This window comes from Anopheles marshallii, chromosome 2 (assembly GCF_943734725.1).
Source record: "Anopheles marshallii chromosome 2, idAnoMarsDA_429_01, whole genome shotgun sequence".
NCBI lineage: Eukaryota > Metazoa > Arthropoda > Insecta > Diptera > Culicidae > Anopheles > Anopheles marshallii.
In genome coordinates, this window is record NC_071326.1 from 57068849 (window position 1) to 57140937 (window position 72089).

Consider the following 72089-nt stretch of genomic DNA (forward strand, 5'->3'; position numbering starts at 1 on the left):
GCAGTCTAAGTTGGATGAATGTAGCTTTGGGCGGAGTTCCCTGGAAATGTAATGCAAGAAAAAACAAAATTTGTTTAATTACAGTTACAAAAATTTTGAAATGTGATATAAAACAAAGGTTTCAACATTCTGTATGAGCTATGTGATGTTGTGTGCATTTGACACGCATAGTGCGCGTACGTGGCATTCAAAAGTACTCCCTCAGTAGCCCTTTTATTAATATTGTTTTCGTTAGAATGGCCTAGCCGAATCGACATATTTGACCACATAGCCGGATTTTCAGTCTTTGTAACGGTGGATTGGTCCGGATGAAATTTTGGTCTGGTATGTGATCTGGTATGTATGTGGTCTGGTATGTGGTATGTGATGTCCCCTTTCTTTTTTTATCCTTGTGATTATTATTATAAATTATTAATTTATTATTGTTGCTGTTGTTACATAGTAGGCTTTCCGGTTTTACCATCATTATTATCTAAACTAATATAAAATGATGATAGTTAGAAAAAAGCTGTGGGAGCTAGCGTAAATATAGAACCAGGATAATGAACAGAAAATACAATGAAAGAAATGGGTAAAGGACGAAACCGTCAACAGAGGAAGAAGGACAGAAGAAAGTTACTACAACTAAACGTAGAGAATAACAGCCAAGAGCGAAAGGAAGATATAGATATGCCGTAGTCAAACAAACTTTAACATAGTTGAAAAAGCATTGTTTCAATGATAAATTTGTATTATATGTTTATTAAATAATTCGTCCACCGAAAACGGTTTAACGAGGATCGTACAGAACATTAACGAGGAACTTACAATAAATGCAAAGAACTTTTAAATTAGACATAGACATCGTAAAATCGAACTGACACGAACATTGATTGAATCGCCTAATCATGGCTATAATTGGAGCGTTAGTACCGTACACTGTGTTAGTGCGAGGTTCATGCAACATTTGTCGGTGTCTAAATACCGATCGCGGGACAGCAAACGAAATGCTACTTACTAACGACGGATCATCTATGGTGCCTAGTAGTAGCCCTGCGATAAAGATAACCTGAGCTTTATTGCGCCTGACTTCTAATGATTCTATGCCCAGAAGAAGACAACGCTGTTTGTAGGGTGGTATCGAGAATCCGTCTGCCCAACCTAGCTTTCTAATGGCGTATCTTGTAAACCTTTTCTGCACTGTCTCAAGTCTATTATAGTATTATATTATTACACACATATGTATCTTTCATCTTACATCTTTCTTTTACGTGAGTAAATATAACTTTAAAGGATATTTTTACAAGCTTTTTGTATCACGTTTACTACTACTATATGATATTTTCATATTGATCATTTTCACATTTTGTTTCAATTACAAACGTAAATATTTTTTTCCTAATTTCATTAACATTGTGTGAGAACTGTAGTTTGATTGAAACTACTCAATTGAAAAATTGTTATACATCTAACAAAACCTACATTGGCAAGAAAAGCCTTGAGGTGATTATATTCCACACGCGCAAAATTGATTCATTTTGTTGAAAGATTTAGCTGAGGAAAAAGCTGTAGTTCTGGTTGGTTAGTAATGTATTGCATTTGGAACAAACTTAACATCGGATCTTTTTAGGGATTGGCCGGATTTTGCACAAAGCGTAACAGCAGTGTAGTCACCAGCACCCTTTTTGTTTAAGAGAGTTGAAACATCGATGTATTATGCTTTTTTTGGACACACTATGTTGTCGATTATCGGAGGGTTGAAAGCATAATTCAAATCAACTTCCCTACTATAAATACTTGATTAATGAACACTTATCAGATGTTCACATAACTTTACGCTCACAGAAACATGTTTAGAGTCATTTTAGCCAAACCGATGCTCAACTGGTCTTTTGTCGTTGTCTCTGTCACTGCAGGAGGGCTAAAAAGACTTTTTGTTTACCCCTGCCGTTTTGTTTTCATGATAGTTACGCTAATTTTTCCTCGATCTTTCGGGCGGAGCTATAGAGAGTGGTGTTAGAATGAATGCGTTCGGCATGCGATAAAATTTATGTTGACACTTTAGCAAAGCCATAATCTTCTGACACATAGATGCTGTGCTACTCTATAGCAAATCTGAAAGTGCGAGCTAATGGCGTTAATTCTAAACGAACGGAGAGAGTATCTCACTGGGGAAGCTATCTAAAAGGTCCGTTTTAGTCAGCGTTGGCCATTAAAGAACATTATTATAGGCTCATGAAGGTTAGTTTGATTTATAGAGCGTAGTATAAAATGGCATGCGGGAAGCATATAACAGGCGCTTCCGAAACGCCCTGCAGCTAGTCAAGCATGCACCAGGATATGTGCTTGAAGCACGTTTGTGTGAAACGTCTGTTCGGTAGATGACGTACATCTGCTGTATTTGGTGTCAATGAATCGAATATAAGTGTGAATCCGCTTACGGTGTGTAATTAGTGCATCAGTCCGGTTTTGACATGATTCCGAACATGATACCCAATCGCTTCACATTGAAGGCACACCTTGAGCTTTGGACAGGATTAATGACATACCGTACGAATAAATACGACTTCCTCAGGCAAGGCAAGCAACGCGTACCATGAGGTAAATTTGAGGTTATCAAACAGTATGGCTAGGACCCTGGTGGGGAGGATACCAATACACAGGGGAGGAATGTTGGCGGTCTTTATTGCAGCTTTTTTTTCTTTTTGGTTTTCTTACACTCATCAAAAAGGTAAAGAATTTCACAAGTGCACGATGCACCGCATCGTTCCCTCAATACGGATGGCCATCGTTTCCGTGAGCGATAGTGTTGTTGTTCCCATTATTCTTGTTATTAAAGTTTCATCGCGTGAGCATTTCGCGATATCATCTCTCTCGCGCTTAAATCACGGTTACGGATACGACAGCTTGGCCTTTTTTCGGGCCACAGTTCGTTCATTTGGTTTTGGCAAATAATTTATCTTCATTTTATTTTATTTTACCGGTTTTGCCACCTTTACGCTTGGACCCTCGACGGAATGCTCATTATAAGCAAATTTGACATGTGAATACGTGTCGTTGACACTTGTGCTACGCTACGCTTACGCGTGTTCTCCTATCTGGAACGTCTCGTTCAATCGAAAATGATGATCGACTGCCTCGCCGTGAAGAATGCTGCTCGGATGATATTCAATTCGTTTGACCTCATTTACGCTCAGCGAACCCCGGTTGAAAAAGTTGTTGTTCGGTTTTAAATAGAACTGAACGCTGAAAAAATTAGCGAACCAAAAATAGTGCAAAACATGTGTAAGTACTTGTGCTGCTTGAAATCTCACGGAAGAAAAATTAAACCGGTAGTGGGGACCAACAATGCTGAAATTCCCACGGTTATTTATGAAGAGGAAGTGAGCGATAGGTTACCTCGGCGAGTTGGCTTTCTGCAAACTGAAACGTTTTAATTTAAATTATCTCACTCACACGTGAATCATTTCAGTGTGCTTTGCGCTGGTTTGCAAACTATGTCCATCTCGTATGTGGCCACTCTGTATCTCAGTGTATCTTATCGCATTAATGTAAGACGCTGATACTGAGACGCTAACGCATTGCTCATCCCCAACACTCAGAGAGTGGACGCATGTATACGCCTCCTGTTGTCCATTAGTAGAGCACAGGCCCATAATCACTGCTGAAGAGCAATTTGAGATGTTTTATGACCTACCGCTAGCTGGGTAGAGTTGAGAGCATCATGAAAATGTAATTTTGACATGTTATTGTACTGCGTGAAATAATGCTATCATACTATTGGTTATTCTAAAATCACTCGAAACTTCAAATAATATAATTATATTCATGTCTAATTTCGAATTAGACACACTATTCCACAATACCTAAAAAAGGAAATGAAGAAGATTTTGCATAGGACAGCAATACAAATGGAATTAAAACATTCATACGGCAAACGACGCTAATAAGACTACCATTACCCATAAGAAAGCAAAGCATATCTTGAGGGCATTGCGAACTGATTGCTCCTGCACCCGTGGCATACATCTTCTCCTAGTTGAAGGTCTGTTTTCTTTTCTCCTTCACTTCTGTGTGGCGGTCAATAAATAGAGCGTTTTTATGGTTCACGTGAATTCATTAATCCAGTAACACTGGGACGAGCAGGAAAGACGAGCTGATCGTCACCTGACTGGCTTCCAAACGCGAGAACTGTTTTTACCTTGCCGCTCGTCGCAAATCTCACACATGACACAACAAGCGCATATAGTGCGGTCGAATTCTTGGGGGTGAATCTTCCTCCCCTAAACCTTCACACTAAGTGGATGGCTTTTGATTGTGCAATTAAGATAGGTAGATGGAAGCCGAGTGTGCCCAGTTATACTCACGCATCTCTTCGTGACATTCGAATGGGGTACGAATGCCATGGATCGTAAATCGTACGTTTCGAGATGGTAAGTTTGGTACAAAAGTGGTTCCCAACGATGGTTTTGGGGTCTGAAATTGGACCAGTAAAAGTAGACAGCAAACGAGTGAAAAATGAAACAGTTTATAGTTTATTTCTTTTTATTCCAAACGAAAGTCCAGGAGGAATAGCTGATCAATATTGGTAATTTTTTCTACGATATAATATATATTGTTTGTGAAACACATTTTCCTCCGATCAGTGGTAGAGCCTGGGTGCCCACGGCCGTACAACAGTTTCTGTTATGAGGCAATCTATTTATGAATAGTGTATGTATGCGTATGCATTAGTTTAGAAATGTGTTTTTTCGAAAATTGAAACCTTAAACAGTATAATCATTAATCAGCACTACAATAGTATAATTGATACATTCCCATACATGGTGATGGGTACAGCACTTGCGAAGTCCAAACAATTTATAGCAAAAAATATATTTTAACAAATACATTATTCCCACACACACAGAAATAAATACAATTGTACACTTCCATGGATCCATTTTTTTCCTGGTAAATATACGATTCTACTATGAATTTCCTGCAGCATTTGGACCCTGTTTATGAGACACTTAGCGTTCTCATGGTGGGCAGTAAAGAGCACCCAGAATGTATGCTGCTCTTATTTAATCGATAATTCGTGAAACATCTCTATCCCAGTAATTGATCGCTTTTATTCGATGTATTCTCCATACGATTAATTGATTGAATTCATTTGCGATCGCTTGTGTCCGGCAAGAGAAGGCTAGAGCGACGAAACAGAAGCATGCTGTTAAAACAAAATGGTAGCAATCAAATTTATGAAACTAGATTTTTGAGTCTAATGAAACATTTCAACATCGTAATAATTTTCATTTAAAATATCACGTATCACAATCGGCCGCTTGGAATCGTCCTCGGCCTGTGCGACCCACAGTACGTCAAGGCGAATATTCGCATCCCACGGCATGCATGGCTGAGGCAAATATGTTGTGGCCCTGTATGAATCAGCACAGGTTCACCCTGAGCAAACGGGAAGGAGCTTAGGCATTCCTGCGGCATGCTCGATAGAGCTAATGGACTGGCTCACACCGACTGACATCGGCCACATTTAAGCGCAGCGATCACGTTGAATAGCACGTCCAGCTGCAAACAGGGAAATGATGATGTTCACGATGATTGAATCTAGCAATGGCTCGGTCCTAGTTAAAGTAAACGGAAAGTTTCTAAACGCTTTGTTTTACGGCGAGCGATGCGCGGATGTAGCGCATAGATGTCTCCATTGGTAAACTCCCAGCATAACGACGACAATGCCGGCTAACGGTAGATAGTACCTAGTGCCTTTGCTCGGGCTCGGGCAGGTTCAATAAAGGCTAAGAATATTTTGCTGTGATTAATAGATTTTGCAGGCTTGTAACAGTGCACTCTACTAGCTGCTGACGCTGATGATTTGTGAACACGAATCGACAATAACAGCAGCAAGGTGCTTCAGCAAGTTAATGGATACAGTAGTGCAGGAGAGTTTTTTTTTTCATTGTCAGAAATGAATTTCATCTCGTTCAAATTAAAAAGCATATTGAAACATTTTAGCTAAAAAACAAACATAAGCAACTGATTGAAATTCCGCGTAGAAACAATTTAAGACGTAGGTTCTATAACGCAAATCATTACGATCGCCTATAGTAAGTTTTATACGGGATCGAGGCCTTAGAATCGCAACGCTGTAATGATCCGATCGGTACGATATTTTGAAAATGTAGATCCATGAAAATAAAATAATAAAATAGTTACCGCTTCCACCCGCTCCGTTCTCACATGGTACATTATTTGATTGATCTTGGAATGATTTTCTCTTTCATTTTCTGCACCATCTTCAGCCGATTACCGTCCCAGCTACCGAACATCTTCCAGTCGCAGAGTGAATGTGATTGAGAAAATTTACTTACAGACGAGATAGTAGCTCGTAAAACGATCTGGATAACATAAAGTTGTCCTATTATTAAATTAGATACTTTTAATGATTTAGATTCCGATACGGGGGTCCATCGATGACTGAAAGTTGGCTATCCGAAGCCGTCAGTCGGGATTGTATGCAATAAATTCCGTAGGAAAAAATAGATTTTTAATTGACTCGCTAAGATAATAATATGGATCACTGGGTAGGAGTATAAAGTTGGAAGTTGGTCGTTCGTTTCCTCCACATCGTTTCCCTTGCCAGCTATCCACTCCACAGTGCTTCGGCGTTACGGGATGGTTGGCGCAGTTTCGCGTATCGGGTGCAATAAATCTGCCAACTGTCGTCGTACCGCGTTCTGGCACAGACGTGCACAAGTTAGTTCGAAGTCCGTCTTCGTTGTGAAAGATTTTGGTTTGAAATACTTATTTCGCTTGTTAAAAGATATGCAACGCATAAAAGTCATGTGGATTCGCTCGTTGAGGTCAGTTTTATTGCCATCAAAGCGAGTAAGTTGATAACAATCTAGGCAGTAGCAATGACCCTGACTTGGGGTCTTTCAATTTGTAGTATGGCCCTACAAAAAGATATCTCACAAACTGGAGCACATGCGGCACGAATGAAACCTCTACTCGTTAGCAGCCTTTTTGTATCGTCAGCCGGTTCTGGTTCGTATCGATAAACCTCAGTCAATGATTAATCATTCTTCGGTGTGTGTGTGTGTTTGTGTGTGTGTGTGTGTGAAATCGCCACTGGTCAAAATCTATCCAAGCCCAGATGCAGCTGAATTCAAGTTGCCGACATCGTATGCGTTAAGCATTTGTTTTACTTCTTTTGAGATAATTCGTCACAGATATAGGAAGGGATGGCCTTCTGTTGCGATGCAGTGCGGTCATCGAAAAATCATTGAACTGTTCCGATTCATCTTTGTCCGGTCGTAGAAGTGAAATCCTCTGCCGAAACTTTGCGCTGACACAGCGGAACCGAAACAATGCAAATGCACTCGAGAATGAGTAATGACCGGTGCAAATATGGACTTCGTGCTGTGGGACAACGACCGCTTCGCAAGACCGTATCGGGTGAAACAAATGCATCATTCTTGGATGCAATTTTCGTGCCGTTTGTCGTTTTCGATCATCCGTTTGGTGTTCCTTTTTATTTGCCCTCAATAGGACAACTAATCGGTTCTGGTCAGTTGGTATTTAGCATGGTTAAGGGAAGGTTTTTGCGCACCTTTGGTACCAGTCACTCAGAATGTTTTATTAACGATGGACGAATGGAGGATGGCGAATCGAGGAAATCATAAAATGACCATTTCTCGTAAACACGCAAGGTGTTGTATTTGTTTGGGTTGTCAATTTTCGTTGCACATCTGAAATGGAAATGTAGGTTTAATATTATTTAGTAACATTGGTTATAGATATGAACATTACAGTAAACATAGTTGTTTATGTTTTCAGTGTTTGAATAAACGTCTATCAATCAAACGTAATAATGAATAAATAGTTTTTTTGCATTTTCTGTTAATGCGAATGAAAATGCCGGTCAGAATTTTAATGGTAAAGGATATTATTTTTCAGAGCATGTCATGTAATAAAATGTTATTTAGTTCCATGTGGTAGTTTCGAGCGAGTGAGTGATTAAATGGCAACCATGACCTAGTGGGGATAACAAGAATAAGATGCTGGTGATAAGCCCCATCTTTTACTCCAACAATCGTTTCTAAAAGACGGAATAACTTTTGAGCTATTGTCAAAATATAATTATTTCATTGAAAAACGAGTACTATCGAAAACCCAAAACCTTTTTATCACATTATCTCCATTTATTATTTGATTTACGTTCTTTCGGTGAAGCCAGTATGCTACAAAGTACGCCAAGATCAGTGTAATGCGCACCATGCGAAGTTTTTGGAAATGATGAAGGTGGTAATTATTTTTGAATTTTTCGCTAGTAAATTCTTTTCAAAGACACCACATGTAATAGTTGGAAAACGTTGGCGACTCGGGGAATAAAATCTAGTCGCATGTAAAGAATCATTGGCTGGTTGTTCTCCATATATTAAATCAAAATGTAAAACTTAATCTTTATGCAAGGATGAAGTATCATATTTTTTTATTCGACGATCACTTACATTTCTCCTCGTTACGATCATGGTAATGTGCAACAGCGATGGATACATTTACTTTTATAACCTTTTAAATCTGACGCTGATACGTGTTCAAAACCAATATAAACATGGTAATTCGGGATCATAATTTTCGGAATTGACCAGCTGTACGAATCGCGTGCGCAAACCAACATCCACTATCGATCTATCGTTGAGGTACTCGGCTCGAGTACAATAGTTGGATGACAGTATTGCTCTAACATTTTGTATTTCACAATAAAAAACTCAGTCCAGACTAAAACGAAGCTACATTGTGTTAAAAGTTTGCCTTTGATGAAGCTTAGTTTGCATTTTCATTCGTTTGGTTGTGAATACATATTAATTCATCATTTATTTCCTCAATTTGTTCAATGACAAAATTCGCAATTAGATTGACCCAGAATTTTGGACAGAAATCTTGATACCATAGAGATTTAAAAGATAAAAAGAAATTGTCAAGTTTGCGTATCACATAAACATTCAGACGGCGCAAGATGCCCACAAAAAAAACATGTGCTGTAAGGTCGCAAATATGGACGGAATTTATGAGATAAATAAAACGTGAAGTTATTCACAGTTCGCCACATGAACAGTCATTAACACCGAGACTACAACGACACAAAACGTCGTTGTAGAGCGGCATTCAAGGTGTGACGGGTGATATGCGAGATTGTAAAGCTGATATAGTTATGCATCGGTCCATCGCAACAATTCGTCACATTATCAATACAATGTTAAAAAAATGTCCTTTAAGCTTTGTCATAATACTGAGGATTGATCTAATCAAGAAAAAAAAGAAATCATTATTTTGTGTGGTTGATCTAAGCTAATAAAATGATTATTTTGTGTGGTCGATCTAAGCTAATAAAATGATAGAAATTTAAAACTAGTTTCAATTGCAATGTTCTAAAATACTCGAAAATAATTTTGAACATATAAAACTCACCCATCAAAATTAAACCGTCCGTTCGATTTCCTCCTTTAGCTTTCAAATGAACTAAGTATAACTTCTTACTCAGGTTATGTTTGATTTTAAAATGTCCCTCGAAACTAGATCGATTGACTGATGAGCGGGCAGGGCACAATGGGGCAATTACTCAGTACGTGCTACGATTGCTCAGCTAATATTTACAATTCAAGTGCCAAGGTCCATTACTGGACGGTACCACAAAGTCCAAGGCAACAAAGGCTAGGCCCACGAGAAGAGCACCAAGATGAGCTGGTTTTCGTTCGAACTATTTTAATGTTTCGCAAATATTTGTACAGACTCACGCACTCGATGGGCGATCGCTTTTTAACTCTAAACGGTCAATTGCAAGAGCTACGCTTCATGAGATTGGGCCAATTTAGCTGTGTGTAGTATTTTGTTTTCCGACCAACGACAAATGGCCTTACTCTGTTTGATCGGCTCGTTTTTAGATAATGTTCGATGTTCGAGTCTCGACTCTCTCATTCTCATAAGGTTCATGCCGCAATGTGTTAGTACTGCTTCTGGACCACCTTTCATGATGGGTTGAAGTATTATTTTGAGGAATCTACGGGAACATTGCGCAAGCGTAAATACATATCATCCCTTCCAAAAGCAACCTCATCGATGGGCTTGTGAAAATTTATTAACCTCATAAAAGTCGCTCTGCTTGTTGGTCAGCACACAATGTCAACCGTTGTATGTGAAGGGTCCGTGGCGACGATTAGTTCTACCAGTCCCCTAACAGCAAATCACGGAAGCCCGCACTCGAGACTACCCTCTCGACAGTGCCATTCAGTTATCCTTTGGTTGTCCTATATTTCTAAACAAAAGTCAAACCAGCAAGGGACAACGGAGCAACACATCAAAACATTGTTAGAAATTCATAATCAATGCTAGCTGACGAAGGAAACCGAGGCGCTTCTATCCTGTCTGAGTGCGCACGGTGAGATCATTTATTGTGTCTGTATAGTTTTAGGTGTTCTTTTCCCTGCCATCCGGGGTCTGTTCCCGCTGCTGTTCCGTTTGTTGCTTCAGCGACCTTCGGTTTGGTCTTTTTCACCGGTTGACACCTTGGGATCATAAATTATGCTTCATTGAGTAATGAAAAATTGTCACGTTGCCAAACGAAGGAGAGATGGCGTAGACTAAAGGTTCGGCTTGTTTTCCTAAACGACGGATCCCTGGCTAGGTACTCGGAACGACCTATTGCATTTTGCGAACAATGCGCTCCGATCTGGTGGTGTGTTAGGATATTTGTAAATATTTACACACAACGCTGAGATACAATGCTATTGTTTGTTTTCGAGGGACGGGTCAACGTTTTATACTATTTTGATGAACTGAAAGCCCATGATCGACTTTGTTACTGTACTGCTGAGTCGCTCAAGTATTAAAAGTCCGTCCAATGCGACAACGTATTTGGTTGACCGTCAGTTCTTGGGTTTTCTTTGTGGTAACAATTAGAAATATGTTCATGCTTTCCTTAAACATTTTACTATAAGTACTATCATGTCAAACACAGAGAAAGATTATTTATATACTATGTTCTTCCTCAACTGAGGATGAAGCATCACAAGTGAAGCATGTTTACTTAACATAATTTATCTTTTCAGCTTAGCAAGCTTAAGGAACTGTAACAGCGAATTACCATAAACGTTCATGAGCTTTGCAATTTGGCATAGGTAGATAGTTGTTTGAAAGAATATTATGCGTTTTAAAAAATCGTACCTGCTCGCAACCATGTAGCGTTGAACTCGAAATAAAACCTTTATATTATGTTATTTTCCTTACCGATCGACTGCTTTCGGTTATTGTGATATTAAATCACACAAACTGTCTCATTTACACGCAGGTTGGTGTATCTGATGCAAAGATGTGTGTGTTGTTGTTGTTTTTGGTGCAAAAACTTCAACAACACAGTTCCCCGGATTGACCCATTACCCGAACAAGGTGTACCTATGCGGTGCTGTCTGGGCGCTCCTTAGTATTCAATTCCTTCGGGGTTACTTACTGCCACGATATGGACATAAATTTTTGTCCAACTTTATCACGTTGCGTATATTGTAGAATTAATTGGAATACATATTTTTTCGGCACCGATTCCTCTGCTTTCTTTTTTACTTCACGCGTATCCTTCGACTGCTCAGCAACTGGGATCGGATTTTCGAGCCAATCATGCTGCTGCTTACAGTGCAGTTCAAGTGCAGTTTTGCGAACGGTTTTTAGTTCCTTGATCCTGAGAATGCTCCAGTCGCGTCTTTACCTTGGGCAAAATCTGAATGATTGAAGAGCTTTGTTTGTTCAAAATTGTCTGTTTAAAATTCCGTAAAAAATATTTATAGACGGAGGTTGGTTGGAATGAATTGATTTTCTTACGAACATGCACATTCGATGTAAATGTTTTTGTAGAATATTTGTAATATGGCTATAGATATATATCACATCTAAAGATGCAGTCATGAAAATTTATCTTTTCAAAATATGGAGCGCATCATTGCTATTTTTTTTATTTACTTCAAGTGCACTATTTTAAAAACAATACGCCAGAGCTGGCTTATGCAAAGCATCCACCTATGCATCAGCAAGTAATTAAACTTGTCACTAACTTCTTACTTGAAACTGTGGACCAACAGCTGAACCTGAAGAGAAATGGTATTATAAAGCTTAATTTTATTCGAGGGTGGTATGTGCATATATTATTATATATTAATTATGCTTGTGAAATCCTTCTTTATTTGGCTATATTGTTTCAGATAGTAACAGTAACTAATTTCACCTTGTAAACTCTTATTTGTCTGGTGCTTTCATATTAAAAAGAACCGTTGGTTTTTTATGGCTTCCTCGAGTAATACGATTTTGGAGGTTAAATTGTGTCATGAATTTGATCCCCCACGCATGAGCGATCACAGTGGACAGATATGGTGGTTGAAGTAAGTGGCAAAATATTTCAAATATTTACCTAAATAATTGAAGGATGCAGTCGTGTGCTGTATCACGAAATCGTGATTGCGTTAAATCATTGCGTTCTGTTTGGTAAGGTGGCGAATGTCGATAAACGTGAACATCGCGTTTCGCTGATAAACGCACTGTCTTCTTGCGCATCATTCACGACGATCGTCGCTAAGTTTCAGCCCGAATGCCCGTTTGTGGATGGAAGGCATACCGGAGGAACCATATCTCTCCTGTTCGGGAGAGAAAAGCAGAAGCCTTTCCAGAAGCTGACCACAGCCAACGTCAGCTGGATCTGGTAGACGCGAGGCAAACATAATCACCATTCAATAACTAATCGCGCCAACTCGAAAGTCAATTTGACCCACAAAAATAAGCAGACATCGAAATGGGAAAAAAGCGTGGAGGCGCATCATCGGTCCCGAGTGAACGGGCAGCTTTCGTTTGTAGCTGCAACAACCACGTGAAAGGGATTCATGGAGCATCATTCCCGGACCTTGCTGTCCAAGATGTAGAAAAACACGCCAATTCACTATCGAGGAATCGCCACCAGCCGCCAAAGTGTTCTGGGGTGACACTGGGAACCAGGATAGGGGCGGATGGGTTGAAAAGCTGGCATAGCGCATAGCGCTTCATTGCATGGCGGCGACAAGTGAGCCAAGTAGCCGATCTGCCGGTGTCCAGATCCCGTGTGCACACACGACTATCGTTTTCTTCATCGGTGCAGATTAGTTGAACAATCCTAGCGTCCAGTGAAAAAGTTTGCGAAACTACACGGGCCCACATATACTTTCCTTGCTAAAATCGGGTTAGCCGATGATACAGGTGGCGTGAAATAGAGACGGTGAGAGGATTGGTTGGTAAACATGAGGGACAGGTTGCTGTACAAGACGATGGTGACGGCCCTGGGGCAATCGTTTCTTGGTGCCTTACGGGTATGGCAGATGCGCTAGTGTTAACCTGTGCCGTGACCGCCGAAAGCTGAGCTTGAATCAGACACGGGAATGAACGGCGAAAGGAAAGGACAAATCTTTATGGAAATAAATACATTGGAATGGCTCACTTGGTACAGCAACATGTTAAGGACGGAGGCGCAATTCGTTAAATTAATTCGCTTTGTTTATTGGTGGTTCCAAATACTTCATTTTGAGCTTGTATTCACTTTCAAAGTTATGATCATACAAAATAAGTGCTTTACATCATCATTATCAAAAACCAATTGTAAATTTTTGTAATTTCCTTACTTCCAATTCGTATAAAAATTAACAACAACTTCCAAAATTTTATATGGTTTAGCAGGAACATGGAAAGGTAATCCAAATTTTTGTTTCACAAAAATGATAAAGTTTTCAACAATAGGTAACGAAGAACATTTTTAAAAAGGAAAATCTTTACTAGCTATCTGAGTCTCTTGATCCGTGATATATGAATGAGAAAATGAAAATTTTAACAAAATCAATAACTACTGATTGTTGCGAAATTGGGCCATGTTGCTTATAATGCATTTATATTATTATAACTTTAACTTTAACATTCCATTGTATATACATACATACATACATTTCCTGGTTTAATTATTTTGCATACAATTTTCACACGTCACTAAAATAAATTCAATCCAAATGGAAGAAAAGATGCGGTAATCAATTTTCTATTTTATTTTCGGCAAGCTACTTGCTTTGACTTAAATATGACTCTGATTCCGATGAGTTCTGACCCCAAACCGGGAATGTTGTGGAGATGTGCTTTAATGGCAATATTATTGGACGGATTCAACTGGTTTTTTGCAATGGGTGTCAATTCACTCATTCTGACAAGCCATATCATGGGAGGTTCTAAATTTACGCTACCATGCGTATCACTACAGCATCTCAAAGTACGGTAAGAAAATTGTGTGATTTGCGAAACAAAATAGAGGATGCGCTCGATATCCCAGCGCACCCGGCACTCACCAGGCCTTCGCATGTTTAAATGTAGATGAGATTGGATGCTGTATCTCACCTGCTGGAACTCAGAAGATGATCTCTTGTTTGGTTTCACGTGCGCGGGACAGGTTCACCGACTGTGCAGGACTGTGAAGCTGTGCCTGCATGGCTCTCGCACATTGTTGTTTGCGAAGCGACGCGAGTGCTGGGTCTCTCACGTCACGGCGGTCTACCTATCGAGGTTAGCTTAGCGCATCCGCGCGAGGCGACGAGTGATGAGCTCGATGGCCTAGGGCGAGGGCGCTACCGAGTGACGGTGAGCGACGCAGGCAGCAAAGCACCAGGGCAAAATAATAATATGGGCTTACCTTGATTTTACTTATATGATTCCCCCAGTCGTGATTTGACTCTTCTCCGTTACACATCTCATCTGCCGCGGTGCTTGAGTTGTTTGTTGCGTTCGGTGCGCCGTTCTGCAGTTGCTATTGGCCGGCATCGCTTCTACGCTTAGTGTGTATCCGGATCTGACGACGGTTCAATCGGTTACCGGCTCGCGTTTCGCGAGACCCGATTACGACTTTGACGGCTCGTTGCTACCTGGTTTGGGCCTTGGGGTAGTATGTGGAGCTCCGGCGAGTGTGGAAGACGTGCCATCGCTAGCATCCTTGGCGGGTGAATTCGTGGTGGGCCTCATATTGGATTGTGAATCATACAAACCTAAGGTTTCTCGATCTCTCGATTTAGATCGGCTCTCTCGAGAATTGGTTTCGCATTTGTTTGTGTAGAATCATTCTGTTTGATTCGTGTTTGTGTAGTATCCAAAATGAGTAATCGGAAACGGTTTATTTGACGTGTTGCTATTGTCATGGCATATGGTTCGGCAAATGGTTAGAAGAAGACTCCGGATCAGTCGCAGAGCATTTGTGCAATTTGCAAAGGAAGGCAATCAATTTTTGGATTGTTTTTTTGATGATAAAATGAATTGAAAAAACAACTTGCTTGGTAGTTTTTATTGGTAGTCGATAGCAGATTGAATCGCATTTATGGATACGTAAAAACGATGCAAATAAATAAAGTTCCTGTTGTGTACTTGTGAATGTCATGTGATAATTCGGAATGTTATTTCCGCGTGAAGTATATCTACAAAGTTTATGAAGTTTGGCAATACTGACAACATTAACAGAACAAAGGAACGAGTATTTTGAAAAATAAGCTTCTGAACTGTTAAAAACGACGAGCATAAAAGACAAGTGATTTGAGTGCTGTAAAAGTGACGAACCTGTTTGCAGTTTCAACGGTCAATCAAAAGCCAAGCTTAAGTGAAGTGATTGCACTGTTATGCTGAAGAGTTATGTGTAGTAAGTAAGATGTTTGTATTATATTCGATTGCAAATAGTCGGAAAACTGAGTGAGTTTAATGGCCAGTGCGGAAATTATGTCGTACGGATCGGAAAAAAAATTAAAATGAGAATTATTGCTGCTACGTAGTGTGTACATTCTGACTGGCTTTTGCATTTTGCACGACAAATCATGCTTGCCACATAGAAAGGAGTCATCTTCAATACTTTGAGTTGTACCAACACAATTTACGCTACACTAATCAAGACTTGACTACTTCTGATTGAGCTGCTGAAAGGTAAGCGTGTGTGAATCTTTTACCGATTATTATTAAAAAATCATAAATGAAAACAGGCCGACGGGGTTGACCGTAGTGGAGTTTACCACCGTATGGAATACCATTCATACAGTAAGAGTCTGAAAGTGACGCGACACTTGCGAGACCCCCGGCGAAGAATTTTGGGCGGCAACGGCTTCGTGGCATTATGAAGTCTTCCGCTATACAGTGCTGTGAGTTGGACGTTCAGCTCGTGCGCAGTGAGCTTTACTTGCCTCAGTTTCAGGTCGGTATGATGTACCAAAAAAGAGGAGAACTTTTATGCTTATGTTAATTACATTGCGAAAAATTATACCCGTGAGTGATTCAGAGGTAGTTTTCTTTTTGGTTAGTTTGGTGAATGTGAATTGTGCCGATCCTTGGTCTGTTGAAATACATTTTTTTTTTGTTCATAGCATTGTAGCTGCAACGGGTTTTGTATCCGTTTGCTTTGGGTCACCGTTCTGGGAAGTTATTGTGTCGGGAGCTCGGTTTTATGGGTGTGTTTATTTTTAGTGTTAGCGTGCGATATTCCTCAACGCGAGAGTCAGAAATCAATTGCCTCAGTTTGGATTCGTTTGAACCGGATAGGATGGATTAGGTAACAAATATCGGGTCGACATATAACCGTATTTCCTGTGGTGTTCAAGTGGGTGTTCGAACCGTAATTAGTTGATAATGGCTTTAATCAACAGCAAGAGTATCTGTAGGTCCACGTTGTAGATCTGGTTCTCCTACGATCCTAAGTATTCACCGTATTTTTGGTACAACTGGAGCTCGACATTTTGGTGGGTGTGTTTCATTGTAACAGATGTTGCCGTAGTTTGTCACTTCTACAATGACTAACAGAATATCAACCAGAAAGTTGTTAATGAAAGATGGGTATGTTTCAAGCCCATGCATTCTGGCTACATATGTGCAAGGGGAACCGGTGATAATTAAGAGCATTCATGGGAAAATGTAATGTGTAACGGCAGCTAAAACGGAAAGGAAGTGAGGAATTAGGATTGGAATTTGTTCGGAAGAAGAGCTGTGAAAATACAATTTTGAAAATTCATAACGCTAAATGCGTTACTCTCATTTAACAACATTTTGAAGAACGAGCTTTGACCAAACAAAACGTGTGCTACACAAAATAATGCACTGGTAATACGCTACTCTATTCAGAAGAGGAAACCTTCGCAAATCTCAGAAGCAGCTCATCCATGAAAATGACGGAAACATCTCTCCCTGTGGTGAAATGAGCATCCAAATCACAGCATTCCTTAGATCACCAGCGGCCTAAGTAAATGGGAAACCATTATCTTGATCTCTTGATCACCTGCCGTTGTAAAAGCAGCGCACCGCTCGCAGGGCTGCAGTTCACTTTCAAAAGTCAAATTCCTTCGCGATCATCTCGCACAATGTGCTCTCGAATGAGATCAAAATGTCGTGAGACGGATTCCGGCCCGGTTTGCGACTGCACACGAACCTAAACTGCACCGCGCTGCAGCGCACCGTGCTATGGCGCACTCTAGGCAGACTTTGTGTATTTCTGTGTGTTTTTGTGTGATTGTTTACACTTTTAGAAATGCAAGCTGGTGCGCGCGAGAATGGGTAAAAAGATTTATCGCATCGATAGGGGCAGACGACATCATGATCATAAATATCGACAAGCGTAAAAAGGCGGTTCCAGGGCGGCGAAGGAAGCGGTGACCAACGTTCGCTTGGGACGGATGGGCCGAAAGAAGCTTGGGATTTCCTTTTCCTATCGTTCCCCTTCGGCAAATGGAGTAAACGCTGGTGGCAACGATAATGCGTCTTGGCATTAGAGAAAAACGAAAGGCCAGAAAGAGTAAAAAGTGCCAGCTTTATCTTTCATTCGGAGGCCGCAGAAAGTGACTGTCAACAAATGTGTTTTCTCGGCTTTTCCGTGCATCGTACCATGTTGGTTGGTTTGGCGACGGTTGAACGCGAACCGGCAGGCGAGGGTTAATTTGATAACCCAGCAATGAACGAGCGACAAGGCGAACATGTTAGCGAAACCGTAACGCTTGATGCAGTTTTCTAATGGAAGCTAGAAGTAGGGAGAAAATGTGTAATGATTAGCTCAAATTGATTCGTGTTTGTAAGCTCCGCCCATTGTTGGCGCTTGATAATATTGATTTGATATGTTACAGCAGAGCAGCCGGCGTTGAATGTTGTTGAAACAAGGCAAACATTTTAGACGTTGTTGATTGATGACTAGCCTACCTAAAAAATGATATGATGACTACCCTTGAATTGAATGATGAATTCTACGTTCTTTCTGATTTAATGCATAAAGGATTATTGATAGAATCATGGTATGAAAAATGTTGGTGTTTATTTTGTTTTAGAATTATTGAAACAACATATGATAAGCAGCTGCAACGTATAACATGTTTTTGTTGTTATAATTAATATTTAAAAAAAGGCATTGTTCCAAATTGTTACAATCTTGTTGTTGTACAGCTAAAAATAAAACAGTATTGAATTGTTTTCAACTATCGTTCGTATACGACCATCACCTGCTGGCATACCGGCTGGCGCGATCAAGTTCAACTTTTAGCCACTTGTGCCGTGTAAAGAGGGCGCATAAAGGACGTACAAGAATCTCCTGTACAACCAACGCGAGCGCAGTAAAGTGGTCCCCACTGATGGATGGTGCAGTATGCAAGCCTGGGCATTAGGTCAGTGATGCTAATTTGAGCGCGTAAACCAATGCGGAATACTGATCAGTGCGGATGGTTGTACAGAAATGGCAAATGATTTACGATCTTTCGCGGAAATTGGTTTCGAACAAGCTGTGTACTGATCACCTTGATAGACATCAGAATGCACCTTAAGGGGGTGTAAATAAGATGAGAAGTGTAAGATCTGGTTGTTTTTAATCAGACCATTCAAAGCGTAATGTGATGGAGTAAAGTTCACAAGATATCAAGATGTGAGAAAGCGATTTGTCCAACAAAGGGATTTATAGTTAATTTATTAATCAAATGACTAATTTATACGATGAATGACGTGACGTACAAGTAGGGTTGAATTTCAATATCGTGGTAATATTTGATGGTAATGTTACGATGTTATTTTGAAATAGGCAGTTTAATACACCGAGCAACGATCCTCTCGTTTTGGATGAGCTAATATTTAATTCAAGAAATATAATATTATTAGTGAATCGTATTCCGTAAACTTCAATTGTTTTACTGTAGACAAATGCACTATAACTGACATTTTACGCACCTTAACTGCCCACAACAACGGCATTGATTGAGCTTCGTTTGGTTGGAAATCCTTTTCAGGGTTTTAGCATTAACCCTAAACATTTACAAAGCACATGGTGGTAGACTAAAGGTGATAAATATTCAAATTATTTGTTGCATCGCTTTCAAGTGACACTTGCAGTATGCAAATTCACCCTATGTCGTTTTGCCAATGTAACACATTGTTCATCCGTCGTTACTCAGGTCAGCAAAATGGGCTGAGGGTCCTGGCCCAGTCGATTGTTTTAAATTTTTAACCATATATTGTATCTTGCTCTTTCGTTCGTGTTTCTTTTCTACTGCTGCAGCTGCAGAATCGTCGATCGCTGGCAATTCATTGGGAGTTATTAGCGATACCATTTTATATGCTCACGATACGAGCAGGAACGTCTCGTTGTTGCTTTCCATACTGTTTTGTTATTAATGGGGCAGCTAGCAGCTTAGCAAACGGGGTATCTTTCGAGACAAGTCTGTAGAACGTTTGTCGCAAATCTAAGTGCCACTCGCATGCGCTATATTATCATATTCTTCCGTTTTGGCTGGCACGAATTAAAACGCCCTCAAGACGGTGGCGCCGTATGCTGCCTTTTGCATGGCAAGGTTGTACGAGATGGGGTTATATTCATATCAGGAACACCACGCTCAGCCCTCTGATCCTAATCTATAAGAAAGGGCAAGGTAAGACGCAGAATGAACAAGGAGCATGGGACGTAAAACGTTCCCCATACGCGATGATATGTTTTCATTCAAGAAGCAGAACATGACTTCTGTTTATGATAATTTGCTCACCGAACATATCCTCGATCATCGCATTACAAGTGATGGTGTAGAGCCGCACGGTGAGGCCGAATCAGAAGGAGTAAACTTGTTCCCTTCTGGACCAGCGAGCTTTGTGATGAAAGGAATTCGATCGTGTTCGAATCATGACATCGATCGAGGCGACGTTGCGCACGGTAGCGGTGAAAAGTGTGTTTTCCTCGTGTTGATCGTTGCGATCAGGCCTCACTGAGCCAACTGATGGTGGGAAGATCAACGATGAGGCAATGTTATTCAAATATATTTGTCTGAGCCGAGACGGGTACAAGATCACGAGTTGATCGGTAGCAGAAACCAGAAGCCAAAGAGAATCGCTCTAGAATCAGTATCCTATACCATCTTTACCTGATAATACCTGGGAAGGTAGATTTACCCTCGAAAACAAATTCTTTCGACCAACGCGCTGAATGTATTATCGTAGAATTCAGCGATGTGCTGTTAAATCTAGAAATGCTGTATGGAATAATGTCCCGCTGTGCTATGTCAGCTGCCTGTGTTTGTTGTTCCATGAAAAAGGTAATATGTTGAAATTCTATATAGATAGCTGTACAGCTTCAACTGAGCGTTGAACGATGTCACAAATGGAGACCAATGAAGAAAATTCAGATGTGTATTTAGATACAATAAATAATTTAAAACAAATACATAACATGCAGTAATCCGTGCCTAGAGTTACGAATAAAGTTACTAAATTATGTACAATTGAATTTATTAAATCACAAAAAAAATGTATATAACCAGTCCTAAACGTGCCTTAAGAAGAAGAATAAGGAAGACTTTCTATATTGAACAGAGTGAGAACAGGTACATGATGATACGTGCGTTCGTAATGAAACAGCGTCGAGCAACGTGTTTGATCGTGTTAAGTAGATCGTAATCTCACCGATTTTGACATCAATACTTCATGACTATTAGGCAGACTTAACCAGGGATGGTTGAAGTACGTTCGTACGCCTTTTCCAAGCGACGCAGCGCTTCAACTCTCGAAATAGCTAACTGGATCGCTGATTCCATCCCGATCGGGTCTATAATTAGACGAACGTTTGCGCTCGCCCACTGAGGCGTTAGATGCAGAGTAACCATGTGCAAATTGTGTGTGGATTACCAAAATTCATACCTACGGGCTACTCCACACATACTACACTCTTTACCGTATCTGGACGTAGCGCCTACTTTCGCCCTCTGTCAGTACTAACGAGCTGACGAGAGCGACGACTGTTATGACATCTTAATAATAGCCGAACGGTATCAATTTCGTGGATCAATATTTGCTTGGAGTTTGCTCCATTTTTTGTGGATCTCAAAGATCTTTTTCTTTCCGGTTTATTGGAAAAAACAACACTCCTATTGGTTTACGTTGCGTTCCAATTTGAAGTACACCAACACTGAGACGGCCGGTGAAATGGAGTTCTGTTTTTAGCGTTTGAGAAGGTTGTGGAGCGATGAAATGATAGGTTTCTCATCGGCACGATGAGTTAAAGTTACTGCCTACAGATCCACACTAACTCATACGCTGTGAATAAAGATGAATGAGTTCGTGATGTTTTCCGAGGACACACGCGATCATCGACGAATCGTCCTCCCTGAGCGTTTAAAATGTCTCTTAAGCTCAGCTGGGGTTGAGGGGATCCAGTGGCAAACGACAGTAGATAGGTCTTCAACAACGTCACCGTCGAGATCATCAGTAAGGAAGCACGTCTTTGCATTGATTTTTTTACAGGTTATACGTATGTTGATTTAGATGGTCAATATCTCCAACGGCACCAACAGGTATGTTACTGTGGGTGCTTATTTCTTTTGTGATGACTGCATTAAAACTTCACTGGAGTACTAAAGGATTTTGTTCATTTTTTGGTTCATTGAAAAGTTTTCTTTGGCGTGTTATTTTAATACACGTATTTTAAAACATATGTTGCAAAAAATCCTACATAAAACATATTTTTCTATATTGATAAAGTCGTATATATATATATATATATATATATATATATTTGATCCCAATCGGAAAAGATAAAAAAGAGCGTGAAGTAATATTATGAGAAAGCAATAAGTCATCGCATGCTATGTACCACCAAACTCGATTAAATGATTGATCTTACATAAAAACAAAGCTCTATTTAACAGTTATTAACTTAAGCAAACTTTAAATCATTACAAAAACACGTGACAATTTTGATTTAAAAAAACATATATTTATATATATATATACATATTGGAAGCATTCAACGTTATTCGGTAATTCATTCGTTTGTAAAGTTCGGGGATCGCACGAAGAAAGTTATAATTGGCACAATGGTTTCATTTATTCAACTATTGTGTCAAACAGTTTTGTAGATGTCGTGCTTGAGCGATTGTGTTGCATATCTTTTCCGCATATCCCCTATCCGCATATCATTTTGCATCTACAGTGAGATGAGGTATATTTTAAGTGCAGCAAAATAATACACATCTACATTAGCCAGGAATTAAGAGCTCTCCGTTATAAAAAACGATTCCATTCTGCCTTATACAGAAGCTCCCAAAGCGTATATCAACTGTATCGGGCAATCATCATAATAATGAGATGTCTACTCATAACAGCGCATTGCAAGTCGTATCAGGTTTAGTCAGTGAACTGACCTGTTCGTAATTGCTGTCCCTATATGTACCTGAAACTGAGAGACATTTGAGCAGGCCAATTCTTTTGTACTATGTTGTCCGAAATGGCGAATGAGAAACGTGCGAGTGAAATGAATTCGAATAATATTTTGATTGAGATATTTCGAGCATTCGTAATTTATTGAGAAATTACGAAGAATGCGATACACCCGTTTCGGAGCCGTTGGTTAAAGTTTAGCGAATATAAAGGATCGTTTTGGGTGTGGCTTTATCCACCGCATGAGTTGCATTCGTAGATAAAAAAAGTTTTTAATATTTTCGTAAGATAATTATTCTCCTAATGAATATGTAAGATCGGTGTCTGAAAGTTAAGATGGATTGCTTATGGTAAACAGCATTCCACAGAAAAGAATGTCTCGATCGAACTTTACAAATTGTTATTCATGAAATCAATCAAACATTTCATTCACATTAACAACAATCCCAAATTGTATTTAGCAATGCAGTACAAATTATTTATTTTCATAATGTAGCAATTGCGTAAATCATTTCACACGAATCAGAATTGTGTACCAAACTAGTTCAGTGTTATTTGTCAATGTATCATCATTTGAGTTTTCACGTAACAAACTGAAACATTTGTTAATATTAATTCTTGTGAGAACGTGGGACGGCAGCTTGGTCTTCATTTACAAACATCTGCCTGCTGTTCCGGTTCAATTTTTTTTAATTTGTCCTTTTGCTCTTATCCTTTGACATATGACTTTGACAAATGATCCGTTAGATGACACATCCAAAAATGCTACATTTCTTGACACATACAAGGCATGTTTGCCTTTTTTTACAGAAATATTCTTACACGTGATTTAGATTTCATTTTAACTTAAAAGGAAAGACACCAGGCAGCAGACGTAACGCAACTGAAGAAGGGAATGAGAGCACGATCACACTGAATGGTCCCCTTTGATACAGTCTCCATGAATTGTACTTTGCATAAGAAATGTCTCAAATCTGATTAAACAAATTCCAGGGCACAATCGGTGACATAGTTGAACATAATATAACAGGTTGCTTGAGCAGTGTGGAGTGGTGATCTTTCTCTCCATGTTTGGGAGCTCGACAAAGTACATAACGATGGTCAGCGGTCGAAAAAAGCAAGTCGAATTGGAAATTATCGTTTCGAGAACGTTTCATGTGTGGTTTTGGTGGTAGGATTCGATGGTCGAAGACGGAAGACAGATATTTAATTATAAGCCTGATTTATGTATTTTTTTTTTTATGAAAAATGACGTCACGTGCGTTATTTAGCTTCACGTCGTATGTTCCATGCGCGTCTGCCTTTGAATGAAGTCCTCACACATAAAAGGATAAACACTGTTGCTGTGGGACGTGCCGATGAGAAACGGCGTAGTTTTGTCTGGTTCTGAAGTTTCGTAAGGATCGGAAGCTGATTCAGAGAAGCCGGATAGATGGTCGCAAATAAGTCCTGAGATGGCTTACAGTATCCTGTTTGAGAAGGGAGTACCGAGTTGCTATATAATAATCAAAGCCCCTTCTGAGAATGATTAATGAGTGTGCTCCATAACGTTGCACAAGTTTGTCACTGTGGTTCGGACGGGTATATCATCATCAGCTGAAGCTCTTCTTCGCTTTTTGCTTTCATCAACGTTTCAGGATGCACTTTGTGTCGAAATACCCTCCCATCTTCAATGCATACTCTTTTTTTTCGATCGCGTTCCATCCAAAATCTAGGGAAGCTCGCCGAACGAACACACCCTTAATCGACAGCAATGAACCGAACCGGTTCAACGTGATGACCCTTGCGTAAGGATTGTACATCCTCGATAACAAGCCAAAGATAGCCGGAAGTGAACTTTTTGGGTGACTTCGAAAACCTGAAATTTATTTTTTAGCGATTGTTCATGTTTGCTCCGATCGTCCTCCATTTGCACACAGTACTCTCCCACTGGAAGGCGGTCATCTTCGAGCATTTTCAAATTGCTCATCTTGCGACCGAATGCGTAGCCCTGTCACGAAAGTTGATCATTATTTAACAGATTTTTTTGTATGTACATTTCTCTCTGCCTGCCCTCGTTGATCTCTGTTGGGCTCAGATGAGCCATCTCGAGCTTACCAGACAGTATCTACAAAATAATCTTCCACAAGCTCCGACTGCACCGTTGATGCAGAATCCACGATCGTAAAATATCTTCCAATTTACGGAATGTCGTGTCGGGAAAAATTGAAATTAATTAATTATGAGCATAAAAATCAGCAAATTGTTTTTAAATTACTCTACAAGCGATATCGCATGTTGATTCCGATTTTACTGATTTCGGCACAGTGGGCGGTGGAATGTAAGTTTTTAGGATGATCGAGTAACATTGCTCTTGTTGGACAACAAATGTGTGTGATGTGGCCAAAATAAAAATTAAACATACACTTCATAAAACAGTACAGTGTACAATTCGACAATCGTTATAACCAGTGGGACAAGAGGCTCAAATTATATGAAATAATATTAAAGGTTTAAAAACGTTGAATGAATTTACTTTGTTCAGCTTATGTTCAGATTCTACTTGAAATATTAAATATAAAATGTAGATAATATAAAGATGTCTATCAGATTCGTCATTTCAATCTAAGAAACTATGAGCTGTAAAGGTTGTCCATTTTAAGCATCTAATACGCATTGAACCGTTGAAATAAAAGTGCTATAAATAGTGTGATATAATTTCCTTTCATTGCATATTTGAAATAGATTAATTTACATAATTGGACAAACATAATAACTAACTCCTTATATTACATTAAAAGCAACGTACATCTTTTAGCTGGAAACAGGAAGTAAAATATATGCACCACTACAAAGTGTTACGGAAAGTAAAGTAAACAACTGCTCGCATAATGGTAGTTTAGTAAAAGTACAATCGTTAGCTGTCAATTTAAAATTATTAAAATTACCTCAAGCTGGGTGTGGTCGGACAGGAAAGTAGACGAGTGGCGTAACAGGGCTCAATTAGTTCTTGGGTGGTCGATCTCACTCTGCTACTACTGGTGACTCTCAAATTGCATTGAATTGGCTCTTTCTGAAGAGGATGATACAGTAGGAGAAATGAAGTCACCAGCGGAGCAGTAGGCCGACTATCGCAGCGTGAAATGGAAAAACACCGACCGAAATAAGATTTAAAATGGTCAGTTTATGAGATTGCGCTGCCGTGGATCGTATAGTAGTGGTGAGGTTGGGAGTTAGTTGAAGAGGTGTGTTGTTTTTTCTCCCTTCTCTTCTTTTGCAATGGCAACTTATGCAGATCACCCTAAAAACTCAAAGTTAAATTGTTTCGAAGCAAGAGAGGCGATTAACTCGAGCAAGACACTGCTTCATCTGACAGCTAGCACAAGTCCCACACTTGAAACATAATGCACGAAGATTATTAATTACACTTTACATAAGATTACACTTAGTAAATCGGTAATAAATTAATGTAAATCGTCATGTAATTCCTCTGTGACGGACTAGCAGGACTATGGGTTAATCGGATTCACTAACTATTGTGTGAAACGGCAATTGAATCGGTAGCAAAAATAAATATTCAAAAATTCGTACGACACGCTGTCTCGCTTCTTCCTTGTTCCAATTCTTTCTATCTGATCGACGAATATGATCTGTCACACTCTCTGCCCATTCTATCGACATATAGTCAGACAACGAAATTCTATTCAAGGCACCAAATGCGTATTCGTGTGTGGTATCGATTGCCTTTATCCGTTTTTCCTTTTTTGAGACGGATATGTGTGCGTGTGTTATCATCCATTTTTACAAGGCTGTGCAAGATATGAGGCTACCTTCCGAGTATACTTTCCAAGCACGACATATCGTTGTGCGAATCGATCGGACTGTGACTATTGAAATGTCTCTTCCTATAAATGACAAGGATTGCACTCGCGATCGCAGTGGCCATTAATCTCTTTTTTGTGTTTAATGGAAGGCCGTAAGACGGCGATAGGGTACGTACTATCACACAGTGGTAACGAAAATTGCTTTACTCGTTGTATAAAGGCTAGCGTTTTGAAATTGAAATAAATCACTTGTCCCAGTGGTTTCATGTGTTCGTACATGCGGGTCATTCGATACGCAGCCATCTTCTATTTGCGATGGTTGGCCGATGAACGATAGCAAATGCGCATTTCGAGAGCATAATCATGCACACACATACGCAATCCATTCGCTTTACGAGCACCTTACGATGAGATTTGCACAGAGGACACATCAATAGATAAATCATCCATTCATCATCTCTCGAAAAGTAAACCAATCAAGTGGAATTGAACGGTGAAACGATTGAAATTACTTTTATTATCTCTCGGTCGAATGGAATATTCATGCTGGGAACTGCATCTCATCTTTGGCAACGTCATTGACATCAACCACAAGCAGGAGCGTCATTCACGTTACTCTGGAGCCCTACGGTCCGGCGATGACAGATCGGTGGTCTGCCGCGATCGATGTTATAGAGTTGTCGATGTTTAGCTTGAAATGAATTAATTACAGATCAAACATTACACGTTCGTCCAACGGTCGAGCGACGGAGCTAGAAAGCGTTGAAGTGGTGTAAAGGCTCTCCTTTCCACGAAACCGTACAGGGACAAGAAAACTGTGGGAAAATGTGTGCCACAAGTCTGAAAATACCGGAAGGTATTCTCCAACGGAGAGCAGCAACTACCGAGCAGCGATATTAGAACCATTAACAGAAAGAGGACGAACGAAGCATGTCGAATTATTTTGAGTGATTTATTGCAATGCTCTAGTACGGACTAGAACCATTTGCATCGCAAGCCGATTCATACAGTAAATAGTGTGCTGTGGTGGAATCGTTTAGCGCCATACAAGGAGGAACCCTTTCCATTTCAAATTTCTTTGGTAACGATTTTTTCTCTTTGCATCTTAAAGGAAAATTCAACCACTTCAAACACGAGTTGAAAAAAGACTTGAGGCATCCGTTCGCGTTTTCGGGAGGAAGGGTTTGCCTTGTCCCTTTTTTGAATTTCAGTGACTATTTTCGTGACCAAAAAAGGATCTCTAAAACGACTTTCTAGGCAAATCTGTCCACCAACTTAAGAGCAATCGAGGTGAAGAATCATTTGCATAAAATGACCCTTTTTCGAACCTCTCCATGTTCTTGAGTATATGGATGTCTTGGAATAAGCGATCGTTAAACGGTAACGAAAGCAAAAAATCATTGGTGGAGGGTTATCTATTTAAGCAGCGCAAATAATTAAAGCATGCCGAATAGATGAAAGCCAAGAAAGCTGACCAAAGAAGGGGATATAGTGAGTGGTTGAATATGTCACACGAAAACAAGGAGTAACAGACGGAAGTGTTTGTTTTTATGACATCATTAAATCTATACTGAAATTTACTTGCGTCCTAATACCCTGTTAGTTGTCAGTTAGCTTTCAGTGATGAATGAAGGGAAAATGTTACTAGCTATTCTTACAATTGCAACTATAGCGTAATCGTGACAATGGATTATTTATCATTTAAACGATTTTTGCTCGGTGATTGCCTAACTTTAAAAAAAAATACCCCAGAATATTGAGGAGATTTTCTGTGTGATGTACCACGACTGTGCTGACTCTTGTTTTCCTTTATTCAAACGAAAGGTATTCATAAAAAAACTATTATGTTATATTACATGTTATTTTAAAAAAACGCAGTCCAATTTCTGTCTATCTATCAGCAACGACTTACGCCAAGATAAATAACTATTTGTTATATAATTACGGTATGCTATTCAGTTATCCATTAATTGATGAAAAAAGATAAGTTATCCATGTATGCAAATAGAAAGGCACATACATTATTGTAAAAATTCCACAGTTTTGTTTCAGGTCTGTTCCTTGTAATTTAATTGAGTTAATAAACACTGCCCTAACGTCAAATAATTGCATCTTGAAAGGATTTAAATTATAAAACATGTATTATTAATTATGAACATGTATTTGATCATGTATAATAATTAGGATTCTGCACTTCTTATTTTTATTTCACAAGAATCTCGCTATTATGATTTGAATTTTATAAGTTGTGGCCGTTCTTGAAGGAAATAAATACTGTTACCATTTTGAACATTTAAACATTAAACATGTCTAAATATTGTAAGTGTCGAGTGTCTTATTTACTTAAACATTTCAAGCATTCGTACTTTGTATTTATAATTTTTAACAGTGTTCCTTAGCAACGTCTCCAATCAATATATCGCGATTAGTTGAAGTGCTTTCGCGTAGTTAACCGTCTCAAGGTAAGCATTGGTGCTTGGCACACCTGAAGTATATAGTCATCGAGCGCATGCAAAACAGAGACGCTTTCAATCCCACATGATTTATTGACACCTATGCTAAGCATTTGCATACGGCATGCATTAAAATGCCTGTGTGCGACGCATGGTCGGCTTACAACAAAAGGCGCTCCCTCCTCCCCATAGGGCAATTATGACACTTATGCGTACAAACGACACACAAGACAATTATAATCTAAACCCGGTGCTTCAAGCATTACCTTTTTGCCGGACGCGAACGTCTCCAATGTCCGAATGTGTCGGGCGCATGGAAATAGGTTCGAAATGCATTTTCTATGTTATCTCCATGCTTTCGTGAAGTTGCAAGTAGCGTGTTCTGTTTGCACACCGACGTTTACCGTCAACCGCAGCCACATCCGCCATGCTGACCATTAGCCAGTGACTGCAACAGGTCGACGTTAGGATGGAGCCTGTTCCGCCCCCTTGATGCTAGTGACGACAAATTCCTGCCAGGTAGATCTTGCCACCGATCTGGGAGCGATACAAACACGGTTCAAGTGCAGACCCGGCCGGAAATTGTCGGACAGGCGATAGATACGCCGCGGTGTCTAGGTTGCTGCCAATTCCAACGTCTTTGTGGCGTGGACCACAAAGTTCAATTAACACAATGCGGCAATTAAAGAAGCCCCCATAGGATGGAGTTTTATGCGGGAACTATGGTCCCGTGACAGTGAATGCCGCGTGTAAGGTTCGTCGACCATCGGCGAAGTTTTAAGTGTTCCGACAAACGTCGTCACATTCATGGAGTTCCTCTACACACCATTTATGATCGCGAGTCTTGTGTACTGGGTAATAACATCAAGAAAAATATTACAGGGATTGGTTGGGTTTGAGTGTGCGCTGTGTGCTCAATTAGTTCCATTTGCACAGTGTAGATCAAAACAGACCAAAAACCCAAAGGATGTAAGACCAAAACAGTAACTCCACTATCGCAAGTTACTCTCTTTGGGATGACCCTAGAGAACTGCTATACGATATAGGCGTGGGTCAATGTAATTTGGGCATTGAACTCAATGTATATGGACATTTTTCAATGAACTGCGTGCCTTATCCGGCCTAGTGTGAGAAACATTCAATAACCGAAGATACAGACTTGGTGGTTCGAACGAACATCAACCAACAGGCATGTGCCTAAGGTAGTACCAGAATTAGACCTGATTTGTTACCATTCCAAAGCTCAATATACCGGTCGTTTACCGGGTAGTTTGGCAAGGCTTTTCACTTCGCCTATCACGTTGCACAAGGCCGATTTAAGACGTTTGTCCGCCTCTTACAGAGGGATATGGCTGAACGAAACTGTTCATAGTGCTTTTGGCAAACGGTTGCTACTACTCGAGCTGTTGCTAACGAAAATCAGGATAGTTAGTGTTGGTACGGTGCACCTGTGATAAACTTTTGTCGATCTGAAAACGAATAAACTCACCAACTCGCTCAGAAGCGAACCGGCACCATTAATGCTAAACGGATAATCCCATTTGCCCATTTGCCAACCAGTACTGTGACGAGCGAGTCATACCGACCACGCAGTTTTATAGCCGTCGTCGAGTGGACGGATTTATGGCTGTCAACTCGCTGGCTTGCGTCCTAGTTGGTGACCTACAAGGCACCATAAAACAATGCCCATTTACGCCCGAAGATGCTCCAAACGTTTGCGTGAATGCTGCGTTTCATTACTGGAATGTGTCACTTTTAGCGTGCTAATAAAAAGTTTGAGCTTTAAACTGCACTTTCTTGCGCTGCAACAGTCTGTGGCCGTGTGGTCCGGCAAAAGAGAGTTCTGGTTTTTAAGATGTGTTTTTGTTTTCATGGCTCTTTAGTAGGTTGCTTTGGGTGCTGGTTGATTTGTGGTTTGGTGGTCGGTGAGTGAACAGTGTTGTCAACGGAAAAATAAAGTTAATTTTAGGTCACAGCAGCAGCTTTCCCCTGGTACTGATGCTTTTTAGGCAGAGGATGTTTTGTGTAACATGTTTTAATTGAAGAAAATCATCCAATGATTAAAGAACACCTGCATAAAAGTCAACTAAAGTCGTACACCGTAACCTTGAGCAAGTTAATGCGTATCAATCGTCAGTCAGCGCAAAAAGCAACTTCACGCAAATCCGTGAAGCAGATATTTCCAGCGATGAAAAATTTGTCTGCATGAGGGTATGGACATATTGTACAGACCATGCGGACTAAATACATTAGTCACACGGTAACGTTGTTACCATTGATCGGAACAGAGTTGCATCGGTCGCCGCAATCGGTAGAAAATATTGAATATCATAACCCGTTCCACTCATTTGCTGAAGGCAGCCTAACTGTATAGAAAACGATTTATCATCGCACGACCAGTTCGTTGCGCTTGGCGCGCATCGATTTAGTTGTTTATTATTATGATATTTAATAGTACAAAAATTCGTGCGGTAAAGATGAGCCTCACCGTGAAGTTCAGTTTTTCGGAGGTCTGTTCCTTGATGCCCGAGGCCAGAGCCGGTGCAGGAAACCGGTACAATGAAAAGCCGCTCATCATCACGCCGCATTAAACCGCATCACGTCAAAAGTAGACCTGCCAGATGCGTGTAAATGATTTTAAATGGTCGCTACACATTCACGCAATCATTGAGGTTTTCCTTTTGATTGTAGTTTTGAACATCATGTTTGATGATATTTGACTCGCGCCTGTTGGTTTGCGGCAAGTTTTCAATCGGATTTCGCTGAATGACCTCCGACGATTTTTTTTTTGCTTATCCAGACGCGTTTTTTCACACACACACACACACACACACACACACACCCACTCATACAAACTATAGTACACAATCTGCTCCAAACAGAGCTTTCATTGACAGATATATCGTATGCAAAGAAAAACGTGTAAATTATTCTGCGCACGTGGACGGAGCCATGTTGACAAAGAAGCCAGATTAATCTTAAGTTGGGGTGAAAAGATAAATAACTAATTTTCCTCCCATCTGAGACCCTTTTGCCTTTTGAAGATACCCACAAAATCAAGATAAATTAACTTCAGAGATCACCGCTAACACCTTTGCTGCCTGTTTAGTTGTAGTGCGATTAATCTACACTTTTCAACAAAACAATTTCATCCACTTGTTTGGTTTATATAGTACTGTAAAATAACTGAACTGTAAGCATAAACCGTATCTCAATCAAGACATTTTAAAGCTGTGAAAGGCACCGAACTCCATCATCATTCAGATGAACTCTACTTTCGGTGTCTTGTCGCCCACGACGTGCTCCTACTGTAAACGCGTCCAACGCCCACAAGGGCGCAGAAGAAATGCTAGCTGAAAATAATTTGAATAAGTTTATCATACTCCCATCGGTCATGTACGGCCGATGTCATCCAATTGGGACCGGGATAACTGTGTCCGGTCTATGTCCACACCGCAAAAGGGTAGTTAACCTCTTCAATAGTTTGGGACACCAACCTGACCGAAGCTTCTACATGCTGACGAAGTACTTGCACGGCTCAATCTTCGCTTGACAGCCGAGCATTTCAAGTGACTATACTTAATTCACCTCGGGACGTTCCGGCGCAGGACGGACGTGCATTCGTGCCCGTGGCCGGTGAAACAAGTTGGCACCCGAATCCTACATGCGATGAAATTAAGGTACTCACCCGACAAGAGCAGAAGATGATCAGTGGCAGCTGCCGTCGACCGTCTCCCAAAAACGGTCAATACAGTTCGGAGAAACTTGGGATGCCCCAGTCGAAAAGAAGCACGTCCTTACATAAGTTAAGCTTAATCTAGGTCATTTCATCAGCAAACCCGAGAAAGCCAATGTGTACTGTTGGTCAGATATGGTGAAGTTTACCTTGACTTCAGTGTGGAGTTGAGAGCACATGCGTAACAAATAGAGTAAATGCGAATCTTACAGCATGTTCCGTAAAGGTAATATTATGTTAGTAAAAATTGTTGTCAACAAAAAAGTTTGAAAAATAACCTACAAGATTGAAAGCATATACACATTTTAAAAACGAAAATTGTTTGATCAAAACCACGTACAACAAACAAAAACAGTCACGAATGGCACAGAGTCACTGAAACAAGTAAAATGAAACCGAGTTACGTCGAATCAAAATACGAAAGCGTATGTCTAAAGGAGACGTTATTCTATAAATAAAATAAAAAATAAAATGTAAATCAAGAAAACAGCGATACGACTCAAGAGGCAGAACAAATCTGGTTCCCGATTGCACGTTCCTCTTTTCGACGTGTCCTCCAACCGGCAGAACTTGCTACGTGCTTTTGCAACGGCAAATTACTCCTCGAACGTCAAAAACCCGAGGGCGTTAACCAATTAATGTTTTCAACCTACTGACTCAGTGACGAGCTTAACGAAGGAAAGGAATTGGCTTCCGTGGAGGCGAAGGGGATCTCCGAATGTCTTAAGGACCTAACGAAACTTTTGTGCGCGTATAAACTCGTCATCGTTGCTGTTACGTCGCGCTGATGTGGTTCCACAAAACGGGAGCCTCTTATAATATGGTTTTAATTATTTGTTATGAACCAATTCATCCCTTGTGGCTTACACCGGTACACGAGTGTTAAAAGAAAAGACAAGGACCTATGCGGGGAAAACATGACGGGAAGAAAGATTTCAATCAGAAAATTGGTTTTGTGTCAGTGGCAGCTGTGTGTGGCGAGAAGTATCAAGTGGCACGTGATTTAATTTTTGGCAAGTGAGTGCGAGCCGATTTCATTAAGGAGATTTGAGTTTTGGAATGATGTACTGTATTTTTGTAAAGCATAAGAAATATTATTTTGTAATGTTGTATAATGTGAAAGGTATTGAAAATTCGTTGAGCACAAAACAGAATGTATTGCTTAATTTGATCCCTTAACCGAGCATGCCTGGAATAAGGCAGTAGACAAGGAGAAAATGCCTAGCGAAATTTGTATTCCATGCAGTAATTGTTGGACTGACAGTACGGCTAAGAGCCGTAATAATTATAACAAATAAATAAATAAATTAATTAATTTGATCCCTCAGTTGAGTATTTCATAAAATGTTATTTTATTTTATTAGAAATGATGTGATACGAGCGCGCAATGTAAAGTTTAAAATATTAAATCTCTTTACAATCCACATCACGTTCCAGGTCGTCATCATGAACAATCATCATAACCCCGAGTTTTGTATTCGATTAAAATCTTGTTTTCGAAGTGTTAATGCTATGATGGACGAAATAAAATTGCATTTTCCAGTGTAAACATTGACGGTTGTTATGCATGTATTTCCCAATAGGATAATACAAAGCGAATTCGCTTTGTGGCGAAAATGCATGCATGGCGAAAACATGCTAAACACTACTCACGTTTCGGTTTGTGATGCTGCAAGGTGTACAATCATCATAACCAATCGAATGGCTTCTTCGACAGTGGAGGTGTCTGCATATTTTCTCACCGAGTCATAGGAAAACAAACAAGCAAGGTGCAATGCAGAAGGGTACCGTGTACAGAAGGGCCCTAATAAGCGTTGGCTTTAATCCACCGAATCAACGGTTTGCAGCGTTCTTCCTAATGATTAGCACGGAACACGGAGGGTAAGAGCTTCTAGTGCTGTGTGCGGATTCGATAGGATTAGCGACTAGTTAACTGACAGCACCAATAATCGAGATTCTCAAATCGGTACTGTCGAGACTTACCATTACTATTACGTTTCTTGTTATTGATGCTGTCTGTGAATGTTACATGGCTGTTTGAAACACAAAAAGGATTACGGAACGTCATCGAAAATGAAAGAGACAATATTAGTGGAAATACAGTGGCAAACAAAGATGAAAAAGTTTCATTAAAACTGGAATTAAGGTTACACGATCAGGCAATGACAAAATGATATTGCGGTATCTAATCGATTAAATGATATTAATTGTATGTTACGTTTATTACGACTGAATTGATGACTTCATGCACACTCCCAGTAGTTCCAATCAATGGGAACATGGATTACTCAGAAAACATTCTAAAGGTGAAAGTGACGGATCCGTAAGCTGATATTGATGTAATACTTTAAGAAACGCAAAGCGCATTGTTTTTACCCAATGACTTTCTCATCGTACGTTTGAAATGAAACATGTTTTATGAATTATGAATATTTTTGTATATTTCAATCAATAATGAGCTGGTCGTATCGATACCGATTGATGAAATGGAACAATATTATATGATTTATGAAATAGATTGATTCCGTCTATAAAAATGTGTATGTTTACATGAAAGACATATTAATTTAACTAGTAACGATATGTAAATTTCTCTTTGGAGAAGAAAAGATGAAAAACATTACAGGTGTTATCAAAATACGAATCTTTACAAATTAGGGCAAGTGTATAGTGTCATCGCACAGGTTAGTGAAAAAAGTTAGTTAGTGAAAACGGGAGCAATATAGCTAGGTTTTAAAAAGCATACGTCGTCAACTTTGGTTATTTTTTTAAGTTAAGAAGAATGTGAAATCACGCGTTTGTAACAGTTGCTCACTAAGTTCCGAACGGTCTGCAGGAAGTAACAAAATCAGAAAACTTGAAAACTTGAAAAGATTGGACGTCGCCAATCTATTAAAGCATCCATCGAAATCCATGTTCTTGAACAAACTGCGTAGAAGACACTTAAAATTTTTGGTAATAAACAAAAATTTCGATATAAAAAAGTAAATATAGCAGTATCCGTTGCTTGTGAATTTTCAATGGTTTCTTAAAACAATGTTTGTCGATTGAGAAACATGAAGCTGTTAAAAGGTTTGGACACATGCGCTGACATACTTAATCTACAGTTACCGTCAAACGAAACAAGTATGATAAACTTATTTAAATCACACAATGCACACGTTTGCTGATGCAAGGACAAGTGAACCTAACAAAATGTGTAGCGAATCGGTCAAGCTCATATTCATGGACTTTGGAAGGAAATGTTAAATTTTTTAATAAAGCCATTTATCACACCCCGTTCGGAATGGCATCTGAATTCGGGTCTTCCTTCGAAATGCACGATCAAGTTGAATCGATTCCATTTCTCGCTGTCACGGGTTTTCCGTTTCGACTGAGTTCCGACAGCTAAAGCTCACAGTGCGATCGAGATTTTGTCTCGACTGGTGTTCAGGGTGAAGAGGTTTGCTCCACTTAAGTTTTAAATTTATGCATCATTCTTTTATTTCCTTGCCCCGATGTTCGCACCTTTACGTGGCCTAGCTGGTATGGTCATGTCGGATCAACGCCCATATGTTGCTGCCAATTCGAAATCGATAGAATTTCAATTTGTTATTGTTCGTATGAGCGTTACATTGCACGGTTTCGTGGAAGCGAGAAACTCTTGCGTATTGCTTCAATGCGGTTTTGCAGCATCGCAATTGTGCAGAAAATATTCGGGTGCAGAACAGTTAAGAGCTGCATCATTATTCATTTCATTTTTGTGATTGTGCCATTTTACAGTTAGTTGTGTGCACACATATCATGAGCGATCCACTTGGAGGTTTCATATCATTGTGTTGTTCTCTTACCATAGGAAGAAGAACTTTACAAGAAAAAAAAGATAGTTTTTCTTGCTCTTATTGTGTCTTGTGTACCTTAAAAAAATCTTAAATTAAATAAATCGCTGTATAGCATTCATAAGAACTATAAAACTCTAAAGAGAGAAACTGTTTCACATACAAAACAGTCCTTGCATAATGCTGAAACCGTATTCATTTATTTTTTAAACACTTTTACTACAGTTTACCAACTCCAGTTATTGGGAAAGCCACACATTTTCTCGGTAAATTGATTTTCAATGAAGATTAGTGTCAGTCCGTAGGTGTCCTTTAATAACACACTTTTGATGTTTTCCATTTTATTTATGACGTATTTCGTTGTGAATGAGTCGACTAATCAGTAAATGTTAGTAAAATGCTTATATCTTTACTAGTGAGAGTGTTATAGCTACGTCCGCGGATGATTTGTTAATTTTGTCGTTTTCTTTACGCTTCGGTGTCATTGGTTAATTGATTTCTCACGGATCAGTGTTGACAGCTACTGTGCGCTTTCGGGTTTGGTATCGATTGGGGCATCTGCGTAGACATCCGAGTGACTGACAGCTTTAGTCGTTTATAGCTTCAGGGCTCAAAAACAACCTCGCCGGACTGGGATCGTTGACGGCCTAATTAATTATAAAGACATGGTTGATGTCGAGCTGCCACTACTAGCACAAAAGATTTCCATCGGTTTGAATTAGATTTACAACTTCTTCGATCCGGATAGTCGGTGTGAATTGTACGGTCGACTGCGACGATGTTTGTTTTGTGGGAACGAGTTTTTCGTGTATCGAGCGTCCGAGCGTTGATCATTTTCTTCACTCGGATAGAGTGTTAAACACACATAAATAGCCACCAAAATCCTCCTAAAACGCGAACCAGCTTCAAAGTATCGTTTCTGAAAGGCGTCGTTAAGTCAAAGCGCTGAGAATGAATAATAATCGTATCATTAAATATCTATAACAGCAACCGACTATGGTGGTACCGGTTAAATTTGATACAATTTATTTACCACTCTGAATGTCTTCGCTGATTGGAACAAATTGGCATCATTTTCGAGAACAGCGCTTGTCGTGGCCAATTTTTGCACTTATGTTTTGCTCAACGCGAGCATATACACGAGGACGCGATCGGACGCTGTGGCACGTACCGGTTTGACAAATTTCGAAGATGCATTCACGAACCGGGTCAGCTCATGGACAGTGCAAATTATTGAATTTTAAGCGAACGCCATATTTCTTCATTTACATCGTAATTGTATGCAAATTTGGCGTTGGCCGAAAAGGAGGAAAACACAGCATCAGCTTTTACACTAGGTTCCTTATCGTGGGATCGGAAATGCGCAAGGTTACACGGAAAATTGATCGGTCCTGATGGAAGCATGTGCTGCATGAAAGAGCAGGGCCAAGGTGGCTTGCTATTAGTGGCAAGGATATTGCTTACAGAACATGAGTAAGGTGTGACATGTGATGTTGATGAAATTGTGACGAGATGTACTGCACACGTCGATTAGTTCCAGTCCGAGCGCGCCGTTGAAAAACATTCAAAATAAAATCCCGCGATTGACCTCAGTATAGTATGCGGTCATTGCTAATGAACGATTGGAACATTGCGAGAAACGGTTGAGCATTGTGGGAAATGAAACTCTTAACATACAACCATTCGGTGCAGTTTCAACGTCTATGGTTAAATATGGCTATAGTATTACCATATCTTAATATACCCCAGTGTACTGCAATTATTGCTTCGTTAACACCCAACAGCAACATCCTGAGATCTATCATAGGTTAAGGAAACTCTCCATAGCTCTCAGCTACGTATTGTCTTATTTCATAGTATATATAACATTTATGTATAATAGTAATGGAAATTATTTTTAGAGGATTCTATTATTTTTGGTCTAAAATTTTGATGATACTTATCTTTATTTACATACTAGACCATGATGATTTTTTATACACGTTTACATGAAAATACAAATAAAGTAATTGTAATTGTTTATGATTCATCGAATTTTTTGCATATGATTTTCTATGCCGTCCTCCATAGGTTTGATCGTAGGTGCAATAAAAATTTAATGGCAGGAAAGTACTTGATGCATTAAGAAAAGCTACTGATTTTGTAATGTTTCATGAAGTTGTGTGTTTCGTGTGTCGTAATTGTTGGATAAAAAGGAATAGGCTACAAAAACGATCCTTGCTAGCCAAATGCCAACAGGTGACACAGTGGTGGTATACGTTTGACATCTTTGTGTATCACTTCAGCTGGAAATTGGTTTGCAAGAAGAAGTGTGGCTGCGGTAGCGCTGAACTCTGATGCCGTTCTAGGCCATCGTCTGTCGGGTACCATTTCCTCTGTCAGCCCTTTTATGGAGTCTTCAATACAAATTGCTTTACGATCGTGTAAGGAGAGTTTATCAAAGCGCTTGCGATCGCCTGGATGGTATAGAGTGTGCCTGGATGCTATAGATGTGGCCAAGAAAACGAGACTAGCCTGCGAAATGCCTGGTGCCGGTACATCCAGCTGCAGGTCGGGTTTGATCACACCAGAGTGCAGAGATGGGATTGGTCTGTAGGAGGCATTGGTATGAAAGTAGCAACTATTGTACCGCACGCATAGACGACAGCGAAGCCCATAAATTGCATTATAAAAGTGCTAACAGATTGTCGCGAGCCCGAACGTCGCGGTAGAAGATCAAATTGGTTGCAGTAAAATGCGGATGTGAGTGATACAGTAAACTGAATCGGTACGGGAGCCGATTATTCTTGGTTTCTTGTTGCGAAGTTTGCACTGGAGAATCTATTATCTTCCGTGCAAATAGCGAAGTATCAATATTGGTACAACAAACAAGGCATCGTTATTTATGGCATTTTGGCACAAATTTCTAGATTCAATAGAAAAATGTAGTGGTAATTGCGATAAACGGAAACACCAAACAACATTTTATTACGAACTTAAAGTTTAAAGTAAAGCAAACAGGAAATTCATACTTTTAAAACGGTATTACCTAATGGAAACCGTACAACAGTATAAAACTGGCGAAAAATTTAATTATTAATGTTCACAACAGAACCTTATAGCTTATATTTGCTTTCAGTTACGACAATGTAAAGTCACAAACTTTTCGGAAATTGTACGAAATATGTGGTATGACATGTGTTACTAGCTCGGTGTTGCCAAGTTCCTTTTAATTTGATGTATTTATTTACGTTGTTAGAAACCTATACGGCATATGAATCCATTAAAACAAGCAGCTCTCGGACAAATAGGTATAATTATTATGATATCACTCAAATATCAAAACTAAAAGCACGTGTTGTGGCGTCTACGTCAATGCAATTGTACCACATGCTCAGATTATGGACATTACGTTTATGTTAGATTATAATAAAATAATTATAGCTAGACAGTTGTTCGTTTGTATTTGTTAGTCTGATAGTATTTAATAGAGAAGATCGTGATTGGTAGTTTTATAATGAAATAGGATAGAATAGGAAAGGTTACACAAAGATAGGTATAGACATTAGTAACATGGAATAGTTAGCATAAGATAATCAGGGGTACATAATGTTAGCAAGGATCAGATAGGATAAGAATTTTAGTATAAATAGCGGATAAAGATTTGCGGACCGACCTTTAATTAATAACCGTGTAAGGGGAAACTCTGCCCGTCTGTAAGCAGAAATTACTTTTCCGTTCAATAAAAGGTTAAAATCAAACGGGCTCTCTGGACTTCGGGCTGAAACGGGCTCTCTGGATGTATATCACAATGTGTATATCATAAAACAATGTACGAATGTGTAACACAAAATGGCACAATTGAATACCGTAGTTGTAGTCAATAGCTTGTTCTTTCGTGCGGTATGAGCTACCTGGAAGTGAATGTCTGAACACGGCTCATCCATAGGCAATGATGCGAGATCGTCAACATGCCATTGACAGACAGAGACCTGCTTGCGTTCCGACAATAATCTAATTTGCTACGAAGCGGAATAAAATTACATGGAAATGCTACCTCCCAGGAGGGTACATCCACGCGAATGCGGCGTTACAAAAAACTGTCATAGTGTCGCATTCCAATCAATAGCTCTTCGTGCCATCGGACCGCCGTATCGTTGGTTGGGCACAGACTGGCATAACGTTGCACTAGCGCGATGGCTGACAAATGCGCATCACTGTTCACGTCTGCGTGCTCTCATGAATGGTAATGAGGCTGTAATGATTCGGCCCGAGATGTGGCCAAGCGTTGACAAGCGAGCTGCGCTTGTGCTTACACTTTCTGATAGAGTGGCGAAAGGAGTAATTATTATTCTACTGCGAAGGATAGATGAGTTGTGTTTCGAACTTGTTCATTTGTCAGCCTGCGGTGATTATTGAAGGATGCTGAAAGGGTGTTTTTATGATCATGATGGTTTAAGGAATATAAATGGGAACTTTATTCCAGGCTTCATTATATGTATTTTAGTGTTCTAAAGTGCATAGCGTACGCGTGTATGTATAACAAAGTGGTTAAACTGATTTCTGTTGATGAATGGCTTAAAAAACATAACATAAATTTAAATAAATGACAGTGGATAATTCATAACTTTTGATTAAAACCTATCGTTGGTTTTAATTACAAAAAAAAATAATTACAAAATCAATGAGTAGAAACAGCAACAATAAATTCGTATTACATACATCATATCGTAAGCGCGGTCCCGTGGTGTATTAACAACGGCGCCGGTCTTCACTCGACAAGACCGAGAAAAATCCCATCCATTCCTACGAAAATAAGATTAACTAAAAACTTGTGGTAATAATAAGTGGATACTAAGTCGTAAATTAAACAAAATATCGTCCCGTATATCATCAAATGAAAGCATAACATTATTTCTTTTTGTTGTTTTTGTTTGTTATAGATGAATCAACAATGCAAAGTATGTGGTGAACCAGCAGCAGGATTTCATTTTGGAGCATTTACATGCGAAGGATGCAAGGTAAAATCAATTCACGTGATAATTTTATTTAACCGTCATCATAATATCGTAATAACTATCTGTGCAAACAATTAAAATGAGTAGAACAACAGTTTTGGAGGGTAATGCCACAAACGAAGGTATTTTATAAATGTTTTAATTTTTAAAATGCAGAAAATCAGGATGCAATCAGGATTTTTTAAGTTTCTTTTCATTTATCTCCACATCGTTTTGCTTTGCAGCGAGCGGTCAGCTTGCTAATCAAATTTGCGATCAGCCGATTCTTTTTCTCGGCTATTTGTTAGTCATTTCGAATCGCTTGCTCACGCTTCGCCATGCGTTTTTAACGCTTTCGGAAACATCAAACATCACGAACTGCAATGGGTGATAAAACTCGATAAACGGCGGTATCGCTTCGGCGATGAACTGGCACCATCAGGCCTGATCAAGTTTTTCCCTGCCAGAGGACGTATAATCAATCCCTGAAATTGGTTCAATCACAGGTAGCAATCAAAATAAAAAGACTACACGCCAAAACACAAAACACCTGCAAATAAAACGGCATACCCAAATAAGTCCCGAGCAGATCAGAATTTCGGCAAAGGCTGGTCCCAGGTTCAATTGAGCTATCGCGCGAATTGCATCGCACAAATCGCACAAAAATGGTGCCGTCGCTTCGACGCCTCGAACGAATGGGATGGCAAGAAGTAGAGAAGGAGAGACCACCGCAGCAAGGAAGAACGCCGAGCTCGAAGCGCAAATCTCGTAATAAAGTTATAAATTTTTATGTTTACTCGAAAATATAACTTTATAAGGATTTATAACCTTTTTATGGCTGGAATCCAGCGAGCACCATCGGAACCTTCGGCACTAAATGGTAGACCACTATTTAGGGTATTCAGCACTTCCACTAAAAGAACACCTTTTTCACCTTCAAGACGCCATCCGGGGTGCTCAGGCGCTTTGGGGAAAACGACTATGAACAAGATGTCCATGGTAAGAAGCAAGTCGATCATCATCATCATCATCGTAGACCTGCGATTGAGCGGTTCGGTCTCAGGTCAGTTGTGCTCTCGATAATCAGCATAAAGTTGATATTGGTCAGATGCACTGGTGAGAAACAAAAGACTAGTCGTTTGCAACAATATTTGGTCGCATGGGAGCAAATTCCTTCCCCAGCATCTTGTTTGCAGAAAAGACGGATCAGGTCAAGTCGATGTCGAAGAGGAATCAGTGACGAGACTGACTGACAGGAAATGATAAAACGAAAATGAATCGATCACAAAAGTTCACCTTAACATGCCAAGCAGGTAAAACTTTAGTAGTACAATATTGCTGATTCACGGCAAACATAGGGCTCAAAACCAAACCAAACAGAACCAAACGATCGATATGCTTGCCAAATTACAGTGTCCAGCGATGTGACACATAAATACACGGCAGCATTGGCGGACTGGTTTCACATGCCATACGGACGAGCGCGATGCGGAGTGCGATAATAATTTAATAAAACTCTAAAGAAAGGTTGCGAAATCAGCACCATATCGGACACACGTCAAGTGGCCAGGGAGCTCATACAGGGAGCGCATTTCACGAGGGTAGTACGGGGTACTTAATACGCGAGATCAAGGGTCTCCAAGAACAGCTTCTTTGCGAAACGTGCCAGTTTAATAATAATAATGCCATCAGTTTTTATGAACAATCATTAGAGAGAGAGCGAGAGTCCTGAATCTCTTGAGACCCTCTCGTGGTCGGTGTGAATCGCGCGAAGGTGAAATAATTTTATAGTTATGGAAGACTTTCACGTGATGCTGGTTATAGGTCTAGTGGCCGCACCAGTATGGCATGGGCCGAATGTTTCAATCGGTTGGGACGCTCGTTCACGAAGCCCCATCCTCTGCAGTCCGGTGGCTTGTTTCAAACTGTGATATTTTGGATTCGTTATGGTTCGATCTTCGATCTACGTGAGCTTCGGTTCGATGTAGTCATGGGGAGCATAATTTCCACCTCAGGTATCCACCCCACGTTTGCATGGGTTTTGGACAAATAGTGGTATGCACGACAAGCGACACCGGTAACGGTGCGCCTGAATTCAATTCTCATGAAAAGATACGGGGTATAACACGATGAAGAAGAATAGGAAATTGCTTCATTTATGTGCTTTTCAAGTGCCGAATCGTGCAAGTGATTCATTTAATTTTACTACCTTTGCGATGGCTGTGAGCGATTGTGTAGGTTATTTAGGCTTAATTAAATATGTATGTGAATTAACAGCACGGTTTGGAGTTGTATTTTTGGCAAAGGTGTAACGAGCTAGCATGTATGTTTGAAAGTTTTGTACGAAACATCGAGGATAAAATAATCGTCAAATATTTATGGCATGGTACAGACAAAATTTTCGTAACCATTGAGTTAAAATTACATTCATCGCAACGGTATAAAATGTGATAGTAGACTATGTATCAATCAACCGTACACGTTTAAAATTAAATCTAGAACACACCAACAAATGCTTCCGGATTGAAGAAGGTGCTATTTGGACAGCTTCAGCAACAGGTACACATTCAACCACTCATCACTGAACAGGAATTTAATTGCTCAATTAGGGAGTCAAGGAGCGGTTTCAACAGGAAACTAGTGCGGCTCCTCAGTGTTGGCCAACCTGTCAAATTTTATTGCTGTTCTAATACCGTTGTTTCGTTTGCAAAAGCATAACGAACCATTCAGTCCTACTTAAAGGCAGTGAAAAAAAAATCACGGTAATGTAGTTCGGTTCCAATTGCCAACCTCCGAGTACTTGTAACATCATCTTGACTTATTCAAGGTAAACAAATGGTCATCTTCTCTACGCTGACGGACGGACGAGTAACAATAAAAAAGGAAACTAGTTCGATAAACAGCAACTGCTCGCATATGGGCAGGGTGGCATGAAGGTGAAGAATTGTACACAACAGCAAGAGACCCCCGAAATTGGTGGTCCTGTGTTGACCGATTTGCATAGCCTAGTGTGAGCTCATCGCCAACGTGGAAGTACGTACTGGTTCGAAACTGTTTGATTGATGATGTTTTTGATCCAATTTATGGTCGAACAAATTACACTTTGACCACGCAATTGTTGGCAGCGGGAAGAACAGTGCCGGCGGACCTTTCTTCAGCATACGCCGCACCGCGGCACATTGTGGCACGGCAAAGGTTGCGAAGTGTTTAACCCAGGGTCGATCGGACTAAAATAGTGGTGTCTACTTAGGCTTCCGCAATGGTTGCGTGACGCAGCATACGGAATCAGCGTGAAGGTGTGCTTTTTGTAGCATTTGATCAATTTTGTGTGAACAGTCGGGTCATTAAATCAAGCGGTGCAACCGATTGATCGACAATGGCGGTATTTCTGATACCGATGGTTTTTTTTCGTGAACACAAAACTAGAAGCGCAGTAGAAAGCCTGCTCGTTTGATAAGCAAGAGTTTTTTTTTGTTTTAAGTTTGAGTTTTTAAATATGATGCTGATTTTAACGATTTTAATGTTTCAGAATTACTCTGAGAAACAAAGAACCTTGTTCATATCGATTGAGTATAACTGGTACGGAGAGTGCGTAAGGAAACATATTCTACAAACTTGCATTAATCATGTTGCTTTTTGTTGGGGTGATTGGATAAATATGTTTTTCAATTTTAGTATTCAGTTCATTTTTGAAAAATACAAACCTTGCTTTCTCTAGTTTTTTAGCCCACCTAGAGCGTTTAATTAGGCGTTAGACATTCCACGACTCGAAACACGATGCGATAGTCAACTACAAAAGGTAGCATACGTTAGCGTTAGTATTCTGTGTTTTTTTGTTTGGTTTAATGATTTATGAGCGAAATTTTATTGATCATTTGACGCTCAGGAAGATCACGGAACCGAGCTACGTCAAATTATCTTACGGGCTACCGTTCGAAATGGTGTGCTTTGTAGTTCATAATCCCTTGAACCGCTGTACGAATGTGATGTTTGCTTTGGCTCATGGTGTAAATTATTGTTTTCCTTATTGTGATTAATGACGCTTCCGAAAACTCCGTTAATTTGACGGTTACATATACTTGCAAAAGGTAACATTTTTACCATACTTTTTAATTAAAATAAGTGGAAGTGTGAAATAATATTACATTTATTAATATTTTAATTACATGAAACGATCACATTACGTATTACTTAAAAGCTGTTATAAAAACTGAAATCAAAACAACAGATTTAGATTATTTTCTTTCGATCTCATTGCTTACCATTTAACTCAAACTGCAATAAGTGTGACGATCTTGTTGATGAGTTTGATATTGTAAGTAACGCTACAACGCTTGAACTGTATGTATTCCTTCCATCCGCTAGATCAATCGATCCAGTTTTAAATGGAGTAGGAGGTACGATTACGGTTCCTGAACAGCGACTACTAGCGTCAGAAATCTATCGATCTGCAGTGCAGTGAACGTCGTCGAGCGTCCCTCGGAGAGACTTGACTCGACCATCCACCGTGCAGGTGGAGGTGAATTGAAGGCTCTTGAAAGGCTGAAGAGGAAATGAGAGGCTTTCATGATCTTGTTTCGTCCATCACCGTATGCTGCACGGAGGCTGGTGCGATCAAATCCAAGGAGGTTAGTAGAAGTCAAATCAGAGCTTCTCCCGCTGCTGTTACGGGCCGACTGTTGTTTCGATTTAGTACTTCAGACCGATCGCAAATTGACGTGAGAACCTTGCTCTTGAGCTGATTTACCGATCTGCCGTGTTTGTTGCGACGATGATGGTGATCTTCGCGATGGCATTGGAGGCTCGACACAAGTGTTCTGATTTCGAAAGGTTAGTGTGTTTTTATGACGTAGCCAAGTGAAGGCAGATCAGTTTGTCGATTCGGAACAAGATCGTACGTTAATCGTCTTTGCCAACGTTGCCCAACATCCGTTCCCATTATTACTAGAGGTGTGTTTGAGTTTAGTTAATGTTAGTGACGCTTTCTTTTATTTAAATTGCATTACGACGATAGATTGAATGTGGAGTTTCCAGCAACGTATGAAGCAACGCAAAGTTTTAGAGTTTTAGTTCGGTAAAGTTTGTACTGTTTTGCATCCGAGCACAATGGTTGTATAACGGTAACGGTAACTCACATTTTTACGAAAACCAACGATTGGCTTATGCGTACTACTATAACTTTACTATTTTAAGTATAGTTTACATTGGTCTCAAGTTGCAATACTCATTGTAAATGATGAACCGAAAGATGTTTACTTATGGTAAATGTAGCAGTATGGTAAATGTAGTAGTAAAAACGCAATTCGAATAGCCATTTATATGAGAAAATGACCTAAAAATGGAAAATTGTTCGTGTTATTTATGGTACGGAAGTTAAACGGGAAACACAATCATCCCGTATGAGCCTGTCAGACAGTTGTTTTGGTCAAATATGTGGAAAACATTCTGGATTTCTAAATTCCATCATGCTGCTAAGAGAGCAGACTTTGCAGTAAGACTTGTATCCCAAATTGATACAATTTGTAGACAACCGGATGCATCAACAAACCCGTTTTGCGCTCAAACCGGGCGCCAGTTTCGCTCTCAGCCCAGCTCAACCGAATCGTATCGGTAATTGTTGAATAATGGGTAAAATTAGAGTAATGATCATTATTGATGAGGTTAACGTTAATTTCACTTTTGATTGCAGCTTCCCCGGTCACCGGCATTCATCTATTTTCTGCGGAAGATTCCACATTCCCCACATCGCCCAGATGTGGTACAAGGGCCCTGGGGTTTTTCGGGTAGCTTGGCTTGTAAAATTATACCCGTTTTAGTAAGTTACAACCACAATAGCAACAACAGCAGCAGTTGCAACAACACCAATAGAAACTGTTGCTGCAAATAGCTGTGTACGATGATTATGAACGTTTTTCTGCAGCCAAATATATTGCAGGAAAATGTCGCAACCTTAGCTACCCAACATGATCCAATCGGTTGTCTCAGCGACAGATTGACCAAGGCGCATGCCTTGGTGCTGCTTTTTTATCCACCTGCTGTCTAATGGATCCCGCCTCACTAGTGCTTCGTTACAACTAAAATGAAGCAGATCATTGAAGCGGACTCTCTCGGGGCAAACGCATCACTTTCCAAATTCATCACAATGGTGTACTTGCCATAAAAACATACAGGCTTACTCAGATTGCGGTACGTTGTAGATATACTGGGGTAAAGAGTACACCTATACAAATTGCATTTGATTCAGTTTCATCAAAAATTCAAAACAGACATAATTTATCAAAATTTAGGTTAAGACAATCTTGGATTTGCCTCCCTGATGTACGTAAGTTGGACACACGGGTTATAAACTGTACGAAAAACGGAATGGGTGGGATGGAGATGTGTGATCGGCATGATGCTACAAATTAAATTAGATGAAAAGGCCAAACGCTCATTAATCATCGTCTGTGCATACAGTAGCAAGTAGTGCATGGCACGATGAAAAACTAAAAATCTGCTTCATATCGCTTAACCAGTCGTTTCGGATGCCCCATTGATGAGAGAGCGTCTGGTAAGCGAGAGTAAAAGTATGGCTCTTCATGGTGCCGGTAACTTTTGTTTGCCTAAAAGCGCCAGTTAACAAGTGCTGCTGTAACCGTACGTTTATGATCCGTTTTATGCAAGCCTTTATCGTTGTAATAAACGATTTTGGTTAAAAAGCAATGTTCGTAGCAAATATGACACACCCGTATAATAAACGTTTAGTCTACGTGAGCTTAACAACAAAAACAGTTTTTAAGCAAAATAGGTTTGAGGTATTAATAAAGCGTCATTTCATTTCCTTCATGAAGTCATGCATTAAAATGCATGTTACCTCATTAACCGCACTTCTTTCTTTTAGTTAGCAAGATTATTTTATGCATTGGATTGTTTCAATAGCTTTTTCGTATTCTTTATCGGTACAATAACCACATGAGATTTGCCCTGCCATTTTTGGCTTTCTTTGACTTTATTTTTACGCGTAACTGATAGTCAGTCTTGCGCACGAGAATACAGTCCTACCTTCCAATCGCTAAAAAACCTTATAAATCATAAATATTTGACAATATTCAAATAACTTTTGACTGCTTGTCACATCCTTTTCAGCGTGATTACAAATTACGAGCAGGATAGTTAGATTACAAAGCAGTTATTAAAATTGTTTTACTTTTTCTCGTGACGAACAAAATGTTGCATACAAAGTGTTGCTATAAACAAACTATACCCGTGCGATCCTAAAAGCCCAGAAGAGGAGAGGTTAATTGAATAATAAATTAATATCTCTTAACACTATCGTTCGGTTGTAATCTGTAACAGGTACATTATGTATACTGGGAGGCGTCCTCGGCGCGCTAGATAAGTTTCAGCCGTAGCCCGACACCGGCACAATCCAATGCCCAGTGGTTTGCGTGCCACGATGGTAGAAGATAGCACCAAAGTATAATCGTCGCTTTAACGCAGCGATATGGGCAGTGTAGTAGGAATGCCGAGAAATGCTAATGGAACTGCCCACGGCTCCTCTTACGAGTTGCTTGTTCATGACTCCTGGTTCCTGAATCCTGACATCAAGTCCACCGGCGGCCCTCATTCACAGAGGTGTTATCTGCTGCACTTAACGAGAATAAATTGTACACAGCTGCTTCACGCTTTGCTCTGTAAATCAACTGGAGAAGAAGTTGTATGAACGCTTGTTCAAACAAATTGATAGCTGATAGCGCCGAGCGATAACGTGAAAGTAGATCGATTCATAGCCTCGAGCTCCATTCACAGGTGTATTCCGTTGTTGTGCTGCTAGTTAGCAGATCAAAGATCGTGTTAAAGATTGACGCCACTAGAAAAAACATTGATGTTTTGTGAAAAATAGTATTCTAATTCAGTGCGCAGTACGATCTTTTCAGATTGATCTTTTTTATTGTCTCATTTTTTTGTGTTATTTCAAACACATGTTGTGTGAACCATGTGATACAGTTGGATCACGGTTCAATAAACACGGACAAAATTAAGATTCAAATGATTCTCTATTTCTTTGGATATATAAATTGTGGATGAACAGGAATTAAATCGAATCTTATACATATCCACCTTGAACGCAAAAGTAAGCTGAGAATACCTAACATTATTTAGCAGGTGATGGCGGCACTTGCGCCGGATCAATTAACCTCTTTGCGAACTTCTTTGTCCGGGCGTAGTAGGTAACGGCTTCAGTATAAGTGAGAGCGATGAAGCCATACTTGCAAGGCGCGACTCCATGTTCATGTCATGACAGACCATAAATCACATTCGCTATTCCATGGGTCAGTTAGGTTTCTAGTCAACTGATTCGGTCAGGTTCCATCCATATTCTGAGTCCATCTTAATACAATGTGTTGTGTAGCACAAATTGGCACTATACCATTATTGCCCTCCCGATCACTGGTGTGCAGGGCAAGGCTGCAGGCTTCAACTCGTTGGCGGTGAAGTCTAGTTTTGGATCAGAAAAGGCAGCTGCTAATCAGTGGCATGGAATAGATGTTTATAAATAATCTTTTATTGCATCGTAAAATGTGTACTTTCCAGCACATTTTATGCGTGATCTCTGGGACAAATAAAACCAATCAATGGGAACAGTTGGCTGAGCGTTTTGAGAGCAATGTCCTCCCTCCCGATAGAGACTACATACTTCACCACATCCCGAGCAACAGGAGTTGGTGGTGGCTCATCGTAGGGCTGTTTAAGAACTCTTGGTACGCACAGTAAAAGAAGCGAATGTAATTGAAAAGAGCGATCGCCTGCGCTGCTTCCGTGAAGGAAATGTGACTTTTCAGGAGGTCCGACAGGTTGAAATCGCACTAAAAGTCGTTCAATGGCAACGAACGACCATTTGTTTCATCCTTAGGTCTTGATCTTCTGCGGCTCGGAAGGATTGGAACTTATGCGATGCATTGCGGTACTGTTTTAATTTTATCGATTATACCCATTTTATAGCACTTGTAACCTTCCTGTTCCCAGCGAACCGGGACTTGGTCGGAGCCGAAAGCAATAAAAGAAACTCTTAATTTAATTGATCTGCTTTGCTATACAGCACATAGATCGCCCGATCGCATCGTACTGGCCCACCGTGCGTTCGAAAGCGTCATAGCAGCCACACCACCGGTAACTTACTGTTTCCTGGCAGCTTCGCTACTCGTCTGAAGCAACGGTTTTCGACGTGTTTCACAAAGACCTTTCGCCAAGCTGGGTGCCAACGTGCAGAAAGCGCGAGCAGCGCGACAGGTCGATTGCTGGTCGATGCAAGCCCGTTGACAGAAATATAATTGTTCGTGATCATCTTCACTGTGCACTCGGCGGCGAGGGCCGGAATTCCCAGGTTACTTATGCGATGACTTTTTCTGCTTCGTAACGACGTACGACTCTCTTTTAATATTAATAGTCTAGTTAACAAGTCGTATGTACATTATGAGACTCTGCGTCCTGGAGCATTACCGGATTTTGCGTTTGCTCTGCTGGGATAATGTTATTTCGAAACATGGCATACTGCCAATACATCGCATTTGAGAGGCAATTTTGTAATCGTTAGGGGCGACAGTTTATAGAGCAGAACCACATATCGGTTTAGTTTTATTTTATGAACAATTCCAAGTTTCTGTTTCTTGTTGACTATGCGGTTTTAACCTAAATCCGGTTATATTGTTTATAAATTTTCATTAATGATCACTATTTGAAAATGTTGAAGAAATCTAGAAGCTATGTGTTTTTCCACAGATATGAAGTAAAATAAGAGTATTGATAATGCTTATCTTATTCCCAGAGGTTGCAGATAATTATCACACACAATGAGGCTCGCGTTGCTAAGCAGTCGTTTTTCTTGTGCCGGGATGTAATCGTGCTATCAACTACGTGACGCTCACTTATTGAAGCGCTCTAGCTGACCTTCGCTTATCGCCTGTGTGGTATTTTGAATTTTTACGAGCCATCATTAAGCTTAAAGATTATCGAAAATTAGTGCCCACCGCGTTATACTCTTCGGGCAAGCGAGGAAACGAACAGGAGAATGGTTTAAAATAGCAGAAAATATCGAAAGGCAAAAAAGCCGACCATCTCTACTTCGTGGACAGAGAAGTGTGCGTTTGGCGAATGGGTTCGTGAGGAAAGTAAGTGGACGCGAAGTCACTGCTGGTGGGATTCCAAAAGACGATCCCAAAAATCGCGAAGACGACGCTCCCGAACCCCCAACAGACGGATGCTGAAATTGAAATTTTTACGATCCAATTGAGAGCACTCTTAAAAACCAATTCTCATTCACCGAAATGGGCCGCCCGGTGATCGCAATGAAACGCACGAACGTAGGCAGGTGGCAATACCAACGCAACGTTGACGGACGCGGAGAAGCAGGAAATCACAAAATCATGCTGCTTAATTGTGCTGCCTCATGCTAATGCTTCTGTGTCGCACTTCCCTGTTTCGCTATCCCGTGCATACCGCTAGTGATCGTATCAATCGTCAACGCTGGTTCTCTTGTAATGTTGAAACGTACATCGACAATCTTTCGAATGGACAAGTGCGAATTTTATCTTTTGCAAGATCTGTTTTCCCACCAATTTGGCATCGGCAAACAAAAATCAACGCAAATCACCTATATGAACCCAAAACGCGTCATCAAAATGCAATCGTCATCATCGGCGCAGGAAGATTCAGGAAAGGCGTTCGATATCGCAATATCCCGTAATGCACGCTTGGTTATAAACGGTGGTTATAAACGTAACATGAGAAATACACAGAATGCGGTCTTTGGGTATAAATGTTTCTTTGTATAATTTCAGCAGATGTTACATTTAATATACATCTTAAAGCAAATTGCATTACTTAAGGTTATTAAATTCGTCAAATTTGTGAACGTTGGTTGGAAAACATTGAACATCGTATTTATGATGCTCAGGCAGTAATTGAAAAAAGCAATGGTTTCATAACATGATAATGAAAAGTTTGAATTGTGGAACCTAATATTAATACGGATTATATCTGGAGCGAGATTACCAACAGATAAAAGAACAGAATAGAATAGAATAGAACTTATTAGGTAATGGTAACCTTGGGTAAAGTAAGAGAAAATCTTTTGTTCATCACCGTGGAATATTATAGGGATGAAATCGGATTTATTTTTCCATTTCTTATTTCTTTTAATATTCGTGATAAAATAGGGTTTTTATACAAAAACAAAATCATTAAACATTTGCATTTCTATCGCTATTCAGCGAGTTTTCAAATCAGCAGCTCTTGAAAATGTTAAAGAAAGTGATACTGTCTAGATCGTCTTAAGATCCGGTAGTAACGGTTAGCGGGCGAAGGCTAACGTTAGTTGTACCCTTACTGAATATCATGCTTTGCCGTTTCATAGTGAGCTCGGAACGGGAAAAGTGAGGTAAACTTTACTGTCCAATCAAAGGTACTGCCCTGTAGGAGTACAAGCTTTGCTTGAGTTGACAACTGTGAACGATTTGAAACAGTTAGTGGTCGATACAGCCAGATCCTGTCACCACATCCGCTGCGATTCGATTTGTTATATTTTTTTTTACGAAAACGTTGTCACTGAGTTTATCTTTTCTCGGATTATCTATGGAATCTATCACTTTCTTTGGGCACCCCAAACACCCAGAAAGACGCAACGTGTGGTCTTGTTTCATCAGTAACCTGTTGGACGAGATCATTAGACGCGTTAGGGAGAAAGGTTTTCAAAGGTTTACACACAGGGTGGGTATCCAGACAAGCGCAGGCAAGCAAGCTTTACTTCGGATCGTTAATCTAGTGTGAAATTTGATTATATGGTATCATATGAAACCAGAAAACTTGAAGACTCATTGCTTCATGAGCTTCTAAGTCAATGGGTCTACAAAATTTCATGATAGCCTCAATGTGACTTTATTCCGTTTCTTTGACTTTCATGGACTTATTTTGAATTAATTCTTGAATTTTGAATTCAAAACATAATGTGTCAACGTGAATAGTGTTTGACAGATTGAGTTTGATACAACAACATATTATGAATACAGCTACAATAGTGAAATACGAATCATACACATACATTACACTTCAGAAGTTGTATACGTGAATTGATTTGAAAAACATTGTCTAATGTATGTAAAGTAATATATGCTTTCTAGCTTCTTGCACCCGTACTATTAATGTACATACACACGTTTAAGTTTTTTAACGTTCACTTTCTTCGTGATGCAAACCTGTCAATCAACTTACAATACTAAATTCTCCATGAAGTTGATCGAATCATCACCAACGCTGCCAAAGGTAGCAATGATTAAGTTTGAAGGAGTTACCATCTAGAAAAAAAGTGTAAGGCAGTGTAGAGGCCCATGAATAATATGGATAAAAATCACTTATGAATAGCTTCTTAGAGTACGACAAGGAATCCATTTGGGAACAGTATGTACGCAGGTGCAGAATTTCAAATAAACACCATCTTTCATGAATACTCTGACTGACCGTTTACAACCCGAAATCTCAAGTGGTTGCAAGCAATTGGAAATCGTGTTGATGTCGAAGATGTCTAGCTGTCACCCGGGCGCTGACGAGTTCCTTTTTGCCTCACTGCCTAAAAACGCAAACCACGCTTCCCAATGACCGGTGGCTGACACTGATGATAATAAGCTGATGTTTCAATCAGTTCGCAGCTTCAACGAAGATGTTTCGAACAACGGCGAAGCTTTAGATATTTTGGGGATTTTTTCTGCTCTGGCCTACTTCACTAGCTCGGGAAGATGCTTTTCTACGCCCCGGGCGATCAAGCGGTTGGCGTGTTTTCGAAAATTTCTCACGCTTCGAAAACACCCCGGCAGCGCTTGGGCAATCAAATCGGAGTGTCCACACTTTTTCTGGTACTGTTCTCTCCTGGTCCTAAGATCGTGGTGTGATGTTATGGAGTCCCTTTTCGAAATGGCAGTGTTCCGCCAATTTCGTTGTGATGAAGGCGAAAAGTAGGAACCGGTGGTAAAACCCCTCCGAGGGTGGTAAACCCCTCCCCTTGTGTTTTATGGCCAATTTGCTAGATTTATGATTCGTGATGGAATGCCACGAATAGTATAGCAGTCACTCGTAAAAGGAGACCAGTGCACACATCACCTCAAAAAGTGAGGTGGCGAAACATGATGAATATCCCAAGTGTCCTGCGCGATTTAGGCACTGGCAGCACGCGACATTGATGCCTAAAGCAAAAAGGAACGAACAAGTCGATACGAAAACGGAAAGCGGGTCTTACGTCAATGTTTCTAGTGATGGGTATGATTTTACGAACAGTGCTAAAGATAATCGCAATTCAATTCAATTTCATAGCTACCATTAATGATTTGATGTACAACAATTGTATCAATTGTAGTAGCTGATAGGGGAACACGTTTCGCTTGCTTGATCATTGACCTGAAGCACACTGCATCTTCATAACCGATGACACTTCACCTTTTATAGCATCCGGATTGTGATCATGATCTTCGGCTAGTTAATGAGAAAGGCTAACCGCTAACACGAAAACAGATGAGACAATCCTCAAACCGGATAATCACAATCGAATATTGCCTTATGTTCCAGTATCAATTTTGCTCATTGTGAAGGTTGTAGTCTCAACGAGTGCGCATCTTCGCCACTGAAGGTGCCTAAAAGAGCACGGCTCTAAATACCGTTCACCTGGCTCGTAACCAGTAGAATAATGATCGCCAATGCCAAGTGGGCCGTGAGTTCTGGGTGAATATATGTGTATGTAGTTCCACGCGTCCTTGATATTGCCATCTTTGCTAGTAGTGGGAGAAGATCAACCAGTCGTTACAAAAGCTACAAGCATCATCATACCGTACCTGATCGCAACTGATTAACAAGTAAGTTGTGCGGATCTCTTTGGTTGGAAACAGGAAACACTGCATGGAATGTGCATGGTAAAACGACGGCGGCAAGGTACACAATCATCTTTGTCATTATCATCATCATCGTCACCTGATGAATATGGGGATGATCTAGGTACTGAACGCTTTATGAACCAGCTATTCCGTTGAATTGTTGTTACACTTTCAAACATATGATATTCCGTCGGTGTGAGTCGTGAGGGAAACGATTTCGTTGAGCGCTTCTAAGCTGAACTTTATCCACAGCAAACTTTAGACCATTAGGCGATATTTACGATCGTGTCACCTTTGATAGGGATGAATGAAAAGTAAGGGAGAAATTATTATTAGTAGTTGTTCAATGATTTTTGTACCGGACTCTACATTTAAAATTACTTCATACAAATAACAATGAACTGTTCAAATAATTTAGATTCAATTTTGTTATGAAACGAAAAAATGGTTTTGTGACGGAATATTTAAGATCAATATAAAGATAAAGACGATTCAGTTTCTACGGGATTAAATTGAAACATCAACCAGTACTTCATTGATTACCATGATGGCTATCGACTCCCCAGTGTGTCGAAAGTAATGGAGATGCACCGCGTAATGTAGCATACTGAGATGCGTTTGGATCAATAAAAACAGGTTGCAAACAACTTCTACTGCATATCGGTATTTTAAACTAGTTCAATGTACCAGACACATAGGGTGAATACAATTTCCAGCTACCCTGCCTACTCGTTGATAAAATATTGATGAAGTGTTCAAAAATAACTAGATGGGGATGCGGATGAGGTTGCACTCGTGACTATCGCTAGTATGCAAACCACAATTTGGACAAGATCGGAATGAAACGATGATAGTGCATAATTGTAGGGAACCTCTTGACACGAGCGAGAATATGCCTGGAGCTACCAGATGGATGCAGTTGAAAGATTTATCATTTCGCCGACGGGTAGCACAAGGACGTATCCTTGGGAACCATCAGTAGAAACCAATGGAACCCGCATGATAGCTGTCGATCTTGCTGATCGCGGTTGTAGTGTGATGTGGCCTTCGAGATCGGGAGAATGTTGCAAAGTAGCAGGATAGATAAAATAGCGTAGATAAGATTAATGTTTTGCTCAAACCACTTAATGATTTCGTCATATCTTGACGTTTGCTGCGATACAAAGTTGATAGCGCAGGCTGTCATAGGAACGCGTTGCGAATGTTCTTTTTCTACTGCAGTTCATTTTCTACTGTTCGCATCCCAAGCGCTAAAATAAATGTGCATATTAACGATCATCTTACTAATGCTGTTGTATTCAATAATAGATTATCTAAATTTGATGATGTTTTCTTTAATTTTTTTCCAGTCCTTCTTCGGTCGAACGTACAACAACTTGTCATCGATATCGGAATGCAAAAACAACGGAGAATGTGTCATCAACAAGAAAAACCGAACTGCATGTAAGGCGTGCCGGTTGCGAAAGTGTCTAGTGGTCGGAATGTCCAAGAGTGGCTCTCGTTACGGCCGGCGTTCGAACTGGTTCAAAATTCATTGTTTGCTACAAGAGCAACAGCAACAACAGCAGCAACAAAAGGCTTGTCACAACAACAACAACAACAACAACAATAATAATAATAATGCTACCATAAATAACATAAGCAACGAAAATAGTAGCAATAGTACCAGTTCTCCGGGGTTGTCGATCTCAAATGGCTTTCTTCCGAGTAGTTTTATATCGAACCTTTGTAACAACAACAACAACAACAACAACAACAACAACAACAACAACAACAACAACAACAACAGCAGTGTGAACAATAACAATAATAACAACAGTATACACAAAAATAATAATACGATTAAAAAGAGCTTGAAGCGTGCAAGTACCCCTAGTGATTCGGGTGCATCGTCTGCCGACTTGGATGAGGGTGGAGGAGGTGGTGGATGTGGCGATGGAAGCAGTTCGTATAAGGAGCAACTTGTTGGCAGTGGAATTATGGAAAACGGATTTAAAACGCCAGACCACGTGGAGGTTAACTTGTCTAAGCTACCGTTAAAAATCTCCCGTACTCCACCTTCATCATCCCTCCAGGCACTCGCCGAGACGTATCGTCCTGCGCTACTGGACCGCATGTCACCATATTTACCTGCAGTATCGTTTCGAACCGATGGATCTCCCTTCTTTCCAGTGGCTTTTTCATTCCCACCCGTATCGCTGTCCATGCTTTCCTCCGGGCATGCCGGGGTTCAGCTATGTAAGCGGGACGAGCAGAGCGAACCCATTGACCTGTCCATGAAGTCTTCTAAGTCATCATCTAGATCCTCATCTGAATCTCCCCGACGAATACGCGATAGTTCACCACTACTGCCCGATCCCAGTGAACCGAACGACCAAACCGCATCGACGGCCATCGCTAACAAGACAGTTCCTCTCGATCTTTCAACGTTTGTGCGTAGCAATAGCCTACCAGGGTGAACTACATGCACGTTTTACTATGAAACAAAACTGTGTAAACATTTGCGGAGTAACATTTCGTAACTGTTTGAAATCCTCGCAAACAGTAAGAGAACAATATACGATGGATGTCTGCAACGTAACGTAATGTAACGCAGCACAGAAACATCTAACAGTCACGTGAGATTGACTATAAGCAGTCAGTAAGGGACAATTTTGCCAGTTATGTTAACTTCCCTTTCCTAAATGTTACTACCAACCATGTCAAATTGAAACATTCTGAAATATTATATTGGTCAAGTAAGCAAATGGTCGATATTTCGTATTACTGTTTTGCGTATTAGAGCAAGTGTACATACAATTCGTATTAGGTAACAATTAAGTCGAATTAGTTCACATATGGTGCCAGATATCAGTGTACAAATTTTTCATTAGGTGGTATGCCCAAACCAGTTTCAAAACTGGTTCGTGCTTCGTAATTTATTGCCAAAACTCTATTGTTTCTTTTTTTGTTGACTTTTGAACAAATTCAAATAGTATTATTCACTATATACCATGAACGCATTGAACACAATGAAGGACACAAGAAAAGAAACTGTTACAATAAAGGGTAGTATTAAGATTCCTGTGTATCAAAATATGGTGCTAGATTAGCAAGAATTAATTTATGAATTTCGAGCTGTAGATAGAACCATGTTGTTTAGTGAATTTTTGCGTTTTTTTTTATTTACAATGTAAGAACTATTTATAAACTGAATGCATTTGTAGTGAATAAAAAGTTTGTTTGTTTGATTGTGTATACGATGTATTGGTGTTTAATTTATATTGCTGCTTTTATTTTGGAAAGGCTAAACTGAGCGCGAAATAAAATCGGTGCGTTTGTGCTTTAAATGTAGGTTAATTGTTTATTACTTATTTGATGATTGTTCTTTTTTTGCAATTTTCTTGTACAACGCTATCCACCTGAATGTGGTCATTCATTTGCATTTGCATCGTTTGTTGATTTGCTTAAGTCACGCCTTGTGTGTCGTTGATTTGCAGACTCGTCCGCGGGTGGCCAGCGCAAAGAATCGTTACGATCGTCAGGCACATGTTAATTGATTGCGTAAAGTAAAGCCTTCGTAAAGCTTCAATCGATCTTGTGCGTGCGACGCTCTTCCAGGGTTGGAATGACTCCATACCAAATACGTCTACACTGAAGATGTCCCCTCATCAATTTCCTACAGGTGTTCTACTTATATCGAGTTTCCTTATACAGACTCCACACTGAAGCGCCTTAACCCAGCCGTCCACGGTGGATTTGGGACCGGAATGAATCGCGTCAAAATGACAATTTATTGTGTTCGTCGACCAGTGCGATCGAAGATGGCTTTCACGAATCGGTGTATGAAGCAAGGAAAGGAGAAAAAATAATACAATTTCTCTGAATTTGGTTTGCAGTTGTGGAATGAGCGGTTGAGAAGTATACGTATGGAGTGATTTTCAGTTTCAATCTACCATCATCAGCCTCCCACTGTGCGGATGCTGCTGATGATCCTCGAATATGTTTTTGTATGTTCAGCATGTACAGTAAGCTTCGTTTGTTTTGTTTAATGGTTTGTAAACAAAATTTGTGGTTTCCATTTTAGTTTTGATTGTCATTAACATGATTTTTCAAATAAAGATTGGAAAATAAAATTATAGAATTACAAATTTCCGACTACTTTTTTAATCTCATCTAACGGTGTTATATTAATGATGTTAAAGTAATTTCTTGTTGATTTTGTTGAAAATATTACACATCGGTTTTATTTTTCACTCAGATAAAAATTAAGTGCTTTCACACAGTACCGCAGTTTCACGTGTTAAGATCTTTTTTTAATACACGATTTTTTTATGCAAAAAAGAACGATTTTATTTATACAAACAGGATTCGTTTTACGTATGACATATTTGGGAACAGGTTTGATTTGGCTTAAACTTAAACAGAGCACTATTCACGAAAATATACTACCAGCCATAGACGTCCGAAACAAATATCAATAATACAGTCATCTTGATCACAATTCCTTTATTAGGCATGTATATTCATTTGTACAGGTGCATTCCGTAGAAAACAAATTATACTGTTAAGATGGGATTATAATAATACGTATATCGGTTTGTAAACCTTTTTTTCAAATTCAAAAGCAGAATGTGAGCGATAAATACACCATCTTAGTATCTACGGTAATTTTGATCCCATTACTGCATTAAAACATTTATTCAATATTATCAACTAGTTTAAATGAGCCATTTTATTGACCAGCATTATTTTTTGTTGAGTTAACTCAAGCTAAAATATATATCTAGTCATTTTTTTTATCTTTTACACATTCCATTAGAACGCTTGGTAATGGTTACGACAAATAATAACTGATGACTATTTCTCCTTTATAACATTTTCCGCTAAACCTCTCATGTTAAACCATAAAGAAGATGGACAGCAAAGGACGAATCTTTTCCAAAATTTCATATCAAAATACAATTGATCTCTTCTTCTTTTTCTTTATCGGCACTACAACCTGAAACGGTCTATGCCTGCCGCCATTTCTGGGTTTCTTTGACTTAATTTACCCGTAGCTGTATAGTCAGTCCTGCGTACGGGGGATTCGTCCGGATGGGATTTTGGACCGGTCCTGTCGTGTGTAAACTGGCGCTGCTACCAAATACACTACCGGGTCGCCCCAACACAATTGATGGCAGTGTTATTTAAATTATTGGGTGGTTACATCAATTGATCTGCATTATCGATCGGATATCTGATCTGATGTAACCTATCAATTGTGTGCATCTATGTAGTAAGACACAACGGTAACGATGGTGGACGATGAACTCCTCGGCTACTGTATTGTTCGTTGGGCAGGGTACATTCCCATGAAGTCATTAATCGCAAGGTGACCATTTTCCATTTAACATTAAAATGGAGTACATTTCAATGCAAATTCTTTACCAGCAGATTTATCTTATGTTCAGGTTTTATAGATCCATTTTCCGATACGTCCGATTGATGGCCACTCGAGACGTAACGACATACACATGATAGGCAACTTGAACATCGAAGTGTGCGAAACAAAACCGGTATCTTAGCGGGAGCCGTATGCCAATGTACATTCTTATTGCTTTCTAGATAATTCACAGCTACACTGCTGCGCGTGAACACACTTATGTTTTAACCAATGTTTTACGTAAAGAATGTGATATGTTACGTAACTTTTTGTTTATTTTATAATGACATACCTGAACACTTTAATTTTATAAAACTATTCTTTTTCTTTAAAGTGAGTTTCAATACATTTTTCATTAATATATGAATATATAGGAATAATTACCAACCATTCCATATGAATATAAAAAGAATGTGTCGTAAACCTTTTCTTACATTTAAATATACAACAGATCATCCTAGGCTGTTGCGGGTAATGTTCTTGCTAACGTTCCGAAACATCACTTTCTGCAACCGCGCGCGTGTTAATGTGTGTTTGGTGAAGTTACTGAGTTTAGTATATGGTGGGTAATTTTATTGTCGGTTTCATTGTTCAGCTTTGCATAAATTTACGTTGATCTATGGGTCTATCGACGCCACGATGTCTCCTGAACTAAGTTAAGGAACGGTCTATCCAAAAGTAGCCAGGTCTCAAAGTCAATATCCCTAGCCATCTTAACTGACATCATGTTGATGGTCATTTGAATACCCTGCATTGGAATGGAATTTATCTGATTTATCACCTGCACAAGATAGCACCTTTCTTCTGGGTTCATACCCATACGGAAATTGGCGATAAATATCACTGTTTCGCATACCAGTCGCCCTGAGCGGTATATTGCGAAATATGCGTTGCATCGTGCAACTGTATCTATCTGTACCATATTGACCATCACCACAAATGGAGAGAGCAGCATCCTTTGTGTTACACTTGCCCACTTTCGAGTCCATGCTACTTTCCATTCAACGCAAGCTTTTGTTTCTGCATAATGTGAACTCTTGTTCTTGCGATGTTTCACCTTAAAAATGTGTTACAATATGGCACGTAAAGTTTCATGAACGAATAAGTTCTATATAGCATTGGTTGTAAATTTATTTAACCATGTAACCATGCATGATTACTTAAGACCTAATATTGATTTTAGCTGAACAGCACTGTAATCTTGATATGATATTCTAACATATTTGTTTTCAATGTTATGTAACACGAATGTGTGTTTTGCACCTAAAGGAACCGAATAAGAAAACCCTTTGTAATGTCCAAAAGAACGAAAAACAAACACAAAAAAATTGGCTTCAGCCAAAATAAAACATGACATCAGTATGCGCGAAGTGTCGTCGGAACGCGACAATTCCTCAAGGTGCGATCGTTAGATGATATTGTTCGAAATATGTTTCATACAGTCACCGGTACAACCTATCGAATCTCAACCATTGCAAGCGTTTCGGGTGACGAATGAATGGAAAAAAAGAATGTACCATGGCGCGGAATGTTTGGAACAATTATTTTGTTTATTTACCGACCAAATCACCAGTCGGGCCGCGACAGCTAGAGCGTCGGAGCACATTCCAGTCATGCCCGCTACCCGCAACGGGTTGAGCTGGAGCAAAATCTTCTTCGACAGCTTGGCACCACAATGTCAACCTGATTTGTCCCCTTTTAGGAATGGGCGCAAAGTATTTTAATTTATGAGACATTTGTGGTTCATATTTCAAACACCGTTCGGCAAGGATCGAAGTCACGGTCGGTAACAGCAGCAACGTAAGAATGCAGAATGGACGAAGGTGTTCGCGGACCGATAGGACACGGTCGTGGTAAATGCCGATCAGCATTGGAACCCTGAGCACCGAACGGAATTTCGCTCTGCTCTATGATACTGACGTGACACCGTCAAGGGCGGCGAAAGAAGAAAAGAAAGAAAAATATGGCTTAGGAAACGGCAATTCTGGAGATTCCGATGAATAATTAATGAGCAGCGAGGCTATAAGAAATGGAACATTACCTTCCTCCGACCAGCATGCGAGAGTAGACGGGGCATCCATGAAATGCGCAAGTGCAGGGAAGTGCTGACTGGCTCACTGGCGAGAGATCGCAATGAAAGACTTTCTGACAGAATCTCCAGCCAGAGCGCGATCAGCTACGGTGGCTCCTCACATTCGATCAAATGCTGGCTGGTCAGTCTGTTGGTGTACGTTACCGATGTCATGAATACTAATTTCAAAATGCTCTTAACGGACTACGCCTTATGTCTAACCGAGCCTAGTTTTCTTTTGGCTCTTATTCGGGTATCGTCGATTTCTCGAATCCGATCGAGTTTTGGAAATCGATCGGCTTGACAAAGGATAGAGCAGGTTGGGGTTGGGTCGATACATATCAATGCTCGAGTCAATATGCTTAAAATGGAGCAAAATCAGAAAACCTGCTGCCACCCTCAACGGCTGAAACAAACATAACTACGATGCAGTGTTTATCAATATTTCTACTGCATGATCATCAAGACCGGAATAAATTTGCAATAAATTTGTTCATAATAGTCAACATTTTTTTATTTGCTCTACCTCCGTATAAATAAAACGCATCGTTGAATTCTAGTTCGGAGAATTTCTTTGATTGCCAATGTATTAAGAGGAAAGAAAGTGACAAAACAAGGAGCAATTTATAATAATTTTTAGATACCATTTTGTAGAATTTAAACATTGGATATGTCATTCGGAGATTTCAGAGATTTCAGCCGGAGATGTGTTTCAGTGCAGGTGTTTCCATCGGAATGCTAAAACTAAAATCGGTCTGCTCCAAACTGCTTCAAGCATTTCCAAGCTCGCGCGCGTAATGTAAATGGATGCAGTATAACGAATGGCGAGAAAACGATGTGCCCAAATAGCCACCTTTGGGTGTAAAAGAGCGGCACTATTTCTTGCGATCCGAAATGGAACCGTTTTTTGTATCGAATGAAATCTCCTTTCCTTGCACCGTACACCGTGCATTGTGCCCACCCTTGGTGGGACATGTCGATTTTGCCGCATAATAAGGTGGTTATTAATTTGGAGCAATTTGTCTCCATCAGTCGAAAGTGTGTACGATGCCAAGTTGTTTTCTGACCGTTTGCTATCCTGAATTGGTTCGTACCCACTGTAGCGGCAGGGTCGTACTTCGTCATCGCAATTGATCGACTTTCCTTTAGTGGAGCTGGGCTTCACTGCAGGAAGACGAACGGCATGCCTTTATGCACATGGAACGAGTGAACAACTGTTGTCGGATAGTTTTCACCCTTCCCATCGTCTGCCTCGTCGCTTGACAGGAAATCGAGCAAATGATCCGAGCGATGGGACGATCGATCGAAACGATCTTCAGCCGCTCCAATCAATCGTCATGTTGTGCCGCTAAGCTAGCAGAGACAGAGTCACACATTACGAAATTGCAGTAACCCGACCAACAAACGCAACCATTCAAGTTGTGGGACTGCCGCAGGTGCCAGTAGTATAAGTGGAAAATCATTTTTTATCAATTTAATCATGTAATTGAAATCATCTTGATGAGGGTTGTTGCATTTGGTTCGCGCCCTCGATTTTTTGCGATTGCGAGTTTAACAGTGGCCAGTAATCAGCGAAGCAACGAAGGTTTCGGGATGCACTTTTGCTTTTCCGCATGTTTTATTTTGCCATCACCGTTTGGCGAAGATGCTCCAGAAAGGCAGGAGAACCCTGTGGCACAGTGCTTGCGTGATCCTGCCCTTTATCGTGCGTCGATATGGTCAAAACTGACTCAGTTGCTGCGCAGCGGCAACGATGATAAATCGATGCACTCGTTGGGCTGCATTCCAAGACCGTGTCGAAACTGTCGAAATGCAGAGTACTGGATTCCGTTTTATGCTGGCTTCAGGTCAGCTTCCATTTTTCAGGCATCCGATTTCTCTTGCTCTTCTTCGATGTCCATCATATTCCTTCTCGTACGTATTCGCTACACTTTTTGTTTGCGCAGAAAAAAACCTTGTACAGTGTTGTTTAATCAAACAAATAATCAACAGACTGAAATAATTTAGTTTCGTCATGTCCTGCGATGGGCGCTGTGTATTCGGATGCTGAAAATTAATTATATCTTTGGTGTTGAGCAGTACGGGACGATTTTCCCATGTGCAACCTTGTGGTTTCCCGCCCGACAGTGACAAGCTTTTCTTGTTGTCGTGTAAATTAGGTGAACGATCGAAGCAAACTGGTTTTCGAAGGTGTGCCAAGCTGACTTGTTAAGCTGTTACGCTTACCGACAAATATTTACTTGTTAGATTTTTTTTGTCCGACAAGTAGAGTAGTAGGAGTATAATTTATAATATATTTTTGAATTACTATGTTTTTGGTACTAACCAGCCAGTTCGCTACTTTTTTACGTGGGCTCATGGAACAAAAAACTTACTAGGAAACTCAATTCTCGTAGACGCTTGTATATCTTTGAGCGGTCAGATCAGAAGCAAACGCTCAGTTTTCCGATCTGTTGAAGTAACGATAAGTGCCGCCACCATTGTTTGCACAGTAAACATACAAATTGATTTTTTATGCAAATAAAAACTGGTCCAACGGTGGTGCAAGCTTGCGTGCATCGAACGTACTAGTCGCGTTCGTGTAGCTGCAGACTCTGATTACAAGCTGGAGGACCAATTTCGGCGAGAATGCCACGGGCTATCGGCTTGAGATGGAAAATAAGACCTTCCAGTTAGCGAAATAACATGCGTATGGACGGAGATATTATTTCTCGTATAATTAATTTCTCCCCCAGATCGTCTTTACCGGCTCGAAATGTGACGAGTGGATACAACCAGCGATAATGATAATGAAAGGGTTTATGGCTTTTTCTTTTGCTTGTGCACACTTTGCACAGCAACCACACTCTAAAGACAGTCGAAAGGGAAATGCATTGTAGTTTCAACAACAAATGATGAAGAAAAAAAACCTTTGCTTTAATAATTTTACTCTTAAATGACAATGTTATTAGGTGTGAGTTTTCTCATCACCTCCTCCAACAGCCTAGTGTCAATTCGTAAAAATCTATCAAGGATTTATAATATATCCAGTGCGATCTATAAATTGTTGGTCCAGTGTAATAAGGCACCAGGTCCAGTGTAATAAGATATTTTACAGGATATCGTGGCAACTGCAGTGAAACCGGCGTTACGCCTTTATTTTGTCCTTTGGCGATTCGGGTGCATAGCGGCAAAGAAATATATTTACATAATCGGCTTTTACGACCCGACTGTACTGTGTTTAATTTCACCTCACGGCAATAAAACAGCCATGAATTCCTTAATTGAATGCATCCTGACAAAAATATATTTCCACTTTAATCGATTTGTTACAGTTTCCAAACCCACCGGTAAGAAAACAAGCACAAATCGATCGATGCATAACCCCTGTCACAGATTTCGTGGAGCATCCCCGTTTGGGTAGTGTGGTAGCTGTTGTTGCGTGTGGGATTGCATGCACATTTCATTCCACGAAATTCCTCCTCAATCAAATTTATATGTTTCATTAGCAAGCACACTTTAAGCCCACAAGTAGTGTACTTCCTGCGAGGTGGGATAAATTTTTCAAATTTATTACCCAATTTAAGGCAACCACACCTTTGGGTTCCACAACGATAAACAAACCACTGGCAGCAAAGGAAAGTAAGAAACATTTATGAGTTTACCAAGGAGCGCTTTCATTTCTCATTGGTTTTTAGTAACGTCGAAGTGATTCAATCTGAGCAATGCTAAAATTTCGGAAAGCCTTGTAAGCATTAATAACGATCATCAATTTAGAGCCCTTGGCTTTGAAGATGTGAAGAATTCTGGTACATAGTTTCAGAGGTAGCGTAGAGAGCGCTGCTTAAACACTCAAACTGCTAATTGTTTCGTACAATTTTTTTATTGTTGGTTAAATGAAAACCAATTTCGTAGAGTTTGAAAATGATGAAATGTTTTCGGGTTCATACTGTAAGAAAGCTTTATAAAAATAAGCATATCAAAACGCATACTGATTATTGCTCTAATTTTCTCTTCACGATAGCTAAGAACTACTGTTTGGATGGCAGTACGATCCTAATCAACGAATTGTCTCATTAGTTCCGATACAATCCCTTGAGTGTGCTATTTTAATTTACTTAGAAAATACCTTGAAAAGAAATTAGTCCAGAATCTAGCATTAGCACAAATTTAACAAGAAAATAGTAGTCTAAATAGCAGCACACTGTTGCGTGTCCATGGCAAACGTCATGTTATCATTTTCGCTGGTTGGAACGGCGCACCAGAATATTTCTTACTGTTTACTACAATATAAATGACATCGCCACTACACTGAATTGCATCGGCATACTACAAAAGGATTCATCGCGGCGAGAAGCAACCTGGGTGTCGTTCATAATTCAATTTAAACTTTCGGTCTGCGAATGAAGTAATGCGCGGTAGTTACACTGTCCCCAGGCTGCCCTTTACACGAGAGGATTCGTGCGATTGCATTGCACGAAGCAAGTGAATAAATCAGATCCTACAGCGAGCGATCGGTCGGTGGTCACCGTGCTGCTGTTGCTGCTGCTACTCGTATTTTGCTGCTTGAATCGGCACAAATACGTCTTTTCGATGTCGTCCGCAACACGCACACGCTGCTCCATCATTTTCTGTGTGCATTTCGCATTAGTTTGAATAATCGGAAGTGATACTGTTATTGGTAGTTCTCAACACCGTCAACGTTTGAATAGCTAGCAGTGATGTGTGGCAGAAATTACAACAGGCCTTTAGGATTTATTAATTCAGTATATTTCAATTTCAAATAGCTTTTTGTATGCATTCAAACATTTTTAGTATATATATTTTATCATTGAGTTTTCTTTAAGTAGACATATTTGAGCTATTTACTTGTATTCATTATTTAGTGATTGTTTATTTTTATTTGTTGTGAAACTTTTGGAAACTTACTTTTTCATGTGAATGGTATCACATTTCATACTTGCTTTTCCGTTGTAGAAATCAACTTTAGTCGAGAATTATAATCCTGTCTCTCAATTGCTTGTTCCTCAATAACTTAAAAGCAAAGTGAACGTAAAAGCAAGGTGCAGCTTACCATGCTAGTAGCAAACAGTTTTCCGATTGTCTGATAACGATAAAATGCAACGCCCGCATCACTGGTGCAAAACCCATCCCGAAAGGGCATTAAACCATTTGCCAAGTGCATCCAGCATCAAAGTGCGGCATTAGCTAGAAAACATAGAGGCACCATCTTCATTCCGACTGCTTCCCATTCCGCTTACGGTTTGCGGACCTGTTCAATGTTCGAAGCAATTTGTTGCATTTTCCATAAATAGATCGACAAAAGCGCTGTGCCGCAAAGATCATCCTATGGGAATTATCTGTCCATTCGGCACGCATCAAGACGCAGGAGCAGAGCATCGTTTTCTTCAGCCGGGCATATTTGTCTTGTCGGGTAAAATTAGAACAGATGCGGTAAAGAGCTTCCCTATGTCCTGCATTGCGTACTAGAGGCAATATAGAGAGGCGTTAAAATGAGTTTCTAACGTTTAATGGACCCGGAATTAGACACATATCAACGGTAATTGCCGAATGTGTCGTTCGCATTACTGTCGTTCTTGATATCGTTATTGCAGCGAAGCTATATGCTTTAACTATGCGCTACGATGACACATCTAATGTTACGAAGTATAAAAAAATAACAATTTAAACAAAATTTCCGTTCGAAACTAATGTGAGCTGATTTAGCATTTAGCATGAGCTTCTATGTAAAATTATGTCGTAATAAATTAGCTGGCGGCTAATGTTTCAGAAAAGAGCACGCACTTTTTCGCATATTTATTTTTTCACATATCAACTATAAAGTTAGCTGAGAAGATCAAATTACATACCAGCTTTGTGCCCAACACAATCGATTCAATCATGTTGAATGAGGCGTTCGAAGGAGTGCCGTTTCAACCGATTGCGACCGATGACATCTTCAGTCGGCGGCCTTGTTCACTGCTTGGCGTGCCATCCAAAAATCCTGATCCTGGGCTTGGGTGTTATAAATACCTCGCTTTAAGGTGCTATTCATGATACACGTGATGCCTTGAAACACTGGCGATAATAAATGAAATTTTAGATTGAAGTCATTAATTAGGATAAATTAGTTTTGGATTTCCTTGCTTGCGGATCTGTTACTGCGTCTTCTTCCGAGTGGTTTGACGATTGTTTCGTTTTCTCTTTGCTCGAAACGTTGTCCAAATTTATTTCGGACAATTTATTTCCGAACCCATATGCCGTGATGTGTCTGCATGGGTATACAAATCTGTTCGATACATTTTATAATGAAAAGATCCACTGTTATTGTAGTATGTACTGTCCGGCATCGAAGCTTGGTGCACGGTTTTCTTCATTCGTTGTGTCCTCGCGTTAGTTCACTGAGAGTTGTCATAAAACGCAACTTAATGAAAACGAAACAAAAACAAAACACTGATTGAATGCTCTTCGAGGGCAGGCCAGTGTTTGGCATGATAAAATACTTTTATATCACCACTGTATTAAAATTGCACTGACATTTCTTATGACTTAAATAAAATGCTAAAAGTTTGGTGAAAATTTCGAAAGTCATTTAATAAAATAACGTAAAATTGTATTACAAAACTACGGTCGTTAACTGAAACTACACTTCGTGATTCGTTAAAAACACAAAGACCGCATTCTGTTTAGGAACACAAACTACTAAAAGTTTGCTAATAATAGTTGGAAATTGTTTTCGACTTGCTATTGCTCATAGTGTATGTAAGGTCATCAATTTACAATCATTATTCATATTATACCGGCTTCTTTCTTTCAGTTATAGTTTACTTTTCCATTTTCTACACCATCGTAGCAACGGACCCAAGCGTACCCAGTCTGGCCATCCACGATGGTGGTCTGGCGCAATAAAATGTTAAACATAATATTTAAATACTTAAAAATTACATTGATGACGAAATGTTGCTACGAAACCAACTGGCCCTGCAGGCAATGGCACCGGACCTGCAGGACCTTTATTGTCTTATGCACACTACTGCGAATGGCGTAGAAATTCACTTAACCGTTTCCTCGAAGTAAACAACTCGAAGAAGATCAATGAGGAAAGTCGAGCAAAATTTTCATTTAAGTAAATTACACGCTTGGATGAACACGTTTAAGTGTCCAAAAGAGACCATGCTACGCATCGCAACTGTGCATCTTTGTGGTGGGTTTTTTTATGTTTTGTTTTGGGGGTTGAAGTGTTGATAAACCAGATCAGTTGGGTTGCAGCTGTTGATCGAAGTTGATCTGGACAACGGACAAAGGCGCATTGCAAGCTGTGCTAGCACCATCCACTCCGTTGAAGGTGGTTGTGCAATAAAAGCAGTCGTGTGAAATAAAACCACGACTTTTAATTTGATAGTGATGTTCCTGCGCTCCAGCGCACGGTGATGTGAAGCGGTACGCATTCATACTATTGTGGCTTGCGGTTTGCTTTTTACGGTGCAACGCGACGGTGGTGCATTCGAGACTGGATGCTCTTGCATGCTTCTACACGCAAATTAGGATATGGGAGGCCTACCATCCGTTGACACATAATTGATTGTCGCTCGGGTCGGGTGTGACGATTAAATTTAAGGGTTTACTTGAAATATAAGCCTCATGAAACCCCATCTATCATTTTTAAATCAATTTCATTCCAAAAACACGCACATTCAATGTTTACCTGAACCACGCAAATAAAGTTTTTTCGTGACTAAATTCATTTAGGGAAAACCTCTTTTGAGACCTTCACAGCGAGTAGCCTTTCGTACCTTTCGTATTCGTCCTCCTTTGATGATCCCTAGTCGCCGTACCTTGATCATAAAGATCATCTGCTGCGTGCATTATGCTCGTTAAATCCCTCGTCTCATTTGTTTGATTACGATTACGCCTAAATTCCTAACCCCTTCCGCCTAGCATGAATATTAACAGTTATTAGAATTGTGTTTGTTTGAGCCACTAGGCAGACATTAATTAACAAATAATAAAATATTGTAATAGTTAAAAAAGGACTAAGAAATTATCTAAACTTAGCTGGCAAGTTCAACTTTATTATTCAATGATTAGTCGGCATATAAGTTTATGTCCACATTACTGTTTCTGGCATCTGAAGCGCAAATGTCACGGTTTTAAAAGATGTAGAATAGAGTCACAAGAGATCATAAACAGTAATTTCCTGCAATTTATATGTATAAGTCAAAGCAAGAGCCTCAAATGTATAACAACATAACGATAATCAACCAAGATAAACCACGTGATCAATTACGATGAAAAGTAAAGATCAGTTACAAATAATTGTTTGTTTGATTGTGTTTACTTCTACTAACAGTGTTGGTATGAATTGTAAAATTTCCTAAGCATAAATTCGTTCCCGTGAAGCCATTGATGAGAGACTTATCCTAATTATCATCATACGTAAAATAAAATCATAAAATGCGATGTATAAAATCGTATCATCAAATTTTGCAAATTTCTTTATAACTTTTTATCTTTTTTGATAATGCTCGCATAAAAGAATAATAAATATATATATATATATATATATATATATATATATATATATATATATATATATATATATATATATATATATATATATATATATATCTATTTTAACAGAAATGAAGAAATACCCTTTGCAAGATAACCAAATCAAACGCGGCTGACAACATGTTTCCAATAGCGAAGGAACAAACCATTGCGCATAAATTTCACGCGAAGAACATTCGCCTCCAACAGAAGTCGAAGTATTACAGCCTGTTGCTATGTTTGCAATTTCTATGTTTCACTGCACAACATACATGTCGCTTGAGATTCGTATTAACATTGCGTGAAATCCATCTCGGTTCAGTAAATGTGTAGCTAGCATCAGCTAGCGTTCAGGTTGATTTGTTAATGTATTCGGTAGAAGAAAATTAATTTACATTAAACACATCCACCTTAACATGCAATTTTGAAGATAAGAGCCGGTTGGCCATTCTCAGTCATAGTTTGCTTGCCTATGCTCTCTGGCTATGCTCCAAGCTGTGTGGGGTTCGTCTTCACCTTACTGCAAATACCGGTCAAACTTAGAAAATGCCAATGTATTTTTCGCTTGCGCTTTTTCGCTGTTGCAGCATTGAACATAGTGTTTGCTAGGTCATGTATCAATTCATACCTGCTGAATGGAATCACCTTGTTATCAGATTTATTTAATTTCAATTCAAATGTCTATAATTCATGT

At 39.8% G+C, this 72089-nt stretch overlaps 1 protein-coding gene across 1 annotated transcript; it reads left to right on the forward strand.

Annotated features, from left to right (window-relative positions):
* Nucleotides 1-41445: 41445 nt before the first annotated feature.
* On the forward strand, nt 41446-57850 carry LOC128719170 (protein embryonic gonad). Its single transcript, XM_053812793.1, has 2 exons — nt 41446-41523; nt 56741-57850. Exons 1-2 carry the CDS (start codon nt 41446-41448, stop codon nt 57848-57850), a joined length of 1188 nt encoding a protein of 395 aa, XP_053668768.1.
* The last annotated feature ends 14239 nt before the right edge of the window (nt 57851-72089 follow it).

What these genes read in the sequence shown, in the direction of transcription:
- LOC128719170 (XM_053812793.1), top strand. Translation starts at nt 41,446, where the DNA reads ATGAATCAACAATGCAAAGTATGTGGTGAACCAGCAGCAGGATTTCAT. An exon ending in TTACATGCGAAGGATGCAAG is followed by an intron (nt 41,524 to 56,740) that starts GTAAAATCAATT and finishes ATTTTTTTCCAG; the next exon opens with TCCTTCTTCGGTCGAACGTA.